This window comes from Papio anubis, chromosome 9 (genome assembly GCF_008728515.1).
Source record: "Papio anubis isolate 15944 chromosome 9, Panubis1.0, whole genome shotgun sequence".
Classification (NCBI taxonomy): Eukaryota; Metazoa; Chordata; class Mammalia; order Primates; family Cercopithecidae; genus Papio; species Papio anubis.
The window spans coordinates 53,439,367-53,511,455 of NC_044984.1; the positions used below are offsets into that span (position 1 = coordinate 53,439,367).

Here is a 72,089-nt window from a genome sequence, read left to right on the forward strand (position 1 = left end):
GGAGGTAGTACTTGAGCCAATGACGGCCAGCTCTATGACTGACTATGGCAAGTACCTACATCATCCCTAGCTTTTAATACAAAAGCTGTTTCTGGACCAAGGGTCCCATGGTACCACAAGCATAAAACCACTAAAAAGGGAGAGTCAACCCTAAAAGAAAAGGAAAAAGATAAACCTGCAAACAAAAATTCCAAATCACATAACCAAAACTAACACTAAGAGGGATGGTAAACAAGACAGAGATTGTGTCAGTTTTGAAAAAATAAAAATACAACAATCTTTGTGATTTTGAAATAATTTTAAGATTATCAGAGACACAAGAAAGTAGCACCTGTATAATGTTGTGAAACACAAGCAGGCAGACACAGTTTAATAAGAAATGGCTAAAAACAGAAACATCTAGCATTCTGATATATGTAAAGATACAGTCCTCGACATAAAAAAGGTCTTTTTAGATTGCAGTTAAAAATTAGAGCAATAAGATAATTAAGCGTAATAATTAAGATAATTATTCACCTAGAAAGAACACGTGAGAGTAAATAAGAAATATAAAAGATTATTTGAGGCTCCAAAATACATCTTAAAGGGATTTGAGAATTTCAGAGTAAATGGAAAGGCAGGTAAGCAGTTTTCTAAAAGGTCAAGGTTTTTCCAGAATTATAACAAATTTTCAGATTAAATGGGCATCAGGTCAGGTATGTTAAATAAACTCACATTTAGAACCATTACAATGAAACTGAAAAGGATGAAAGATAAAGTGAAGAGACTTAAAAGCTACCAGAGGGAAAGACGGATCAGTAGCAGAGCACTGACAATAGAGTGAGGACAGATTTCAACAAATGATTCTGAAAGACAGTCAAGTAAAACGACCACCAATGTAATACTTTTTATTCACTAAACCATCATTCAAGTTAGGGCAAGATGAGGATATCTTTAGACCCACAAAAGCCATGAGAACATATTTTTTAACAGGTTAAAAGAATTCCTAAGGAATACACAGCTGGCCCTTGAACAGATTGAATTTGAACTACATAGGTCCACTTATATGGAGATTAAAAAAAAAAACAACAAAAAAACCTGGACCAAAAGTACAGTATTCAAGGGATACCAAACCTGCATATAAGGTAAGTTGACTTCAAAAAAGTGGGTTTCACAGGGCCAACCACAGGACTTGAGTATGTGTGGATTATGGTATACACAGGTGCTCCTGGAATGAATCCCCAGAGTACACTGAGGGACAACTGTAGTTTATCAAGAAGAAAAATTAACCAAATGTAATGAAATTAAGGAGATTGAAGGAATGGTAAAGTATGTTGGTCATTCTAATAAATATGTGGAAACAATTTTTAGAAAAATCCATGAAGACAGTGTAGGTGAGCAGGAAAAGTTTGTTAAATCACTATCTTTCCTGGGAAGACAAAGAAGTATAACCCTTCATTAGTTTAAAAAAAAAAAAAAAAAAAAACAGGAGAGGGATAGAAAGAGAGAGAGAGAAAACATGTTAAAATTTTAGTGGTAACTTTACAAAGAATAAGAATATAACTAACCTGTAAGTTCCAAACTAGCAAAGGAAAACAAAAAATTCAAGTCAAGAAAAGGAGAAAAAGAGAAATGATGAGAAACAGAACAAAATAAAATAGCAGAAATAGCTCTGCAGGGTGTGGTGGTTCACGCCTTTAATCCCAGCACTTTGAGAGGCTGAGGCACACGGATCACAAGATCAGGAGTTCAAGACTAGCCCGGCCAACATGGTGAAACCCCGTTTCTACTAAAAATACCAACATTAGCCGGACATGGTGGCGAATGCCTGTAATCCCAGCTACTCTGGAGGCTGAGGCAGGAGAATGGCTTGAACCCAGGAGGCAGAGCTTGCAGTGAGCCACTGTACTCCAGCCTGGGTGACAGAGTGAGACTCTGTCTCAAAAAAAAAAAAAAAAAAAAAAAAGACATTGTTCCAAATGTATTCATAATTCTCAAATTATAATAGCATGAATTCACTGTGATGGTTAATTTTATATGTCGCCTTGACTGGGTTAAGGGATACCCAGATAACTGGCAAAACATTATTTCTGTTTTTGAGGGTGGTTCCATTAGAAATTAGCATTTGAATCAGTGGACTGAGTAAAGATGATCCCTCCACACCAATGTGGACAGGCATCATCCAATCCATTGTAGGTCCAGATAGAACAAAAAACGGGAAGAAAAGTGAATTCACTCTGTGGTAGAGCTGGGAAATCCATCTTATCCTTGTGCTTTGACATCAGAGCTCCAGGTTCCCAGGCCTTAGGTCTTGGACTGAAAGTTACATCATCTGGTTCTCAGGTCTTCAGATCAGGCTGCATTACACCACTGGCTTTCCCGGTTCTCCAGCTTGCAGCCAGCATATTGTGGGACTTCCTAGCCTCCATAATCACATAAACCAATTCCCATAATAAATCCATATATATATATATATATATATATATCCTACTGGTTCTGTTTTTCTGTAGAACCCTAATACACACGCCTATAAAAAACTAAAGATGACCATGTTGGGAAAAGTTTTAAGTATATTTTGATTATAACAGACACAATTTTTTTTATTGTGATTAAAACAACGCAACATAAACTTACCATCTTAAAACTTAAGTGTACAGCTCAGTAATGTTAAGCATACTCACACTGTTCAGGAACAGATTTCCAGAAGTTTTCCATCTTGCAAATCTGAAAATCTATATCCGTTAAGCGACAACTCCCATTTCCCCGTCCCGTCAGCCCCTGGTAACTACTATTCTACTTTCTGTTTCTTTGCCTACTTCATATACTTCATGTAAATCATACTTCAAAAATGGCACAGTAAGATTGGAAATGACAAAACTGGGAAAAATATACCAAGCAAATAAAAAATTAACTTCGTAAAGAATAGACAGATATCAGACACTCCAAGCAAGTTAAACCTTGAGTAACACTGATTTTTAAGAAGTGGGCCATGAGAGATGCAGTAATGAAAGAGACCAAGGAAAATGACCAGCAAGATAAGTAGGACTAGGAAAATGTAGAGTTTCATTAAGGTGCTACAACAATGTATTAGTCCAGTAAAATAAAAACTGTAAACATATGGTCAAGTGTGGAAGTTAGAAAAACTGGCGATCTTGGCAAAAGCAATTTCAATTGAACATGAACAAATTTTGATCTTCCCAGGCTGAAAAGGAACTAAGATTTTGAGACGTTTGAATGAGAAAAATAAGAGAGGGGATAACATAGAGGCAAGGTTAAGGGAAGATGGATATTGCATTATAGGATTCTCACAATCAAATTTATAGTTGAGGACAAAAGAGGGACGGCAACTTCTCACTCCAGCTACATCACTATAGTTCCCCCATAAACCCCATACTTTTTAACTTGGAGCCACTCAGTGTTCCACAGAAAAGAAAAACATCTCTTGATGCACGTGGCCACCTGTTTAGTAAACTGCACAAGTTGACTTCCTGCTAAGTGCCCACACATCATCTAATTCATCATGTGATTACACAGCTAAGTGCTAGACCACATCACCTGGCGATTGTCAAAAACAGATCTTTTCACTTCATTTCTTCCTAGAAAGTATCTGATTAACACAGAGATTAACTGTTTTAGTATTTTATACAATGACATCACAGCTGGCTTAGTAATAGCTGCTTCTCTGTGATTTTATCAGATGGTTCACAGGGTTCTATGGGAAAACAGCTATTATGCTTGGGGTAAAAGCAAAAGCTTTGTCTTGGAAGAACTGAATTCTGCCAAGTGAGAAAGAAGAAAAAACATTTCAGGACAAAAGTTTTGTTGTTTATCTAGCACTTTCTTGAGATAATATTTGTCTTAGTAACGTTACGGTATCTATAGCATCTAAGATAGCACCTAGCACAGTAGCCATTCAAATGTTTGCAGAACTCAATATGAAATATGTACAATGATGTTTAGTTTATAAAAGGACACAGTGCATAGGGGTGGATAAGGAGTACTGTATGGTCAAAACATTCGGGGGTGATGAGAAGCATGGCTTGAAGGGTGAGCAGGGATGTGTACGAAAGGTCTTATATGACATAACTAGGATTTAAAATTAGTCATTGAAGGTTTTCAAACAGGGAGGCGACCCATTCAGATTTACTTTAGAAAAAAAGTATTTCTGGTCACAGCAAAGACAATGGATTAGATAAAACAAGGGAGGAGAAGATGAGTTAAAACACTGCTACAAAGGGGCTGAACTTCAGCTGCGGCAATGGGATAAGCGGGAAGGTATCATCAGCCTTGAGAAAACTCAGGAGCAAAACCATCAGGCATGGTGATTACAGTGATTAAACAAGAGAGTACCAGAACTGGAACTGCTGTGGAACGCAGGTGGAGAAAAGAGATAATTGGCTTAACCTGGGACATGCTGGTGAGGCCCATGTAACACTTCCAGGTAGTAGTTAGAAAGTAAACATTTGGAGACAATCACTGCCAGTTACAAGGGCCTACTGAGCTATAGCATTTAACACATCAATAGTAAGTATTTATTCATGAACCTGTTTCCCGTCCCACTGATAATTAGAATAAGATTTTATTCATTTTTCACATCACCAGAGCACAAGAAATGTTTGAAAACTGAGTGTATTGTTACCAAATTTCAACTCTGAGCTGTAGTTAGATCAAAACAAAGCTATAGGAAGTAATCTCAAAATAACCACCAAAACAACTAGAATAACCTCATAAAATTATTAGGTGTTGTACTGAAGAAAAAAAGAGTTAAGAAAAAAGTTAAACTTGTAAAATAGAAGCCAAAGTTCAACATGAAACCCAACAAAGGTATACAAAAAAATTATAGAAGAAGAGCAAGAATTGTATGGTTGTGAATTCCCTTTTTGTATTCTTTAAAATGTATTCTTAAAATGTCTTTAATTAAAACATGTAATTTTAATTAAAAGCTACATGTGAATGTTGGTTTAACTTTTCTGGTATTCACGGGTATCAACCATCACATAGGCAGATATGGAATCCAGATCTGACACTAAAAAAAATAGGAATGAAAAATGAACTTGTAATTTTTACAATAGTGAGAATGAACTTGATAAATCATGCACATTTTAATCTACAGTATAGACTTTTTTTTTTTTTTTGAGACGGAGTCTGGCTCTGTTGCCCAGGCTGGAGTACAGTGGCCGGATCTCAGCTCACTGCAAGGTCCGCCTCCCAGGTTTACGCCATTCTCCTGCCTCAGCCTCCCGAGTAGCTGGGACTACAGGCGCCCACCACCACGCCCAGCTAGTTTTTTGTATTTTTTAGTAGAGACAGGGTTTCAATGTGTTAGCCAGGATGGTCTCGATCTCCTGACCTCGTGATCCGCCCGTCTCCGCCTCCCAAAGTGCTGGGATTATAGGCTTGAGCCACCGCGGCCTACAATATAGACTTTCATGTTTTATCTTAATAATATACCTTGAGTAAAATAGAATTTCTTTGTCAAAAGACATCCCATTCAGTAACAGATTTTTCAACAACAAAAAACCAAATGGCCCAAGTTATTGAGATAATTCAGAAAATATGTGGGCAAAACCGCTTCTCTATTAAAATAAAATACCAATGAAAATACTTCTGTGCCATTTTAGCTCACATTTGAGACCAAGCAAGATAATTATTTCAGGACTTTCCTATTACACATTTGTTTAAGAAATGCTCCATGAAAAGGGTTAAGTTCTGGCACCTAGATATTTCTGGAGTATGAAAATTATTCAATTCATGAAGAAACTGTACCTCTCTTTGAAGACTAATTGTTTTCTTGGCAGGGTATTGTGTTATCCAATGTGTTAACAGAATGCTGTCTTAAACGATGAGTTCTAAATTATCCTATTACATAAATCTGATCACTTCAGATTGCAAGAGTGGGAAGGACGGCTCAGGTATTTTGCAAGGACATGTGGTTCCCACTCTCTTGAAGAATACCAGTATAGCACATCTATCATAATATTGGGTATAAATTACTTCCTATCACATTGAATTGAAAGAAATAAAGCCTCCCAAGTTGTGTAGAAACACCAAACCACTTTCTTTTCTTCTGTCAATCTTTAAAAAGTAGTATGGCTCTATTGTGACCAATAACTTTTGGTTTCTTTTTGTAGAAAGGCTGTGAAAATAAATTATATATATTCCAGATACTTAACTTTCATAAAATTTTGCCAGAACTAAGGAATGCTTTTCTTCCCCAATATCCTACAATTAGTGCCAATAGTGGAATTAAGATAAAAACAATACAGAAATTTTGTGAACATCTTTTAAGATACGTTGTACATAAACTCATATCAAAAAGCATAGGATGATTAAACTGGAATTTTTAAGCATTCCTCCAAGCAATGTGACATTTATCTACATTAGGCTTTTTACATTGAGTCTATGTTATTTTAGGCTATCGTACCACCTACTAATTCATTTTAATTTAATATGGAGTCTCAAAATTGTATATATTCTTTTCCTGCAAATTGTGAAAGAGAAATCAAGTTCCTACTCTTTCTCCGGACAGTTAAGATTACATCTAATTCACACATTTCAGCACATACACACAGTAAAAGGGTAAAATCATACTGATGTAGAGTGAATCTAATTTTTGAATTTCAAGCATTAATGATTTAAACCTTTGTGCTGAAGTATGGAAAAATTAAATCCTTTAAAAGAAGTTCATAATAACTGGAAAAGGCCCCATCTGGCAATAATGAAGACAAATTAACAATAAAATTTTGAAAATCTGGCAATATGATCAAGCCAAAGTATACTAAATTACTTCTCTGTACTTAGTCACTGGTGGCCCAAGGAAGGATCAGCTTCCTGTCTTGGACTCTGACTCTGGCGTCTAAATTAAAGCAGGAAAATCGACTGCAATCTGGGTTCCAGGCTTCTGGCTCACAAGCAACAAAGCTCAAAACTTACTAAAAGCTGGAAGACTTTACCCTCGACATATTCTCTAAGAAGAATCCGCTTTTTGAATAGCTGCTTTCAGTTCAGTTCAAAGACAAGACAATGGCATAAATTCACACCTTGAAGGTTAGCTGATTTTTAAAGCTTATTGTGCTATATTAACTCCTTTTGTGCCAATTTATATTGAGCAAGAGGGTTTTTCTTTAAACTACACATATGAGCTAGAATTTACTAAAGAAGAAAGTTTGATAATCTGGATTAAACTGAATTGCTTTTCCATTCAATTATTTTGAATTGTGTCATCTAGTTTTGAAACTATTGTTATATTCATTTTTCTGTGTATATATGCCTGTCATGTAATTACATTTTTCAATAAATACTGTTTTAAAACAAATGTTTTAAATAGTTTTATATGCTTAAGTAACAAATTTTATACTTAGTTTTTAACCAAACCTTGATGATCAAAGAAAATATTTCGGTAATTGTTCAAGACTAGCTTAGAAGTACCATTTATATACAAACTGCTCTTCCAGCAGAAAATCAATAAAAACAGAAAACAATTCTAGCAGCATCTCATTATAACCTGGAACAGCGCATGAAAGTCCACCTCTGCAATAGCCATTTTAGCTATAGACATGTGCAATAAACCACTCGCTTGTTGTAAGAAAAGGGACGGCAAAAGTGAAACTACTTGATAAGCATAAGGCATTGGACCATGTAAACCATTATTATAATTAAAGAATCATGAATTGAGTAGTGATTGATGGAATGGTAGTTGTACTATATTACACCAGATTATAACAACGAATCTTTTTTTGTTCATAGGTTTAGAAATAAATTAATGTACCTTAAATCTCTGTAGCTCCTTCTCATTTACAATTGTGCTTGCATATGCACAATCTGATTTCAATCTGTATTACAACAATCCTGGGAGGTAGAAAGAACGGTCATTTTTGTTCGTACTTTAACGGGCTAAATAAAATTCCCATCAGTTTGAGACGTCATAATGTGAACTAATTAAGCCTAAGTTGTGCTGAAAATAATAAAAATTGTTATTGTATAAATGGGGCTTGGCATCAAACTGACACATTTTATTAAATATAATGTGCAAAATATAATGAAGTAATTTCTATTTAAAAAAACGGTACAAGGCAGATATTATTTAAAATGCTTTAGTAACTCATTTTCAATAAAAAGAAATCTGGCATTATAAAAATACATAAAATAATCATGATTTATAGCATTAATTTATGTAAGATACTTTTTTGCATTAAAAAAAGTTATAAAATAGTTTAAAAAGGTATTCTTATATGAGCATCATTCCCAGTATAAAAATTTTCATAACTTTTTGTAATTTTGGTTCATCTGTATAAATAAAGCATTTTTATCCTTTTAAAATTCATAACTCCATTTAAAAAACATAAGATTCTCTCTCTTTTAAATAAAAGTTCACTTGAGGTAGTATGTTAAGCTTTTCCTTTGGTCTCATTCAGTCTATGTGTCCAAGTCATACGACTGAAAATTTGGAGTCCTGTAGTTCTCTAAAGTCTGTTTAAAGGTACAAATGTGATTGTCTTCCTGAAAATCTGTCCTTTCTTTCCCATCTTCCTCTGACCCAGAGTCCAAGTCTGGGGAAGAATGAGCTTTCAAATAAAAGGCTCTTGGCTGACAATCTGATGGCTGTCCAAAGCTTGAATAGGCATCTAGGTGAGGTCTCCTGAGAGCTTTTCCAAATGTACCTGAAAGAAAGAAACACCTTGAGCACAGGGGTCCCTTTGCTAGCATGTGAATCAATAAAACCCATTGCAAATGAAGAAACATCTTACCCCATGAATATGAGTAAGTGTTTTCGACAAGTCCACATTGTGGCACTCATACATGTACATCTGTGTTACAGACAGATCACTTCTAGAATGGAGCAAAAGACATTTGTCCTCCCTCATATTTACATTCACTGAACAAATGCATCTCTTATTTATCATTTCTTGTGACCTGCAGTGATGTTAATGGTCATGCAATAAAGCTCCCCAATATAAGTTTCCCCATATCCTAGCTGAGAGCCCACCAATTTCGGTGAAGGATGCGTTGGACAGTAACATCCAATTAACTGGAGCTAAATATACAAATTTTCTTTCAAAATAAACCTATGTCCTGCCCTTGCTTCATTAACTGTAGCAAAATATTACTCAATTGAATCAAATTCTTGCCTCAGTCATACAAAACATATTATTTTAATTTTTTCCAGAAAGGAATATAAATAATTACACTGTGATAAAACATAACATTTCATAGAAGTTGGGTAAAATATTTGAAAATTCTCCCTTTTTTTATTGTCAACATGGCAAGTTGTGGCTGATTTTCCCATCTCTCCGTTCAGTGAAAAGATGACCTCAGCTCTTCCATCCTATTATCCCCATGCATCAGACGAAAAAATTCACAAGCTAATCTCAGTGCCAGCCAGCATCTAACACCACTGACTTGGACCTTAAGGCTGGTTTTCTTTGCCAAAGGTAGTCCAGCTTGTCAGACTAACAGTTGTTGCTAGGTAGGATGCTGTTTTCCACCCTTCGACTGCGGGTTCACTTGGAAGCCACCAGACATACTAAACCACAATCATGCAGAGCACACAACTCCACCCCAAAGGCCGTGGGAGCCCAAAACCACTTTTTCCACATGGCTGACAAGCTGAGCTCCTAAGTCCTCCCCAAACCCTTGTCTTGGAGTAGATGCCACACACAGTGCTACCCAGAAAGCTCCTGAGGCTTAGTTACAGATTAAACACATCATCAAGTAAAATCCCACCTCTGACTTTGCTTTTAGAGGCATTTACATGACTTAGTCGGATGTCATGGCAGCCTCATTCAAGAAACCATTTTTTACCAGTTTGACATTCAAGGCTCTCATTGCTCTCTCACATACAACTTGGAGTACGGATCCTCAGATGAGGTACCTGATAACTTAATAAACTTACCCATGAAAGAATTACTCGAGGCAACTGACGCTGGCTCTGGATTTGTGCTAAAATCTAAAGAGGACTTGTTTGGACACACATTTTTCATTCCGGGTCCTTCATTTTGAGAGTAACTAGTGTTAAGTAGCTTCCTCACATGTGAGGGCCATGCTATATCACTGAAGCTCCGTTCGCAGGATTCTTCTGAAGGATGAGAACACGGGTAGCACTCCTTTTTCCTTATGTACCTGGGCTCATAGTGGTCCATTAAAGCTGTTCTTGGATCAGGACTGCAACCTTTTTAATTTGGGGGTAATAACAGAAGGAGATTATGGTTAGCACATCTAGAAGTCTCTAAGAAACAGAACTGTACTCAGGCAAGAAAATTACCTACCTGTATGATACGTTTCAAAAGGATCTGAGCCATACAGATTTCCCTTCAAATACACAGGGCCTGTAGATCCCAAAAAGGGACAAAGGAACGGGTCTGTGGCAGCTTCCACGTCAGCTTCACTGCTGTTGTCAATATGGCAGGTCCCTTTGAAACAGAAGTCTTAGTCACTGATCCAATTATTCAAGTGCCATTCAACATTCTCCCCAATTTTGGCATTTTCCATATTTATGGATGAAAGTTTGACTAGAACATCACATAGACCAAAAAACTGCAAAAATTTACAGTGGGGTTTAAAAATTTTAAACCAGAATACTCACTTCTATGCTCAGATCCTCTAACTCTATGCTACCTGTGACTTGCCAAGCACTTTTAATTTATCTCATCTCTGATGAAACTGTGAAATTGAAAACAAATATACTTCTCTCCCAACTACAATGTCTAGCACAGAGCGTATAATAAATACTTATGGGAAAAGTTGGTCATATATTTTAGAATAACATCGATGGCTTCCACTTGCTGAGCCCTTAATATGTGCCTAGCACCACATAGTTTTCCATTTTCATTTCATTTGCACAAGTACCTCACCAGAAAGTACTCCACATGCCCCGCAGTACATGGAGTAAGTAGTAGGAGTCGGTCTTGTACAAAACCTGTGCTCTTGTATTATGCTGTCTCCATTATTATTCTCGAAACCATGCAGCATTGAAAGCAAGGGTCAGAATTAGACTTCTCAAAGAGGCTGGGCGCGGTGGCTCACGCCTGTAATCCCAGTACTTTGGGAGGCTGAGGTGGGCAGATCACCTGAGGTCAGGAGTTCCAGATTAGCCTGGCCAACATGGCAAAACCCCGTCTCTACTAAAAATACAAAACAAAAGAAAGCATCAGCCAGGCATGGTGGCACATGGCTATAGTCCCAGTTACTTGGGAAGCTGAGGCAGAAGGATCTCTTGAACCCAGGAGGTGGAGGCTGCAGTGAGCCGAGACCACGCCACTGCATCCCAACCTGGGTGACAGAGTGAGACTTCGTCTCAAAATAAATAAATAAAAATAAATAAACAAAAAATAGACTTCTCAAAAGAAAATAATGTAAACCATTTGACTGTTAAGCCCATTCATGTAACCAGTTAATATCATTTAAGGAAGGACAACGTTCAGGGCCAAAGAACATTTATAACATAAAGAATATACGAACATCCTTTACACATGGAATAATTACATTTTTCTAAACCCACTAGTCTGTTTTTATTGTTAGAAACAAAAATTTATTTTGTTTCCTAGTATTTAAGAGAAGGGTATAGAACTATACAATTTCAACTTTGCTAGTGATCTTGGGCCAGGTCCTAAATGTCAGTGTTATCAATATCTTGTGAAAATGAATATTGTATCTGAGTCTTCCACCATATGACTTCAAAACAATTACAGCCCACGTTCATTTTAAACACTTACCACTACTGTCATGTTGTGGTAAGAAAAATCCAGCACCTGAAGATGTGACAAACTGGTGGTGGCTTCCACTTTCTGAAGACACGTACCCATCCTGCCTGTCAGCTAACGTTCCCTGAGATGACAAATAACTAGGAATATCTGCTGGCAAGTTGGTCTCATCTGTAATAAAACAGCAGCATTTTATTAACCAAGAATGATCGTAATTGTCCCATAGGTATCCCAGGGGAATGGCATAGATTTAATTTTGGCTTCTGTGTACATCAAATTAGGGGGGATCTACTGTGGCAAAACCATCTCGATTGTACAGTATTCTGGAATGGTAAATTAGGACTTTGTTGCTCCGGGAAGTATAAGCTGACTTTCCATTTTATCACCCGTTGGATGCACCTCCCAAATTTCAAAACAACAAATGTTTAAAAAGATTTTTTAAAAGGCTGAAGGCTTAAGAATTTTCATGGGACAGTATCTAAGCTTTCAAATTAAGCTTGATTATTGCCATATTCTCTGCTTAATATTATCAATCAATATCTGACTTTGCACATACTAATCAAGTCACAGCCCCTCTTCCACTAATAAAATCCAACCTAAGTACATGCACACACACATACACAAGACACACAACTACTGCAGAAAGTAAACTTCATCATTAAAGGGCTGTTTCTGGTTCTCCATCACTACCTTATGAAGGAGTTAGGAATATTTTAGTTAGTGACTTGGATTTTATCTCATAGTCACTGGATATTCTGATGTCATTTTAACAAAGAGTATTAATCTTTAAACATCAGCTTTATTTGGGGCTGGAGTGTTATTTTTAGCGAACCATATTTCTGCAGCTTGAAAAAAATGAGTTATCCTTCTGAGATGAACTCAGACTGCAAGACACACGTTCTAGAAGTATTTGCAGAACCACAAATACACATGACTCCCGTGACCTGTGCCAAGCTTCTGTTTACACACCTGTGTTGGTAATGCTGCAATCTTCATTCCTCCGCCTTGTGTGGTATATGATGACCACCCACACGAGCGACGTGCCCACCACACAGCAAACCACGGCTATGATCACGACACCCACAGTGGCCCATCCGTCATCATCTAACGATGGGGCAGTCATCTGAGGGGAGTCGCAGGTCGGAGTGGGGATCACACTGAGGCGCACGTTTCCTCTCTCAGTGCCAAGGGTATTAGACATCTCACATGTGTATTTCCCAGTATCACTGACATCTGAGTCCACGATAATCAGAAGCTGATTGCCTGCTGCAAAAAAGTGCCTCTCGGTTACCACCAAAGGGCTATCATCTTTGGTCCAGTTCAATCTGGGGGGAGGGCTTCCTCCAGCAATGCACTGTAGGACGGCCGTTTCTCCCTTGGTTACTGTTCGGTCCAACAGAGGCCGCAAAAATGATGGCGTTTCTGAAATAACAAGTTACGCTTTTAATTTCCCAAATAAAATTTAGTTTCCATATCATAAAATGTAGCATTTAAACTTATTCAAATTGCAACCTAAAATTTTATTCTCCCACAACTTACTGGACAGGCTTTTTTAAGAGCCTAAACATCTACAACATTCAGTATTTCACTATTCTGCTATCATTAACTCATAACACCGGTTAAGCGTAATATCTACTATTTTTAAAATCTCAACTTCCCTCACTTTTGTAAAAGTCGGGAAGCTGGTGGTGGTGGGGAGAGTGGGCAACAAAACCTTTTTTAAAAATAGAAAGTATAAAAATAATTTCAAGCACAAGGGTACGCTGATAAATAAAAAAATCAGAACGCTTAAGTTTTTTAAGTGAAACTTTTTAGGGCCGGATGCCCAGGCCTATATTAAAACTCTGACAATAATTTACTTTTATTATTTAGTATCTTAATAGGTTACTTTAATTAGCTCTTTCAGAGACACATGAATAATAATTGTGTTTACATTTTTAAAAAGCATTTGTTTAGGTAAAAGATGAAAAAAATTTCCAGAGAGGTATGGTAGGCTGAGCGAAGAGAGTGAGGCCTTCCCAATTTGTTCCTACATTTTTTAAATATGTTCTTTATGGTGTTAAGACTACCAACATAGGCCGGGCGCGGTGGCTCACGCCTGTAATTCCAGCACTTTGGGAGGCCGAGGCGGGCGGATCACGAGGTCAGAAGATTGAGACCATCCTGACTAACACAGTGAAACCCCGCCTCTACTAAAAACGCAAAAAAAAATTAGCGGGGCCTGGTGGCGGGCACCTGTAGTCCTAGCTACTTGCGAGGCTGAGGCAGGAGAATGGCGTGAACCCGGGAGGTGGAGCTTGCAGTGAGCCGAGATTGCGCCACCGCACTCCAGCCTGGGCGACAGAGCGAGACTCCGTCTCAAAAAAACAAGGTACCAATATAGATAGCACAGTGGGAAAATTATAGGAGGGTGATCTCCCCTAAAAGGGAAAGCATCACAAATTTTGCTTGGCCCCTCTCTTCAGGATGGAGGGGACAGGGATTCATCTCAGTGGCCAGACTTGAGGCTGTCATGCAATCCCTAACTTCAAAGTGTTCAAGAGGCCATTTGCATTAATACTTCCTAGGGAAAGGCAATGCCCCATAGATCTTCATCTCTTATCCTCACAACTTCTGGTAGTTAGAGACCTTGGATGAGCCAGTATCTTCAAGACTGATTTTTACTACAGAATCTTAACAAACTCACCCACCTAGGACAGTCAGAGTTGCATTTGCAGAAATACTTCCTGCACTGTTCTGAGCTGTGCAGCTGTATACCCCAATGTCCTCTATCTTCACATCCACGATAAAGAACACGTCATCCTCGGGCATCACATGCATGCGTCTCTCCCGTGCAGCTGGGAAGTCTGTGCCCCCATCCTTCTGCCAGGCTATCTGGGGGGCTGGGTGCCCCACAGCAGCACACTCCAAGCGTGCCATGGCTCCAGCTCGGATGGTGAGGTCCATGGGGGTCTTGGTGAATGAGGGAAGCACTGAAATCAGAGAAACAACACAGGCATTAGCCCAATGGAGTCTTAGAGATTCACTTGCATTACTTTTTATTTATTATTTTTGTTTGTTTGATACTTACAGATTGTCCCTGACATAGATTGGGCAGGGGTTAATTCCAATTTCAAGTCAAGGAAACTAAAGTTGAGATGGAAAGATTAAAAGCCCGCTCAAGGTTACAGACACAGAAACAATGAAGTCAGGATAAAACACAGGTCATCTGATTCTCAGAATGAAGGTCTTCCTGCTATTTTCTGCCGCTTTTTAGTTTCCTCAGTAATGAAGTGTGAGATCTTGGGCATATCAATTAATCTCTTTGTACCCTGACCATTCACTTCATCTATTTTTTTTTAAGTCCCTCCTGGTAGCTCTAACATTCTGTGACTTTTGATACATGTTTTATTCTACAATTTAAACTCTGAACTGTTCTATGTGCCAGGTCACAGCCATTATTTGCTGAGTGAATGCATTAATGAATCATATTCAAAATCTTCTACCATGGCAGATACAGACAGTTAAATGATAAAGTGGCAAGCATCCTACTGTAAAACTGTACACCTACCACACAAAGCAAACAAGAATAGACTTCCATTAACAGTGGCTAACAGTGCATTTACTGAGCACTACACCTTGTAGCCATTTTGCTACATCCTTTACACACATTATTTCACCGAATGAGCATAATGCCTCCAGGGGGCAGGTCCTATTATCCCTAATTAAAAGATGTGGAACTGGAGGCAGAGACGTAATCTGCTGAAAATCACGCAGGAGTGGCAGGATTCACACACAGATCTCTGAATTAAAGGCACTGTGCGTCCAGCATGACGCTTTGCAGCCTTCCAGATCAGTATACTGCACTGTAAACTCTCAAAGAACAAAACATGGCCAGGCACGGTGGCTCATGCCTGTAATCCCAGCCAGCACTTTGGGAGGCCGAGGTGGGCAGATCACGAGGTCAGGAATTCGAGACCAGCCTGACCAACATAGTGAAATCCCGTCTCTACTAAACATACAAAAAATTAGCCAGGCATGGTGGCGCACACCGGTAATCCCAGCTATTCAGGAGGCTGAGGCAGGAGAATTCCTTGAATCTGGGAGGTGGAGGTTGCAGTAAGCTGAGATTGCAACACTGCACTCCAGCCTGGGCGACAGTGCAAGACTCCGACTCAAAAAAAAAAGAAAAAGAAAACAAAAAAGCAAAACATGTCTGGTTCATCTCTGTGTTACTCACCACACTGAGTACGGTGTCATCTTCAACATAATTGCAGGTTTAGATACAAATAACCAATAATCTTAATTTTGTGGAATGAAAGGTAGGGAAAGGAAGAGTCAGGTGGGGAACTGTGAGAAGAAAAGACAGGGTTAAGATTAAGAGAGAAAAATAGGTGCTTTCTATTTCTAAAAGGTATCTTTAAATGCTAAAGGAAAAGTCAGATCACATACTATTTACTGTAAGCTTGGCTTTGACAGAGTAGGATGAACCAAAGTGATTGGAGATGACACACTGATATTTCCCCTCACTGGCAAATTCCACCTCGCGCAGCCGAAGGATGGTGGTATACTCCATCACCTCGCCGCCCTGGGCCCGGAGGTGTGCATAATTTTCCATTTCGGCGTCATGCAGTAGTTCATTGTCTTTTTTCCAAGCAAAAGTCATTGGGGAATCACTGCTGCTGGCAGCTGAGCAGATGAAACTCAAATTGGAACCTTTTATTGCCGACTGTGTTTCTGGCTGCACCGTGATCTGGGGTTTGGGAAAATCATCTGTTCAAAATGGAGAGGAGGAGACAAAACAATGTTAAGGCTCAAGAGTCCAAATACTACTCAAATCTGAACACCAAGAAATGCAAAAACAGCGGCCTGGGTTTTACCCTTTGTGTATGTTTTCCAGATGGACTAGCAGTACCCGTGTTGAAATGAGAGTTTATAAAGTAACTCATTCATCTCGAATACAGATGGAGATCTATTTATCAATCAGTATTACCTGAGAAAAGACTGTTATTTTGGGGCTATCAGAAAACCCACAGTTTATTCCTGACCCCTTATGCTTTGTATAAGTACAAGAAGAAAGCAGTTTAAAAACTTCCAGGCTCATGGATCATTTCTGAATGCTACTACTATCACGAAACTGCAATTGTTCCCATGTTCTCCCCAGATAAGGAGCAGCAAAATTAAGAAATCAAACATCAATCATGATTACTCAACAAAGACAGCCATTAACACTCCATTTACCAAAACAGAACCACTATTAAAAAGCAGTACTTTAAGTAGATCCAAAAAAAAAAAAAAAAGCTGATAGCAAAAGAAAAAGCATCTCTAAAACAAACTGTAAGACACTGGCTTCGGCCTGGAGCTTTGAGCGGCCAATCACGCTGCTGTGCTACCCTGTCAAAGCTACATTATAATTAGAGCTAAGCAACTCTTTCATTCTAAACAGTTATTTTTAGTGCTCTGTTACTTTTTGGAAAAGTTACCTTTTTGAACTTCAGTTTCTCAGTGATGATGATGTAAACTCAGAAGGAAACATCTGAGATCTACCAAAGTGTACTATTTGGGTGCTACTACTATTTGAAAAAACTTTTTATGTGTGTTGAGTGGGTTATGGGGGATGCTTTGATAACTCCAATGCTGCTATTTTTCAATGTCTGCATACTGTAATCGAGGTGGTTTCTTTTCTGTATTATTCTGAAATTCTCATCTAATAAATCGATGTTCAGATTCACAAGGAAGTGAAAAAAACTATGGACACTATATATGTGTTTCAAAGTAATAGGGGGATCAGATCTTGGGACGAAAAAAACTATGAAATAAGGACCATGGGAAAGGAGCAGTTCAGGCCCTTACAGATGAATGCCAAAAGCTTATTCAGTTCCAAAAGCTACATCAGAGGTTTTATTTCCAGAAACTACTGGCACTGCTTAATGCTGCAACCTAAAAATATATATCGTGGACAAAGCAGTTTTAAGTAAATTTTTAAATGCCAATGCAAAAGAAGGTTCTTAATATTTTAACACTCATGCTTAAATATAAGCAAATTCTGATTTATTGTTTTATAAAACATATTTACTTTTACAGAGGTCTCCATGGCAGCTAATAGTAAATAGCAGCATCATATAATAGATAGAAAATTGCACCAGAGATGAATACTTTTCTTTTAAATCCAGATCTGCTACTATCCAGCTATGTAAAGTTTAGGTAACTAGATTTCTAATGCTGAGATTCTCGGATGCTAAAACAACACATTTCCTATTACTTGTAAATGTTACCTACCAATATTTTTTTAGCACCCCATAAATCATTAATAATTATCTCTTTCATGTAAGCCTCCCAACAAGCCTCAGAGTTGGGAAGAGAAGAAAAGAGAGTCCCCATTTCATGGATGCAGAGACTAACATTTAGGGAATTTAAGTTAAGTAGAAGGGCTGGGATTATCCTTCCATTCTCTCAAGATCCAATTTCATTCTTTTTCCACCACACCATCCTGATGCCAAAACAAAGATGAAGCAATTTTAGAAAACTCTCTTTCCCATCTGTGAAATTAAAATAATCAGCAAACTATAGACCCATTTTCCTCTACCTCAGCAGAAATAAAAGCTTTATAAAGAGATCATAAATCTATTCGAAACCATTATTTGGATAAATGGGAGGGGAAAAAAGAAGAATAAATAAAAGGCAAGGGCAATACTTATACTCACCACACACAAAGCCATCTGGGCTAACAGCAAAAATGCTTCTTCCTTTTAGTAGCTGAGGATGGGCACAACTGGCATTTACAAAGCTCTGAAAGTTGTTTTCCGCCACCCACTGTGGGAGCCATTTTAGTTGGCAATCACACAAAAGACTTGATGTATTTAAATGCCTGAGGAGAGTAATTATATTCAATTTGTTCTGTATGAAATGCAGATTTCTACAAGTAAACTAAACCCAAGTAAATATTAACAAAGCAATGAATTTGGAAACTGAATACACACATCCCATGGAATAAGCATTCTACGGTCCATTTTAAAATACAAGAAATGTATCTAGCATGATTTTCTGTTGTTCTTACTGTCCCATGGAGACAGAAGTGTTGATTTATCAAAAGTTCCTTACAACTGAAAAATTAATACTATATTGAGTGACTGTACTATATTTGGTCCCACAAAGTTGCAAATTTAAAATAGAAAGAAAAACTCATTTCAACAAAAAGAACAAATAAATTCCTTTTTTGTTGTCTGGTATAAAAATTAAATAATGTTAAGAATGTGCCAGGCACTTTTTATAGATACATAAGCTAGGGTGACACACCGTATGACAGTTTTCCCCTCTATACTTCAGACTCCTAGAAGGAAAAGAAAAGCTTACAATTGTTGCAGTTTCTTCATTTGTGAAAATGCATTGCCTTGTAAAGACATGATTGCGTTGTCACTCAGGTCTCTGAAAAATCACCAAATCAAATGCATCAGAGCAAACTACCAGCATTTCGTGCTTTTGGACAAAGTTTGGGCCCACACTGCCTACCCCATTTGCCAAACAAATACTCCCTCTATGTGTTGAAATACATGACTGGGGCAACCCCAGAAGAATCCACTGCAAAGCTTGTGCTGAAGAACCAGGGCATTTTGTATCACAGATAGGTTGTGTTTTAGCGAAAAAGATTCACTTTATGTCATCACTTACAGATTATTTGACTCATTAGGGCCCAAGCTGTTCTATTATTTTATTCTATTACTCTTTATTCAAATTAGTAACTATTAGAAACTTCTAAATATACAAACAAAATTTCTCATAATTATGCTTTTATAAAACACCGTTTGCACAGTATTTTTGAAGACAGGCACTCAGTTCAGTGATTTACATGTGTTACTGCATTTATTCCTATAACAACCCAAAATATGACGGTATTACTATTTAGCTCAGCACAAAAGGGGAAGGTAAGGGTTGAAACAATTATTTTCAATTCCAAAACCTGTGCTTTTAACCATTAACCTAATTCTGTCACTCTTAACCATTAACCTAATTCTGTCACTCACAGCTCACTAACATAAACGCCGTAAGACGTTCAGACAAGATACACTTGTTAAAGCAAATACTTCAGGCAGGAAATTCACAAAATGAACATATATTCTGGGTTAATTCTCTTTTTACAGAGACTTATAAGCAGTCTGCATTGAAGTATTCACCAGAATGATTACCACTCTGTTTTTCTTTACAGGGGTCAGAGTATACAAAGGGCATACTGAGTAAGACAAGGGGAAGAGAAGACAAAGAAAGAAGGGACCAGACATGGCTAGACGAAGAGGCTGGGGCAATCAAGGGAGATTTAAGAAAACTGAAGCAGAGATTAATACTCCACTGATCCACTAATTCCACTTTCCCAGAAATGGAATGGGCCAAATGACAAACCCTTTTGGCTGGTTTTCTTTTCAAAATAATCGGTTTCAATAAATACTGTAATGTTGGTCTGCCCTTCCAAAACTCAGCTTTGCAGAATCATTCTACTATAATTTGAACTGCCGCGTTCACTGTCAGGATGGCTCACGATCCAAGTCTCCCTCAGAAGAACCGGCGCAGTCAGAAGGTGACAACAAAGTGGTTTATAGATAACAGCTAAATCTTCACTCTCAATACACAGCACACATGGGAGAACCCAATATGTATTTTAAATTGTAACTTCTTTGGTCCTGGTTAATAGATATTAAAACTTCCAGCTACAAGCATTCCTTAACAGTCATACATTACTTTGTACTTTTACTGTACAAGAGTAAAACATACAACCATGGTTATAAGCAGCTGGTTGGTTTCCTTAGTTAAAACATGCAAAATATTGATTCCTATCATTGTTAGCTAGCTTTCCTCTCTTAGTGGCTGAAAATTCCTGAGCCCCTAAATGACATTTCAGAAATGTGTGCCAGGAGTTACGAGTTACTGGGAGTAGCGGCAGAGATTGTACAGGCAAGAGCTAGTGTGATGCAGGGGCACTGTGAAAGTAGGCGCAGCTCTGGGTTGAGTCCTGCTTCTGACAGTTACTAACTGATGGGTCAAGAAGAAACAAAAGAAAACAAACAAACGAAAAAAGAGAACAATGGTAAGGGGGTTGCATGTTTCATAATTAAACAACAATCAGAGACCAACAAACAATTCTCAAAGTAGTGCTAAAACTCTTCTATGTCACCCTTAAGGACTGTGGAACATTGTCTCTGTTCTTTAAAAGCCAAGCCATCTCTTTAACTGTCCAATGGAATCAATAAACTCTTAGAACCTCTGCTTAACAATAAAGATAATAATAGCTATTGAATTGCATTCTGATTAAAAATTAAATGAGACAACATATGTGAATATGTGGTACCATACCTGACATATAGTGAACGAACTACATCTAGTAGGTTTTTTAAAAAAATAAATAATCACTGTTTGAGAAAAACAATTAAAAACCCATTAAGGAGATACAGCTTTTGTCCTTAAATACAAAGGAAAGCATATACCTGTACACTTCTATATAGGTAGGTAGGTAAGTAAGTAGACAGAGAAAGAGATAGAAAAATAGGGAGATGTTTAAATATATTTTATGGAACTGGAAGGATGCCAACAAAATCACATTCCAGTTTGTTTTATCTTTCATGACACATAAGTAAAAACCATCTTAGAGATTCTCTTTAGGGTAACTGAATTCTAGCTACTCACAGATGCTCCAATGCATCCAAACCAGTGAAGGCTTTTTTAGTAATAGATCGGATCCGATTTCCTTGGAGTATCCTGGGGAAAAAAATTACATTGGAACACTTAAATTAAAAAGCCATTTTGGGGGTGGAACTCTCATAAACAGAACTGCTTTTTAAATTATGTGTGAGCAATTCCATTTTCTTCAATTAAACAATATATCCTGTAAAAATGTGCCCACGCCATCTAGTTCACTAATGTAGTTCAACATGGTTTTCAAAGCATTCAACAAAGAGCCCAACAAAAATAGGTATTCAGTAAGTTACTCTGCTGATTAAGTTAAATTGTTTTTCAGAGTCCTTTTAGGAAGAGGCAGAGACTTTATTTCAAGTAAACTGTCTCAGAACACTAACAAAGCAGATAATAGTGAATGTTTTCTCCTTCCCCTCCTTCTCTGTGGATACCCTCCATCCACAGGAGTTTAGGACTCTAGGGAAGTGAATTTGAATACTGCTGGCTTAAAACATGCAATATGACCATCTGCAAGACCGTTTTATGGCTAATTATAAGACGTTTTCATCCCGTTTTGCTTGTAACCTACCACAGCATTATCAGTCGCTACTAGATTACTTCATTAAAAAAATTCCTGCGAGGACAGTACAAGATTGAGAATTTCAAAATGTGGAAGTGCATGCACTAACTTTTACGCAATGATAATTCCAAAAGTCTAAGCCCTCAACATAGATGAAAATGATTATGAGGATATTAAAGTAAATTACACACACTAGAGTGTTGAATAAAACACTTTCACCTAAGGAAGAAAAAGTTAATAGTATATATCGCGTGCAACAGCAGGCATTTGGGGAGAGGATAAAGGGTAGTAACCAGATTAAGCACCGATTTCATCTCTTCATGATGTCAACTTGTATAGCTGACTTCAGTGAAGACAAAATTTTTAAATCGAAGAGCGAGCTAAATTATGAGGCAATTCATACTCACAGCCGCCTCAGTTTGTCAAGCCCAGAGAAAGCACCATTCATGTCTTCAATAGTCCAGGAAATTTCATTGTTCTTCAGATCCCTAATTTTAAAAGAAGCATTCCCTTTAGAGTGATAAGCTCAGAAAGCCTAATATCACCACCCAGGTGGCTTATGATTTGTAAAAAATTTCTCCTAATTTCCCACATTATCTCCACCTCTTTCAAAACAATAAAAAACTCTTTTTCTCCAACTTACTTCTTATACCCTGCCTGACTCCCTCAACCACATTTTAAGTTTTCCCCTAAAATCAGAAAAAGTTGACACTGGCCCTATTAATTCCTCTATCAAAATGACTACATTCTGAAAGATCTGAACAGTCTGAAAAATACATTAAACTTTAAAACCACTGTTCCAACCACACATGCAGAAGTTCGCCAAAGTATACAGCCTGTCTTTCAATTATGTAATGCTTCACACCATGAACAGAGTAAAAGTTTCTGACAGAGCAAAAATCAAAAGCCCATTGCACAACCTTAAATTACCATTTGAGAAATTTTTCAAAGGTCAATTAATTCAACTCCCTTTTCTTTCTCTTAGGACGGAGATCAGGTTGAGGATATAACCGGCATGATAAACAGTATCTTCCTTCACTGCCCTTTGTAGACCTTTGTGCTCTAAGTAATTTTTAATCTGCATTTTATAAAGAAAACTTAGTGGACTTAAAATTGTTTCCCTCTTAAGCAGTTACCAATTTCCTGGAGATCCTGAGAAGGTTAACTGTAATCACCAAAACAAACTGATTACTGTCCTTTTTAATCCCTTTACGAAACACATATGGATGAAATGGATCCATTTTAATCAAACTGATCTGGGAAAGATTAAGACACTACTTCTGAGGCTGTACGCATTTCCTTGACAACAAAAGAAATCTGCTAGGAGAAACGTGGGCACATTTAGGAACCAATTAGGTTCGTGTACTGACAGCAAAATGTGTTAACTTACAAAGTCTTTAAACTGGAAAGCCCCCGGAAGGCACCATCAGCAATGTAGCTGACTCTGTTGTTGCCAATGTGCAGTGTATTTAGTAAGCTGAGGCCAAGGAAGCTTGAATCATCTAACCTTGATAAGTGATTGAAAGTTAGGTCCCTGTAAAGAAAAAAGAGAAAAACAAACAATAGCTTTCATTTTTCAATTCAATGCAATGATTCCTTTTCCAAAAGACAGGTAGCGTATGGGCTACACTAATCCTTATTTTTAAATTCTGCCTTAATAATACCCAAGTAAATATTTCTAATCTCAGGAATTAAAACAGTACATTCTCTTTGCTTGAAAATAACCATCATTGCTTTTGCCAATGTGCCATAGAACTGCAACAGAATTGGCTTCAACTTACCACAACAAAAATAAGACTAGGTTGCATGTGAAAAAAGCTGTCACCTTGGAAACTTTGTTATGAAAATTTCACAGATCAGTGGTAAGAAGCTCATGCCCTGGCATGATCCCTGCTCTCAAACCTGAGGAGAATAAAAGGCAACTCACAGCTCACTGAGCTTCTGGCAGAACTCCCAGGCATCAGGGCTGATCCTGTTGATGGCATTTTGGCTGAGATGAAGCTCCTGCAGCATCAGCAAGCCGTAAAGCCAGCCTTTGGTAATCTCTGTTAGGTTGTTATGGTCCAGGTGCCTACATTTACAATAAGAATCAAAAGCAGGATCAAAACTTCATTATCTAGTCTCTTCAAAGGGGACATACGATTACAACCTATTACATATTCCTACTGTTATTAGATGTTTAAGCTTTTGTTATATGAAGACGTCAGCAAAAAAAAATATATATATATATATATATATATATATATTCTTATAATTTAGGTGGTTATAAATTTAGGTACTTATAAATTATCGATCACATTACCTGAATCAAAACTGAATACTACATTATAAATAAGATTGTGGATAATGAGATTTTTAACATAGGATTTCACATAAGACCTACTGAATGTACACTGAGCATTCTATGATCATATTACCTGAGCAGGAACTGTGATAACCCACACTTACAAAATTTCCATGTTGCTCAGCCCCCAAAAAGCTCCATCCATAAGTTTTGTTACTCCATTTCTTTGCATTTTCAGAGACTTCAGAGCACCAAGCCCTTGGAATGTCAGTCCATCTACGTTTTTAATCTTGTTTCGGTTCAATTCGCTGCATTGAGTATTACAAGAGTTAGCTTATATGACAATTAAATTCTGGAGGTAGTAATAAAATGTGTCATTACTACAATATAGTTAAACCAGTCAGTGTTCAATTACATAGAGTGTTTTCAGTTTCTAAACATTTTTATTGCAAAGAATTTCAATTTGTTAAGCAGGGAGTGAACTTCCTACTGAAATGGGTCATGTGTTTTTGGAATAATAAAATACTGAAACTAGACTGCATTTCAATGTCTAAAGTCTTGTCCACTCAGGATAGACACAAACAAATTAAGATTTGTTTTTAAACAATCCAGAATGAGATTATTAAATGTTACACTAAAATATGAGGTCTATAAGGAGCTGGGCCTCAAATTTATCCTGTACGATCTGTTTACAAGTTGGTTACTATCTTTCACTATTCTTTTTAGGTTTAATGCTTTCTCTTTATGGCAGTAGTTTTCAGCCTTAGTTGCCTACTGGACCCAAGCTGGGAGTTTTAAAAATTTCTGAAGCCTGGATCTGACCCCCAGAGGTCTAGGGTGTGGCCTGGGCAGTGAGATTTTTAAAAGCTCCCCAAATGTTTGCAATGTGCAGCCAAAGTTGCACTATTGCAGGAGTCTGTTCACAGATCGCTCTACCATTATTAACGAGACAGATCTTTACAGCCACTTAAGCTATCAGAGACTCCTGGAGTTGCCGGTATTATTCTCATAAACCACAGCTGTTGAGAGACCGCGGATGTTTTCAGTGCCACAATGGCACTTTTGTGCCGGCGTTGGTCAATGATTATGCTGTTCACTCTTTCAGTAACAATCTAACGTGTCTTGTCAAGCAGCAGCTGGCACAAGGTGAGGAGGTGACGAGGTGACATTTAAGACTCTTTCCAATTTGGAGATTCTATAGCTCCAATTCTCAAAGGAAAGGCAGCTACATTCTTGTTTCTAAACTCCTTTTTGCCACATTGTGGATTTTAAGGAATAGACACCAAGGGTTTGGGGGAGGTGAGAAACAGTATCTAAGAGAACATTTTACTTACAGGTGTTGTAGTTGGGGCAGTTTAAACATCTTGGGTGGGATAGCTGAGATTCGGTTCCTGTTCAGCTTTAACACAAGGAGTGTATTGGCCAAACTGTCAAAATACCCAGGTTCCACTGATGTGACTCGGTTGCTGTTGAGATACCTGTTGAAAGTTTAAAGATGAGCTTCTCCTTCTGATTTATTTGCAAGTTAAAGTGCAGGCCATCTCTGTATTAGAAGGATTCTCCAGGGGGGAGGGGGGAAGGATTGCACTGGGAGTTATACCTGATGTAAATGACGAGTTGATGGGTGCTGACGAGTTGATGGGTGCAGCACACCAACATGGCACAAGTATACATATGTAACAAACCTGCATGTTACGCACATGTACCCTAGAACTTAAAGTATAATTAAAAAAAAAAAAAAAAAAAAAGAAGGAGTCTCCAGAGAACCTAACCATCAACGGAAACTTAAAAAAATTACTTTTTAGGTCCTCAAGGACAGATGCTAAGATTCACACATATTGCTGGGAAAACAGTGATTAAAATATGTGACAGATGCAACTTTTTTTTTATAAATATCCACTTTTTAGGACATTCATTTATTAATAATACATAGCAATGGTCTGATTTTGATTTTTTTTTAAAAATGAGCACTTTTCACACCATCTAGGTTTTCTAATAAAAAATATGTAATTTTTTTATAACCTGAAAGTATAAGAATAAACTGCAGATTGTGGTCGTTCAAGCTTACAGCAAATTTCAAGTCAATAAATTATACTTTTGATCCATCAGTAGTAAAGTAGACAAAGTTTGTTATATTTTTTCATTATAATATTTTCATTACAGGTGAAAGTTTTTGCTAAAGAAAACTTCACTTACAGATATTTGAGCTGTAGGGGTGGAAACGCAGTTTTGAGCTCTGAAATATTGTTGCTGCTAAGGTCCAAAGTTTCAAGGGACTGAAACTCTTTCAGATGTTCAGGTAGTATTTCAACAATCCTGTTTCCAGCCCTAGAATTAAAAGAAAGCACCGTTAACAAGGTTAATGGTGCAACAATCTGAAAGAAGACAAATATTTTCTATTCCTGACTGGTTCTTCAGAAATATGGAACTGACTAAACAGTACTTTTAAAAGTTAAACAGCAATACCGTGGCCATTTTAAGTTACTCATTAAATTATAAATCATAATATTCGAATATGTGGAAAACATTCCTATATAAATCTGGGGTACTGTTTAGCAGCTATGGCTGTCTAAATGCTATGCACTTAAAGACAACGGTTGGATGTTTCTTTATTCTATTTTTCTTTTTAAAAAAATTTTTTATTTATTGTTATTTTTTAGAGACAGGGTCTCACTCTGTCACCCAGGCTACAGTGCAGTGGCACACTCATAGCTCACTGCAGCTCAAACTCCTGGGCTCAAGGAACACTCCCACCTCAGCTTCCAAGTAACTAGGGCTACAGGTAAGTGCCACCTCACCTCGCTAATTTTTTGTACAGTGGGGGTCTCACTATGTTGTCTAGACTGGTTTCAACTACTGGCCTCAAGCAGTCCTCCAGCCTCAGCCTCCCAAAGTGCTAGGATTACAGGTGTGAGCCACCACACCTGGCTATTTTTCTTAACAGCTCTTCTCCCTTCTCCTTATTAAATGGTATACAAAATGCCTAACACCAAGGTGGCATACCAGGCACTGATGAGTTAATTCCCTGTTCCTCCTTCTTGATTCCTAATCTATTTCTAATTCTTCTGTTGAAAAGTGCCCACATTACAGGTGCTAATGAATTTAAAATACTTGTCAGATTGGGGATTTTTTGGAACCATTCTAGAGAGATCCCCTTTTCTTTAAGAAACAGCAAGTTTCAAGGCACTGCCATAGTCTTCAATATCAATGAATATGCTCCAGTCCTTTCAATAGTACAAAAGTATTACATAAGAGCACTCCAGTTTGAATAATCCCTTGGCATAATTAGATCAAAACATGTTTTACATTAAAAGTCTTAAACATCAGACCATGATGTCCAGTATGGCAGCCACGAGCCACATGAGGCTCTTTAAATTTAAATTAATTCAAATTAAATGCTAACATTTAGCTCCTTAGTCACAGCAGCCACATTTCAAGTGCTCAATAGCCATACACTCCTGGTAGCTATCAAATGGTACGGCACACATACAGAATGCTTCTACCATTGTGTAAAGTTCTATTGGTGAGTGTTCTACTGAACAAATGGAAAGAAACAAACAGAAAAAAAAAGAGGCCATTTCAAAGTTCTTAAAAAGTCATCAATCAATATAGTAACTCCTGAGGGAAAATGCAGCATTAAATGACAATTTTGTTAAAACAGCAATCAAATGGATGTGCAAGCCATCTTGTCACATTAGATCAGGAAGTTTGGTCTTTTTTAGACCATCTTTTGGCAGGAGAAAATAACATTAAGGTAGAAAGGATATATACAAATCATAGAAAGTTCTCCTCTTTACGACGCAAGGCACAATGAAACAATCTGAATGCTCTAAACAGAATTCTGTGTCTTATGTAAGTCACACACTGATGTTTGTACATGGTCTGCAGTTAATCTTCAACTAAAAAGAAAACTTGCAAAATATATCTTGTGTGTTTTTTGTACCCAAAACTGGATTTCTATAGTGTTCTGAGCTCTTCTGCATTATTTTAACTCATCATTATTTTATCTCACTATCACAGTAGGTTTCCAAGCGAGGTGTACCTCTTATATATTTTCACAAAATCTTGTGCTGCAAGCTGATGTTGAACTTACACCACTGGTCTTCTCTGCCATACTGAGATATTCTTAGAAGCAGAATTCTCTCTATGTACCACCCTTAGGATGTGTATAAAATCTAATAATATTGAGGATCGATTAAGTGCCAAGCCCTTTGCTAAACTCTTTTCATATATTATACCCTTTAATGATAATAACATTTCTCTGGTACAGACATAACAAAACATTTTAAAACTAGGGCTTTTCACCTAACAAGTTCAAGCATTCCCAAGTCAGCTCAAAGAATAAGCCCGATTGTTCCTGAAGCAATCCCTTAAGGCTTCTTTCATAGAATACAGAGTATGAAAGATACTCTGGCATTGAATTTCTTACACAGATATGTACCTCCCTTGAAAAGGCCCCTACTTCCCACCTTGCAAAAATGCTGAACTTCTGGTTTTAAACTGATCTGGGAATCTACCCTGGCTCACTGAGCCATCATCATGCCAACACTAAGAATGCCACAGAACAGAGGCCCTCCCAATCTGTGCTTGCCCACTTTGCAGGTGAGAGGGGGCCCCAGGGCTTGCATGCATTTACCATCTACTAGCGTCAGATGGCTGACTTTCTGTCAGGTGCCACCTTCTTCACAAGAGAATAAGGGGAGAAAACGGGCATACATTTTATATTTAAAGAACAAATTCAGAAAGCTTCTCGAAATATTGTTAAAACCCTTCTGCACAGTATTTTTAAGGACTGTGGGTGGATTGTCTTTTTCCAACTTTAAAATCCAAGTCATCAGAAAATCTAATGTCAGGTAACTAGCATAGACAATGTATATCTTAAGAGCTGAACTTTATGATGATAGTAAAGTTTTAAAAAAGAGATGATTCAGCAGTACTACGTACAAGTCACAAATGAATATCAAGCCCTTCAGATTCCCATAAAGTCTCACAGGCTTTTGTTTAGAGTCAAGTCAGCCATGACCTCTGATTTTGACCATTTCCCACATCTGGATTTGCCTGCGTATAAAGTCCTTGATCTAGCTGTGAGGTATAGGGTAATGCAAGTGAGACAATTAGTCAATTCCTAGGTCCCGGAGATGGATTCCATCCAGGAGACAAGCCACAAGGCCTTAGGGTCAGGGTGTGTGGGTTAAATAAAACCACACTGCTCTAGGGGAGCAAAGTTTTCTCTTAAATGCATAATCCAAATGTTTGCATTAGCAGGATGTCCTCCTACAAACACTAGAGTCACTCTGAAGTGCCCGAGTGCCCCTCCCTCTATCCCCTCCCCCATCCCTAGCCCTATCTCCCTTCAAACTTTCCATCTGGTTTTGGTCCCCAGGCTGTCTCAGGCACGTCTAGCTACATTTGTATTTAACCACAACAAAAACAAAACACTCAGCAATGGATGTGTGCAACAAATAAAGCAAATCAGTTGGTGGTGGGGGCGGGGAGGCCCACAGGTGTCTATCACGTTGGTCAAATAAGGCTACAAGTTAGATAACAGACCATACAATCTTTGGTTTATATATTCGTTTGTTTATAAGGTAATTATGAACAAGGTATTAAAACTGCCAATTACTTGAGTGACGACTAAAATTTTCCTTGCAGTAAAAGTATGCTCCAGCCAAAGCCAGCAATTTCCTGAACTGCACACCTCCTAAATTGCAGTGTGAAAGTGCTCAGTTATAGATGGCGCGTGCACAGTGCTGTCTTTGTCAGCACTGCTTCCTAGCACAAAAATCCCTTACAACTGCCAGAATAATAGTCCTTGTATCACAAAAATTTAAATCTGTCCTAATGGAACTGAATTAAATCCAAATACCCGTTTCTTATTAGCTCTCACACTAACTAGCAAGTAACCACCTGATATATACCAAACCGGTTTAAAACAAAACGAACAAACAAAAAACTTGTTTTGTATAATGAAGAGGGCTAAGAATGGGAGACAACTACCTTAAAAAACTAGATTAAAAAATCTGTTTTATCATCTAAAATCCTCAAAAAAAAAAATAAATTTATGGAGTTGGTCAAAAATATCCAGTTCTAGACGACAAAGATTCAACTCAACCCCAGCTTTCATTTTTCTCCAAATAGGAATAAAGCCCAAACTTGATCAACACATTAAAAAGCACTGTAGTTAATTAATATTTTTGGCAGGAAACGTGCAACGCTTGAACAAAAACAGAACTCCGAATACCTTTTTCCATTACTGAATGTGGAAATACCATCTTTCCATTGTTCAAAAATCACAAAACAAACTGTAAATAGTGGAAGGTATTTCAGTCTCGTACAAATCCATCTTAGAGACTAGGAATATTTTGGTCCTCTATGTTTGTTGATAGTACAGGGAGTTCCACGGTTAAATAATTTCTGAAGTGAAGTATAATTAGTCCCTTGTGGACACACAGACCTGGGGACTTGGGTTGGTCAGGAATGCCAGATGGTTCCCTCAGGCTTCTAAGAGGCCACTGGAAAAACAGGAGTCCCAGGTATTTTGGCCTCGGCTTCTTGGGTCCAACGATAATGGTTTCATTTTGTTGCCCATTTCACTTTTCAGCCGACTTTGCCAAACACCTTTAAAATGCAGAGGCAAACATGGCTTGCCATTTTCATCTGATGATATTTAACTCTGAGAGTGCTGGAGTTCTACATGAGCAAGATGGACATGCCCCTTGACCTCACAGAGCTTAAAGTCTAGTGGGGAGAACAGCAGGCAACAGGGAGCTGTCCACAGTGTGGTAAGTCCAGCAACGGGAAAGGAAGAGTGGGCAGTGGAGGTACTGTGGACAGACTTCTACACAGTGGTAGGGAGAATATTGGAGGTCAGCAAAACTTCCCAAAGGAAGGGAAGAAACGGCCACACTGAGATCTGCGGGATGAGTTAGCTCAGCGAGGGACAGTAGAGGCTAGTGCTCCAAGCAGAGGCAAAGATTTGGGCAAGTGAGAGCAGAGCAAGGCTTCCCTTTGAGGAAATGAAGGAACACCTGATGGCTGAGTACAGAGTGCACAGGTGGAGACTGGAGAAAGAAGAGGCTCAAGAGTGAGGCCGCTGGGAGATGAGAGCCGTCAAGTTGGGCCCTGGAAACCGCATCAGGCATTTGACCTTTATCTCAAGGTCAACTGTGGGGAGGGGGCCAGAGGATGTCAAATGGTGGGGTGACAATATCACATGTACATTTTAGAAAGGCTACTCTGATGGCTGTGGGTGGAAAGACTGGCATGAGGAGGGCACGACCAGGTGCAAGGGCACCAATTGGAGGCTCCTAACTCTATGCAGGACAGATGACAGAAGGATGACAGGTGACCTTGATGCCCACTTTGGGGCAAAGCACCACAGTTCCTCTGGTTTCCAGGGCACACACTGTGCTTTTCTCCTTCCCTGACATACAGGATCAGTTCTTCCAGCTCTGCAGCCTCTGGCCACGGGGACCCAGTTCAGCTCTCCTGGAGTTCTCATTCACTATCCATTACCATTGCACTTGGTGCTTCTGATATGGGAGGTTTTCTAAGACACAGAGTGCAGACTAGGGTCCCCTTGTGCTCAGGTGTGAGATGCTACTGCCCAGAACAGCTCAATACTGGCATTTTAATGCATCTGTAATCACTAAGAAAATGTATATGTGCGTTATTCTCATATATAAGAACTATGCTAGTTTGTCTGGATACTCTTAACACCTGCCTTGAATCTAAATCTGGACTAAATTAACAACATCAAAATATAACTTATGAGGTTAGTGATATGACCACTTAGTGTGATGATCGGTTCTACTTCTTGATTCACTGTAATCTCCAGAAAGCATAACTGTCTCAAAAGAACCTTCACGCTCTCTTAAGTGGATATAAATGGTGTTAATTTAATTCCAGGGTCTGAAAGGAGAACCACAGAGTGGAATATTCTTTGTTAGTGAGGAACCAGAATATCAGGTTTTCTCACGCTGGAATTCCTAAACCAACCAAAGTGTAGCTTCCTGTTGAATAAGGAATATCTGTCAATAGTTTTAGCTGTCTCCTCCCTAGTACACGAGATAACAGGCAGCTTAAGACCTTGTAGCTGTGATGTGTAAGGGCATGCAATCTAGGCAATTTAGAGAAGGTATCTGCATGCAGCATTTTCCTTTTAGAGGATGTGTGCACTGAAATTTAATGTGAAGCCATTTTTTATGTTTGCAATACCGTCTTTTCTTAGAATGCATCACTCTAACCACAATCCTAAGTCCAATTCAGTGATTGCAACTAACGAATTGCTGAATCTATGGTCATCCCCTACAAACAACCATCAAGCAAGCAGATTAAATGTATTGACTGTACAGTCAAGCCTGGCCCCAAGGAAATACTAATTTCTATATATAACTTGCAAACAACCAGCTTAGCACCATTTATAAAGGAATTACAAACTGTTAAAGAAAACATTACATTCTACCAACACATTAAAGGTCACTTATATTTCCAACAATAACCCCCACTCCCTTCCGAAAAGCTTCCCTGAAAACTATCTTGGCTGGAATAACTAACACCCCATAATATCAGGCAACTTTTAACAGAAATTTGGCAAGCAAAGAACTCCTCTCATATAGATAAAAAATAAACAGTCTCTGCTCATCTCTTTTCTAAAAAGATAATTAAGAGGTTTCATTAAAAGAACACATGTTTAGACTGGTCCATTGGTACTGTGGCATCAAAGAATAAAGCCAATGGAGGAAACTTGTGTAAGGAGACAGATTCTTGATGAAGAATTAAGGACACTAACCAGCAAACGTGTGTTGGTGTAAGAAGCAAAGAGTCAGGCCGGGCATGGTGGCTCACGCCTATAATCCCAGCACTTTGGGAGGCCGAGGCAGGTGGAACATGAGGTCAGGAGTTCGAGACCAGCCTGGCCAACATGGCGAAACCCCGTCTCTACTAAAAATACAAAAAAAAATTAGCCGGGCATGGTGACACGCACCTGTAGTCCCAGCTACTTGGGAGGCTGAGGCAGGAGAACTGCTTGAACCCAGGAGGCAGACAGGTTGCAGTGAGCGGAGATCATGCCACTGCACTCCAGCCTGAGCAACATGCCACTGCACTCCAGCCTGAGCAACAGTGTGAGACTCTGTCTCAAAAAAAAAAAAAAAAAGCAAAGAGTCAGTTCTTTCAGCAAAAAGCCAGGTCAACATAAAATATAATTATCCTTTGGATCACAAACATAATAAAGATGGCCACATATTAATATTTTAATATAGAGGTCCTGCAATAATCAGTGTCTTATTCATGCACTAGTCATAACACATGTTAAAAATGAAAAAAGAAATATGAGCCAAGCTCCATGGTGCATGCAAGCAATTCCAGCTATTTGGAAGGCTGAAGTGGGAGGACTACTTAAGGCCAGGAGTTCAAATTCAGCCTGAGCAACATAGCAAGACCCTGTCTCTTAACACAACAACAACAAAAGATCAATAAAAGAAAAAGAAGTCAAAAGCCCCATTCATACCACATAGCAAACAGCCCTTCTTTGATCCCCAAGTATAAATTCAATCTAGTCCTTTATGTAAATGGGAATTTAAAAAGCAAATCCTGGAAGACAACAGGATAAAGAAAACATTGAAAAAATATTTAATCTGAAGTAATTTATGTACAATAAAAATGGACTCTACTCTGATATAATAAACTTAAAAAATTTTCCTATTTCTTCTTTGGGGCAGAGGCCTTCCACAGTCATTTTCACAGTTCGGACCATTGATCTGGTTTGAGTCTCCCCTACTAGGCTTGCGATTTACTTGTGAGTGGAGAGAACCTCTGATTTATCTTTGGTTCCCCAGAACTTAGGATAAAATGAATGAGTTCAAGACCCCAGAGTGAACAAACTAGAGTTCAGACACTCAAGAGCAGCTATAGACTGCACCATAAGGATTTACCTTAGCTATTGTTCAAAATGCATATGAACATCAGAAAACAGAATGTCCATTACTGCTGCCAGCCAGAAAGTGTAAACATAAAACTGTGATATTCTACATTAATCAACCTGCTGATAAGATCTGACACAATAACTCAAACTACACCTCCCCGGACAGGAATTCTATTCCCGGTTTTGTGTCTTGATCTACTACGTTTTTGTGAACCTTAGTTTTCTGTCCTGTAAACAAAGGGAAATGAAATGAAATGAAATGATATCTTCCAGCTCTACTGAGTTGTGACTCTAGATCTGGATGAGAAACACTGCGAATGACCAGATTTGCTGCTGAGAAGTCATCCAGCTGCATCATGTAAATATTGCAGCCTCTTGTAGAACCTACCCTCCCTCTTGGGGGTTTCTTTCACCTCTCTCCTCCTGGGAGTCCCATTACCTGGATGTCTAGTCTTCCTCTTTCTCAGCTTGCTCCTTCATTTTCCTGGGGTCTATCTTTTGTTAGTTTTGCAAGAAACCATGTGTAAAAGCTGTCACTTCCTGTTTGAAAATATCCTTATAGGATTTGGGTGTGTATAGTTTAGGTTATCAATCCTTTTCTCTTAGGATTTTTTTTGAGATGGAGTCTGTCTCTGTTGCCAGGTTGAAATGCAGTGGCACGATCTCAGCTCACTGCAACCTCCGACTCCCTGGTTCAAGCAATTCTCCGGCCTCGGCCTCCTGAGTAGCTGGGATTACAGGCACACGCCACCACACCCAGGTAATTTTTGTATTTTTAGTAGAGGTGGAGTTTCACCATGTTGGCCAGGATGGTGTCGATCTCCTGATCTCGTGATCTACCTGCCTCAGCCTCCCAAAGTGCTGGGATTACAGGCGGGAGCCACCGCGCCCGACCTCTCTTAGCATTTTGAAGACACTGCTCATGGGATGATGCCAGCTTGGGGAGCCAGAGGCCGTTCTGACTCTCTGCACCAGTGTTTTGCAAACTTTAGCACACGTCAGAATTGGTGGGCAGGGGCTTCTGTTTCACTAGGCGTGGGTGGGGACCAAAGAAGCTGCATTTCTACCAAGTTCCCAGGTGATGGTGATGCGCTAGGAGCACAGTCCTCATAGGACCACCTTTGCCTTGTTTTCATTGAGACGTCACTCAGCATGTCCTTTCAATCTAGAAATGTATATTCCTCAGTTTCAGGAAATTCAAAATTTTGTATCTTTCATAGTTTCCTCCTTTCTATCTCCACTGACATCTCTTTGTGAAATTCCAATTAGATAACTGCTAGCCTTTTTAGTTCATCTTCCTGTTTTCTTATTTTTTCTTCCCATGATTTCCATCCCTTTGTTTTTTGGTCCTTTTTTCTGATATTTTCAACTTTCTTCCAACACTTTTATTACCTTTTTAAAGTGTCTGGTATCGTATTGTTAACTTTTCTGAATATTCCTTTTACTGTTTTTTTTTTCACCATGTTTTTCTGATTTTGTGGACATAGTACCTTTTCTATTCTCTCCAAAGATATTAAATTGGTTTTGATGTTCCTTTCTCCTTCCATTTGTCTCTGATCCTCATTCCTCGTTTGTTTCAGACTCTGACTTCATTGTTAGAAATATCTTCAAAAGTCTGATGATCACTGGCTACTCATTTATACTTAATAAAAAGCAGCACTAAGAGCCTCCTGAGGGCTGTGTGTGGTATGGGCTTGCTGAATAGTGAGTGCCAGCACAGGTGAAGGAGGGACCTATTTCAGGATGAAATGGCCACATGTCAGTTTCTGTGAATCTTCTCTCAAATTCTCCAGTCTCCAGTCTGGTGCGTACAGCTTGGATGCTACCATCTGGGAAGGCTAACAGGAAATAAACTGAGGGGTGGGGGCGTTGTCTTCAGTATTGAAATTTGACTTAATTTTCCTGATTTTAGAAGAGGTGGCCCCCCTCAATCATTACCCCAACACAGCTGGGCCTGTGTCCTGAATCCCAGAGACTTTCTATTTAAGGTCTCCCAGAATTAAATTTCCAAACCTCTGTGTCATGGGAAAGATAGTTACTGGGCTTTGAGTTTTGGAGGAGAAACCTGGAGGTCTGATTACTTCTATCTTGCTATACAAAAGTTTTAACCAATCCTGTTTTCAGTCCTACTCTGCACTCCCATCTTTACAGGTTCTAAATTCCTAAGCCACTTTGAGGTTCTGAAGCATCTTTTTTCTTTTGTTTGTTTTTTTTTTTGGATCACCTTCACTTTTTCTCACTTTTAAGTCAGTTACAAGTTATCTATTTGCTTGCAAAATTTGTATGGCATCTTTCATTTGAACTATATCCTTTCTTCTTGTTCTCTATTTTCTCTTTGCTCCCATTGGTATGCACTTTTTTATTCCTTTACTTTTATTTTAAAGGGATTTTTAGGAAGGAGCAGAGTGAAATAAATGCACTCAGTCCATCATGCTTAATAGCACGCCTTCAACAGAAATTCAATGAGTAAAACTAGTTTTTCTCTAAACACCAAAATAAAACCATTAAGTTACTGTAGTCTGTTTTACTGAAAAAAAAAAAAATCAACTTAGATTTGTATATATTTTTTAATTAGCCTAAAGAATTTTCACTTCAGATGATAGTACAAACCAGAAAACACTGCATCAGTTACCATATAGACGACTGATTCCATATAAACACATCCAACACATCCAGTTACACTAATTTCATTTTATTTTCTGATATGGTGCACAGACCAATGGACTAGAATGCAGACACAGAATAGCTTTATTTCACCCGAGTATTTTTCTTGTCCTTGTGAATAAGACATAGAAAATGTGGTGACAATTATCATACAGGCAGGTGAGTTCATATTCCTAGTCTTTATTCACAGACTGGCATTAATCTTTAGGGAAGCAGCTAGTGGCAGCTACTGTGGCCCTGTGCTGTTGACATTTGTATGAACATAGAGATGTGAATGGTCAAGTGCAAACACCAAAAAACTAAAAGTGTAATTCATATGTTAGATGAATCGTGATCCAAAACCTCTCAATGTACTAAATAGCAAGATGAGAATTGAGCTGGGATAAGGCAGTGTTTTGGAATTTTAATCAAGCGTTTTTACAAGGCCTATGTGAAAGCAATTCTTGTGAAAAGCGACAACAAGCTTACTGACAACAGCTGACCACAAACTCAGTATGAGCCAATAATACAACATGGTGCTTAAAATGCTAATATAATCTTAAGCTTCATTAATGTTCGGTATTCTGGTCGAGAGATGACCCCACCACATTCTGTATAAGTCAGACCACATCTCAATTATCTTGTTCTGGCCACTGTGCTTATACTGTCATGCCAGACAGGTGTGTGATGGGGCGGACTTCAAGGCTCTAGACTTGCATTTTCCAGTATAACAGCCACTAGTTATGAGTGGCTATTTAAATTTACACTGAAAATTCAATTCCTGGGTCACACTTGCCACATTTTAAGTGTCTGATATTCACATGTCTAATGGCTACCACCAGGTACAACACAGATACAGAATACTTCTATCACTGCAGAAAGTGCCATTGGACAGCACTTGTCTATACCCCGTGTCATACAAGAAATGGGAATGAGAATTTGACCCAGGAGAAGGGAATGCTTTAAGAAAATCTTGTATTTTAAGATTTACAAGAATTACGCAGAAAAGAGAAGTTGCTCTCTCCAGCACACAGAACTACGATAATAGGTAGAAGCTGCCGCCGAAGGGCAGACCTCTGCTTAACGTATAAAAAAAACCTAGCAATTAGAATTAGTCACTACAGAAAGGCTGCTCACCAAGAATGACCTTCTATTCTTAGAAGTGATTAAGGAGAGGTAGGTCAGACAACCACCCTTCCAGGGATTTCTCTATAGAGGAAAATGTCTCTTCTGATTCCAAGTTTTACCAGAATTATGCAACAACACACTAAACTATCAACAAATGGTTATCACCAGTTATATAATATAATATAGCAAGCTGCTCCTAACTCCTTTCACCTTTTCTTTAAAATTTGCATGGTAAGTGTACTGAGAAAATTAAGACAGGAAAGGCCAGAGGAGAATAAGAGAAAGAGAGACCTATACAATTAATTGACTACTTCCCTGAGTCTGTAAATATCCATTCATCTTTGAAGAGTACTGTCCTCTATCCTAGGTCGATACTTTGTGTGGGATCACAAAGTGATGTGACTCAATTCAAAAGCATCTTATTCTTAAAAAAAAAAAAAGGCTCATTTTGATTCTATTTCATACTTTCTTATTTTAAAAATGGTTAAAATTGCTCATGCACACTAAAACTGACAGTCGAAGAATGTTTACCATGTTTATCCTATGCTGTATGGTACCTGCAGCATGAATATTACCTTAATATTTCATTTTGCCTTCCACCTCACTCTAGAGACTGCTCTATCTGCTCGATAAAGCCATATGAGAGACAGGGAGACAGCAGGCAGGTGATTTTAAGTATCAGAAAGGAGGTGTTTATATTTATAATTACCTTTTCTTTCATGTTTTAAATTTAGTACTTAAGCAACTTTCAGCCAAAAAGAGAGGAGGTGGTACTGCTAGAGCTCTGTTTCATTGTTTTGGTCTCTCTATCAAATGAGAGCCCGGAACCTCTGCCCTAGAGAAGACAACTGAGAAACCAAAATAAGGAAGAGAAGAGGGAAAAATAACTAGGCCAGGATAGAGCCACATGTTGAATCTTGCCATCCCAATCATGAAAAGAAACTAGCTGTAGCTTTATTGTCTTGTCTCTCTTGGTAGAACAAGTCTCCTTTTGGCACAGAGAAGTCTCTTGGTAGAAGTTGTACCTGATACTTTAAAGCACCAACTGAAATGGCTATTAATAGAATGAAGGTGAGAGAGGGCATGAGAGAATGGTGTAGGTTCAGGATAAATATCGGTAATACAAGAGTTTTTGTGGCAAGCGATACTGAGAAGTCAAGTCAAGCAGGTGGGAATGAATTTTACGGGCTTCAACACCACAGAAAGGTTGCCCAAAATGGGTCACTGTCAAATCTAAAATTGTCGTTACCTTGCAAAAACCAAGTCTTATTAAGGAAAACAATGGAGATGCAGGAACAGAAAAGTTACCCATATATACATATATATTAATCTGGACTAAGCCATCCATTCGTTCATCCAACACACAGGTACTGAGCATCCATCATGGGCCAGGCACTGTGCTACATGCCAGGGTTGCAATGGGGAAAATAATAGACATGATCTCAGCTGCTATAAAATTTCATTTTGGTGGGGGAAACTTTTTAAAGAATAACAAATAGATGAATAAAAAATGCAATTACTTATATGATGATAAAGTAGACATTATAATAATGGAGATATAAACATGTATAAGGGGAAACCTGAGGGTCTGATTTAAACAGAGTGCAGGCAGGGTGAGTATTCTAGGTAGTGGGAAATGCATATGCAAAAGGACCCAGGGCTGGAACAACCTAGCACATCTGGAGAACTGAGGGGTGACTACAGAGACTGCTCAATGGGCCAACAGGAAGCAGATCATGCAGAGCATTGTATATCTTGAGGATTCTTCTCTTCACCTAAGAGCAATGAGAACTGTTGAAGGGTTTAAGGAACTATGCAACAATCACAAATTTGTGTGTCAAATACGGCCATTCTAAATTGAGAATTCAAAAACCTAGCAACCTTGAATTCTGGGGACCAGTTTATATTTAAATGTGAAGATAAACTTACAGTGTTTGTCACAAATACAGCTCTGTGTATAGCAAACTCTCTTTTATGTGTAACTCATCTATAAACACTTTAAAATCCAATAAAACATTACAACTTATCATATTAAGATGTTTATGTGTTTATTTTGTAAGACTTGAGCTTCATAAGTTTATTTCCATTAAACGTAATATCTGGTCTGTATGTATTGGTGAAGGCTGCAGTCCCCTGCTGTGGTTTTAACATCGCTCCTCTCCAAAATTCATGTTGAAATGTAACGCTCAATGCGGTCGTACTGATAGGGCCTTTAAGAGGTGATTGCGCCATGAGGGCTCTGCCCTGATGAATGGATTAGTCTATTTGTGAATTACTGGGTTAATAGATTAATGAGTTATCATGGGAGTGAGACTGGCAGCTTTATAAGAGGAAGAGAACCTGAGCTAGTGTGCTCAGGCCCCCTTGACACAAGATGCCCCACATGGCTTAGGGACTTTGCAGAGTCCCTACCAGCAAAAAGGTTCACCAAATGAGGCCCGTCAACTTTGGACTTCTCAGCCTCCACAATAAGAAGTAAATTCATTTTCTGTATAAATTAAAGATGTTATAGGTATTCTGTATAGCTTTCTGCATAGGTTTCAGGTCTTCTGCTATAAGCAACAGAAAACAAACTAGGACAACCTCTAATACAATGATGTTCTTTACATGTGAAGGAAACAGCCCATTCATCTGCATCAGGACAGCACACGTTCTAGATAAATTTGGCAGTAAAGACGGTCAAGTTCCATGGGTTTCTCCACACTAAGACGAGAGTATAAGGATGGGATATGGTTTCTGTCCACTTCATAAAAACAAAACTCTCCCATTTCCCCAGAAACTTAAGTTCTAATTGTGGCTAAAGCTGCTCCTCAACTTCCATAATTAATATGACAAACGACCACTTTTCAAATACTGAGTTATAAAAGTTCCGTTTTTTAAAAAAAGCTAGCAATTCTTTGAGCTCTACTGCACAACGTTACTGAGAGACATCATCACTTGAAAATACATTTAATGCTTGCCTTCCCTCTTTGCAACTTTACCTCTGAATTCAGAGCACATTAAAATATCAATATTACTTTAAAGTTATAGGTTAAGTTTGATGAATTTAATAAACTCTATGCCATGTACCCAAGCAACAGTCTCTCGAATAAGAGTTTCCCAAACTTGTTTTTTTAATGGTCTGATTTTTGGAATGTAATGAGAAATGCATGCTTATGAATGAAATTCTCACTTAATATTGTGCTGGGTTCAGTATATAAATAGTGGAATATTGCAGATCTGATTTGTGATCATTCCGGCCAACTCTACCCTATTCATCATTCATAAGCCAACGCTCCTGACTCCCACCTCATGGCCCGTTTCCCTTTGTGAGAAAAAGAGATGTGGTCCTAACACACAGTAGGGCTCAGAACACTGAACAGCTCCCGGGGTCAGTGGGTAAGAGGCATTTGGCAAGTCATAATTATTTATTATCAAAGCCACATTTGTTTTTATCCACTTGATTTTGAAAATTAAATGACTTTAACGAATGAAAATGAATGACTTTTTCTCTAATGGCTATCAAAGAAAAGGAGAAAAGCAGATTCTGTGCTTTAGTGCAGTCATTTTATTCCCGGTTTTTTTTTTTTTTTTAAAGTCTTCAATGAAGACTCTCCAAACATGCAAACCACCTAAGCATGGAAGAAGCTTCCTGAGCTGATCTCTACCAACTCACACAAGTTTCCTTCCTTCTCCTCCTCACTTCCCCCATGCTCCGCACATCCTGAAATCTATGCGGTGGCCCAGGCATCCTCCACTGTCCCGGGCACACCCCACGTGTGCTATGTCTTTACCATCGGTCTTCTCTCTTGTTCAGAGCACCTTGAAAGTGGGGGCCAAATCCTATTTTTCCTTTGTTCCCTAGCACTTAGTACATAGTCGGCATTGTTGCTGGGCATTCTGAAGCGCTTGAAATTCACTTTATAGATACACAAGCCCTCAGGCTACAAATACTGCTGTTATTTATAATTGAGTACCCACCAAAATTATTAGGAACTATTTGAAGAGAGTGGAAGTTTTCCTGAAAATTCACCCCCAATGCAAAGTGGCTTTTCCTTCCCTCATCTCTTGCTGCCAGGATAATGTTTCTAAATCCTGCATTCCTCCTGTGACCCTCCCATTCAAGAATCCACTTTGGCCCACTGCCTCCAGTCTCTGCTCCTCTGCCAAGCCCACCACAATGCAAAAGCAGCAGCTGCCTGTGCTCACACTTTCAGAACTCTTTCATGTACATTATGCCATTTGATCCTTTACCGGAACCCCAGGAGAGAGATGGGCAGACATCTTAGACTGTTTTCACAGATAAACAATGAAAAGTTAATTAAGTCTGCCTAAGGTCAGACAGGTTAGTAGCGTGAGACGAGACGAAAATCTGCGCTTCTGTGAGTCCAGTTCCCAGCTCAGGGCTCCCCTCTATTGCACAAGGGCCTGTGATTTCTCTTGTCCACTCGATTCTTAGTGAGCACCTTCTGTGTGTCTGAGACTGTAGTGGGCTGAGGGGATTGAGAGCTCGCTAAGATAGAAGTCGGACCCTGGAAGGAGATGTGTGACCATGCCATTAGAGACTACACATGCTGTGCTTGTAAACGCTTCAAAACTGGAAAAGAAAAATTGCCATCCTTGGGATTCTACAATAACTATTCATGACATACAAATTGCCAGTACTTCCTACCACCCAGTATTGATCTCTGTAGCATAGCAATGGGCATGACTGTCCTACTTTCCTGCACCCCCAAAGCATCTCCAACACAGAAGGATGCATGATGTGATGGAACCACATCTCGCGGCATTAGGTTCCAAGCCAGCAGATGGGAGAAAACCACGTATCATCAATACACTCTTGAAGATCGCTTATGACTTCAGCAAGGTACTTTATGTAGACAGTTCTCCCCTCTCAATGACTCTAACATGGGCAGTTCTCCTTCAGTGTGGGAAGAGATCAATTTGGAAACAGGAGGGTTTTGTCATTGTCGCGCATTTTAAATCTTTGGTTCAGGGTCTGTCAAAGCAGTTCAGAAGTGTGAAGGGCAGGGGGTTGTGAAAAAGCTGTATATCTGAACACCAATGTCACCCTCAGGGGGCTGAGATATTCATGCTTAGAAAGGCATATGGGAAAGGAGGCTTTTATTTCCCACCTCATACATACTCCAGGGCATGCACTCACCAGCTTAGGGTGGTGAGCTGAATCTTTGTGTTAAGTTACTTCTCTTGTTCTTTTTTTCCTTTTAATTGTTATTGCTATTGTCAGAATTTATTATTGTTATTTCCTCAAGTGTGCATAGTTGAACACAAGTTATGTAAAACATAGGTATGCTGTTGCCACTGTAAATCTTTAGCCACTGGTTTAAACTAAGTGTACAGAAGGAGATCTGTCTGAATTACGCTAAGTGCAGCATGTGGTTATTCTATGAATATTCTTTAATTCATACATTCATAGATAATGTAATTCATACATTAATTAAGCACTAATTTATGCCATATACCTGCACTAAATGCTGGGGAAAAGAAGAGTTAGCTACTGAGGCCTCAAAATACAGCAGAGGAGAAAAATATAAACAAAATTATTTAATTACTATGTAAGTTGGATATACAAGGTAAGATGGGCCCAAATGTGGCAGGGCAGGCTTAGCGGAGATGACCCAATGTCCCCAGAAACACACACAACTCCCTCCCTCACTTTCAGTCCCTGATTCAAGTATCTTCCTCCTGGCAAGCCTTTCCCTACATCCCCATTTAAAACTGTAAAACTCCTCTTTGGCCACAGTCTTCTGACACCTCTTCCCTGCTGCTTCTCTCCAGCACTTATCCCCTTCTGATCACATCTCTTATTTTTTGTGTTTCTCCTTCCATGAGGTGGTCAGCTCTATGAGGGCAGGGATTCCTGTCTGTTTTCTGAATCCTAACCTCAGATCAGTACCCAGAACGTAGTAGGATTTGGTAAATATGTGCCTTTCCTAATTACATTAAAGAACAACTGCCAGAGCTCTCTAATCCCTTTATTCTCCTTTCTTTTCCTTCATAGCATTGATCATGAACTGATGTTATCTTTTCTTTTGATGTTTATTTACTTATTTATTTTTCTCTCCTCACTAGAATGGAAGCCTCAGGCCTCAGGATAAGAGGGAGTTTGCATGCTTTTCCACTGGGTGTCCCAGCACTTAAAAGAGGGCTTGGTACATAGCAGATACTCAATAAATTGCAGTTGAATGAATCATCATCCTTATCACAGCTCACATTCACTGAGCACTCAGTACATGTAAGACAGCTTTACCTGTATTCTCTATATCTTCACAGTAACTCTATGAGATAGACACCAGCATTATTCTCATTTTAGAGATGAGAAAACACGGTCAGTGAGTAACTTGCTCAAGGTTACAAACCTGGCAAAGGGTGGAGCCAACAGTTAATTCCAGGCCACCTGACTTGAGCTTTACTTTTAATCACTGTTCTACTGATGTGACTTCACTGGAGAACAGGCCACCACAGCTTGTCAACTATCACGTGGTTTAATTATCTGCCCCTCTAAACCATTCTCCTGCCACCTCCAGGTCATTTGCCACACTAAAGACAGTGTGACATTTTCAAATAGCAGATCTGATCATGTCACCCTGCTTTACACCTCTTCAATGGCTTTCCATTGGTAGAGTACATGTTTTGGTGTCCTACCAGCAAAGGTCATCAATATATATAACAACCTCTCTGGAATGATGACAATGTCACCTCTGGAAAGATGACAGGCTATAAAACAATGATGGACTAAGAAGAAATGCTCTACTTTTGAGATAAGAAATAAAGAGAAAAGGCTTACTTATGATATGGCCCTTATCAGTAACTCTAGAAATATTTATGCAGTATCTGATTAGAATATTGCATATGTTAAAATTGATACTCCTGGGCCCCACCCAAATCTACTAATTTAGAATCTCTAGGGATAGTGTCTGAGAATCTAACAAGTACCCTAGGTACCTCTTTGACAGTCACTGACCTAACACTCTTCAACTCTAGGACACCAGGCCAGCATCTGCATGCTAGGTAACACTATATAAACCACTAGCATCAAGACTAAGACCCAACTAGCTCCAATAACCAACAAGGCTCTTTTGTTCAACTACAATGTTGTAGAACTCATGGATTCAAACTTCCCTAACCCAGGGCACAGGTTTCAATCATGTCCAGTGCTCGAGCAGGTCATTCCACACCACACAAAGCCAGAGTTCGTACCTTCAGAAAAATCAACTCCCTTATGTAAGCCAGGTCGATAGAGTTTTACTGTAAGATATGTTCACTCCAAAGATTATTCCACTTTCTAAAATATGTCATCCTGCTATAGCTAGGATATTGGGAGAGAAAAATTTAAAAAATATACAAATCATGCCTTGTACCTAGCACATTGGTTGACTTCTCAGCTAGTTCTGTGTGGGATTCAAAGGAAAGCATTTCTATTCAGGCCTTGTACATGCTAAAAGATTCCTAAAAAGGTTAGAGATGAGCTTTGTTAGTGGGAAGATTAACCCAGATTCCTATCATCCCAGATTCCCTGATATTATGAGAATATGTCCCTAACTGAATTCGTCTCTGGACATGGGGTTCCCTTTGATCCAATTATCAGCTCCTGGCTCCTATAGCTATGAGAAGACAAGTCTCACCAGGACAGTCTTCTCTGCATGCAGCCCCTCCAGCTGGGAGGGGTCTTCATGGCATAGAGTAGAAAGAGTATGGAACAGTAATATTAAATCCTATGATTAAGACTTCAACTAATTACTCATTTTCTTTAAACACAAGTTTTCAAACTATTTAACCTGTGCAAATAACCCATAAAAATGTTTTCCTCTGCAAAATGTAAAAGACACAAAAAAACCACAAAAACTCTTAATATGAAAGTCAAATCATTCTAAAAACTATTTTGAAAGATATGAGATTTAATTGTGGTGCTACAGCAAGTTTTCAATCTGTGTCATGTTATATAACTTAAGAGATTTTCTTTTTTAAGTCTCAAAAGTATTTCAGAACTCATTTTTAGCTTTATTTTCAAGTGTTTCTACATAAAAGAAAATGTTTTCCTCTACACAACACAGAAATTAAAAGTGCTTGAGAAACAATGACTGTGTATTACAATATCCAATGAAGCCTGCAGGAGGAAACAAAACATTTTTAGATGAAAACAACCAGAGAGGCAAATTTTTCAAGATATTTCATTGGTATAAAAAGAAGTTTTTACTCTCCACATTGAATTATCAGACCCATGATATAAATTACTCTTCGCAGAGTCTATGTAATCCAGGTAACACATTGGATGTATCATTATGTGAGATGAACAAAGATATCACTGGCCAGACGTACCATAACTCATTAAGGAGAAAGAAAGTGAAATTATTCAGGGTGATTTCACACCCAGCACTTGCTAAAGTGAAACACAAAAACAATATGGAGAAGAGGACAAATTTTGAAGGAGCACAAATTTCTAACTTTTGAGAGATCACTGTAGCTTTCCAAGTATAACGTTAAAGTGTAAAACACTAGGTTACTTATAATTTTCTAACTTCCTCAGAAGTTCGTAATGCTTTCAACACTATACCATGCCAAAGAATAGACTGCTTTCCCCACCCCGCCCAGATTACAAAACTGCACTGCGGATCCTCTCAGCCATGAAGTATGCCGCGACCCTCAAGCTCTCTTAAACATACTGACAGAAACTGCCAATATGCAGTGCGAGGAGAAACTGCATAGAGCAAAGTGGAATTTAAAAAGAGCAAAGTGGGGCCGGGCGCGGTGGCTCAAGCCTGTAATCCCAGCACTTTGGGAGGCCGAGACGGGCGGATCATGAGCTCAGGAGATCGAGACCATCCTGGCTAACACGGTGAAACCCCGTCTCTACTAAAAAATACAAAAAAAAACTAGCCAGGCGAGGTGGCGGGTGCCTGTAGTCCCAGCTACTCGGGAGGCTGAGGCAGGAGAATGGCGGGAACCCGGGAGGCGGAGCTTGCAGTGAGCTGAGATCCGGCCACTGCACTCCAGCCCGGGCTACCGAGCAAGACTCCGTCTCAAAAATAAAAAATAAAAAAAAAATAAATAAAAAAATAAAAAGAGCAAAGTGGAATTTAAAAAGGCCACCTTGGTCAAACAAGAATAGCTGCAGATGTTTACGATACCAAAACCAGCACTCCATTTAGATTCTAACATTTTAAGCAATTGTAAAAAACAAAGAAAAAAGGTATTTATGCTAGCATAAAAATGTTTTTTAAATACAGTGTTTATTTGTCAAATACCAACTGCTTTTTCTTTCATTCCTTTCTGTTTCTGATCTTTGGAAAAACCACATCAGTATCAAATGTCACTTAGCTCTTATTCAAACAGAGGAAGGCAGACACAGCGGCTGCACCCGTGACTTGGCTGACCTGGGCCCTCAGTAAAAACAAACCGCTATAAATCACCAGATGTAAGCAATTGGGTAGTGATCACTCTATTAATTGAACAGCTTTCCTGAAATTTACTGTATAATTTCAACCCTCCCAACACCTCTCTCAGAAGCAACTAACAATGGTGGTTTTTTCCTTAAGTTGCTTAAAGAAAAACATTTTTTAACATCAGTAGCTTAAATATATTTTTAAATTATTTAAGATTAAGGTGGTAAGCTTATTAGATTTTAGAAATTAAACCACACGCATTCTAAATGCTACCTTTAAATGCTGAAAGTCAAAATTATTCCAAAACCTACGTCGGTGCATGTATATACACGTTACCTACACTAAAAACACAGAAAACTTGGTACAGCCTTAATTGTATTTGAAAACTCATATTTGCAAAATAACCTGCAAAGTTATTTCTGTCTTCAGTCACATATTTACTTTTTTTGAGTTGATGTCTCTGATTTCCACTGCAGGTACCACACTTAAAAGAGGATACTCCAATGGCTTCTTCTCAACTCCAGTTTCTCCTCACAAAACAACTCTGATCATTCTCCACTAGGAACTAAGTAATACATAATCCACAGATCCCCATGTCAACCATTGAGCAATACCAGAATTAAAGTCCTAGTCTACAGAATATGATCAAATACACATTTCTATGGTGTAAAGCTGGCCTCTTTGAATCTTGAAGACCAGTTCGGCAGTGACAGCAAAGTGTAAAGTGTGTTGTTATAAGAATACATGAAATTTAGGGGTGACAGAGTTAGAGGCTAGAAGACAAGTTAACCAATTTAAAGAGCGTATCTTTATTATGCCCTGAAGAAAATATTCAATTTTTTCTTCTAAGATCTCTATGCTAGTCCCTATGCAACTACTACTCAAGGTTCCTGCAAACATACACGAGGAATTCTGCTGATATTCACTTACAAGGAGAGAAGTGTAATATTTGCCGAGACTGGTCCCAGATTTGGAATGGTCTCCAATTCGTTGTTGTTCAGTTTCCTACAAATGCCAAAAAAAGAAAAAGAAAAGCTGATTAGGTAATCTTTCATTCACAGAGGTGAAAACTTTACATATTATTTCAAGATACCTCCCAAGTTAAAAGTTTTGAATAACTCACTATAATCCAAGTATTCCTTACAGTTAAATAGCATAAGGGGTAATGTATTTTACTCAAATCTTAAAAGCAAAATAATGAAGACTCACACTTCTCGAAGGCTTTGAAGGTGGCTGATGGAACTTGCCTTGATGAAAGATAATCTGTTGTGACTTAAGTCCCTATAAGAAAACAAAATTAAAACTGTAAGTCATTTCTAAACATCACTGATAGTGCTAAGTGGGCTCATGAAGTATCTCTATGAACACTAGTGGGAGCAGGAGAAATAACTGGTCTATTATGTCCACAAACTAGATGGCAACCAAAATGCCAAACTCAAAAATACAAGCTCCAAGGACAAAATTAGTTTAAGGAGACTGGCAGATTCAAATACTTTAAGCCCACAAACGTTTTAAGAGATGTTTTTTGGCACACGGTGAACAGATCTTTTGTGAACTGGCAGGTCTGCTTCACCCTCCCATCTCCCCACTCCCAACCTGATATGATGACATCATGGTTTATGAAAAGGAGCAAATTAGGCAGGTTGCTGAAACTAAAGCCTCTATAGAATTCTTTTCATTGTTATACATATTTAAGCATCGATGTCCTTATTGCAGTCAAGGAAAACAGAAATTGCTTTGCGTACATATTTGTTTCTCTGCGTTAAAGCACTAAATTTAAAGTATTATTTTGTGTGTGAGTGTTGAGAGGGTAGAAAACAATCTAAACCCTCTGCTTTCTTAAATTCCCCAAATTTCAATATCTGGTAATATATAATTTAAACCACATCACCATCTAACAAAGTTCAGCAGATTGCACAAAAACTTGTGAACAGATTTCAATCATTAAAATAAATGTGCTTCTTACTCAATAACTCAATTTAACTCAGTAACAATTTCCATAGAACATCATTACTATTAAAAACAATAACAAAATCATACATATACAATACTAGGCTAGAAAGTCATCTCATTTAAGATACAAAATATGGAATAAATTCCAGCAAATATTCTTGGTTATATTCCCCATATGTGTTAATACATTCACTATGTGCCTTCAAAACAGTGTGATAAAAATGAAATGGTTCAAGAGTGATGAAAAACCAGGCTAACAAATAGCATGGCTTGAAGCTTGCCACTGAAAGAGGTTATCCAACCCATACTAATCTTTTCAGTGTTTAAAAGAGAGATTTTTAAATAACCAAAGTTGACTGGAGAAAAGCATGAATTATGTGTTACATGCGTAAGTATACCCCTTCTAAAAAGTAACTAAAGAGAAACCACCTCCAGAGAAGCACAGTGTTACTCAGTGTTTAGTTAACAATTAGAAATCAGAGATCCTTTCAGTCTTTGAGTTTTTGTTTTGAGAATAAACCTGGATTCTCTTTTTCACCTAAAAAAAAAAACTGCAAGTTTTTATTTGAAATATGCTTGCCCAAAGACCTACCAGACAGTGACAGACATGAGTAGATTTGTTCTGGTAGAGTTATAACATGAAAAAAAATCTGGCACAGTCTTTAAACTATAAAAATCCTGCAATTACAACCACTGCTGTGCATGCTCACCACGCTGGCTGGAGCCAGACACTTTCCCTCATAGCCCAGCTCAAGTCCATCTGGAGTTCATCAAGGAAACCGTGAGCCCAACAACTCACGTTAGGATTCAAACAAAACCTGTGTGCTTTTAGCACCCCAGACAGTCACAGATTTCCCACAGGGTTTAAAAAACAACCAAGGAAAAGAGTCTTTCACCTGGGAGGTAGCCTGAGTCAACAGAAAGTCTCATTTGGACCCACTTAACTAAAGAGCATTGTGCCAGCGTAAAACTGCATCCCCTATTGTTTCAGGTCTTAAAAAGAAAGGGGGAAGCAATCTGGCATTAATATTTAACACAGGTGATTTTCTTTTTAATTAAGAATTTAAAAAAAAAAAACTAAAACTGAGCTCTCCATTTCGTTTTAAGGATGATTTCACAGGGCAATCCTGTGAGAGAAATGAGATAGAGTGCCTAACTTTTTTTCAACTAGTAATGGGATAAGATTCCTCCTACAAAAGACCTGTAAAAAATAAGAAACTGCCTTCAGAGACCAGTACACATGCTGGGGACCCCTCATTTCTGATCCAGGAGCAGGAGCTGGCAACTTTGAATATTTCAGTTATTGCAACACACTTCCATTCCTGAGTTTTGTGTACTATTAAAACTACATTATATGTAAGAGGAAAAAAAAAAAACGCCCCTTAAATGACATTTACTGCCAAATACTTACAGCTATGAAAGTTTTAGTGTACCTAAATTTAGATTTAATATAGTTTACATTTGAGAAATGATTACTTTCCAGTTAAGGGATGTCACATTTTCCTAAATCTTCCTTATATTGTTTTTATGGCTAGACCATTAAAAACAGATTCAAGTTGTACAATGTCGATGTTTTCTTAAACCCAGATCATAAAACATTCAATAAGAAAGGAGATTATTCATGTTTAGAGTTCCATTAATGAACATCTTCCCCACAAAACTTTTACAAAAGCTTTTTGTAGTGGGGTTAATGAATGGGAAAGGTAGTAAGACACAGAAGTGTTAACTATGTACCCAGAGCTCAGCTGGCCAAAACTTGAAAATCAAACTCTTTCTACATGGTTAGACAGACTTCTCTCTTCCTGCATATTAGCAAATGAATAAATATATATGAAAATAATCAATTTGCAACATTTGGTTCAAGCTATCATTTTCTTCCTTTTAGCATTTGGAAATCTGACTTCCAAGTCAAATTTTAAATGCAAATCCAGCACAACTTCTTAATCAATCCCACTGGGGCCTGCAGAGCTGCTAATTCAGCAGAAATCTGGAAAGCTGAAAAACAAAAAGCCAGGCTATAGCTGTTTTAAGACACTGATCCAAAGTGACTCATAAATCAGCCTGTTATATCCAAGTTTTAGTCTGGAAAATATAGAAAAACAGCTGTGAAAACCATAAGGACTATTACCCCCACCCCACCCCCAATTCTGGTACGGACCAGAAGATTTATAACAGGTCAACACTAAAGAAGTCACACCAGCAGAAACTACCTTTGGGACTTTCGCCTGGGTCCTGTTGAGAACTCAAACATTTCTACATAAGACAAATAATTCTGAAATGCCAGTGAGAATTTAATAATACTGGAAGTTCTCATTGGCAATTTAGCAACTTTTCCATCTCTGGGCTAAATAACATTCTAACAAGCATTCCTCTTTAGGTTGAGAACTGTTTAAGCACAAATTCTAGACAAACTCTAGCTTGCCTTTAATGGCAGTTGTGAGCAAGGCTTCACATGGTTACTGGGTTGTTTTTTTTAGACAAAGGCTCGCTCACATAGTTACTCTTTTAAAAGCCACTTTCATTAAAGTACTAGAGGTTATTTTCTAAAAGGAGTACTGACACAGTATCATTATTTTACAGCTCAAACTATTCAACTTTTCACCCATGGGCCTCTATAGTAATAAATCACAACCAAATAAAGTGGAAAAAATACATACACAGGTAGAGATTTTTCTTAAACTTGCAAATTCAACAAAACGAAAGACAGTTACTGAACTTTTTCTGAAAAGTGCTTTCATAAGCCAGTCCAAAGACAAACTTCTACTATTTTGATTACCTGAGGAAAGAGAAGGTAAGATACATGGAAAAAAAAAAAACACGCATTTTTCTATTTATATCTGAACTCGGAAATCATCTCGTTAGGATGATTTTTCTAATTAAGAAAAACTTTAGTAGCCTTTTGAACCTCCTATTCTAAAATACCAAATAACAGAGAAAGTAAAACTCAATTCCACGTGTTTTTCTGCCTCTTTCAAAAGTGGAGAGAGGAGACCTCTAGAGTTTTAGGTACAAACAAAAAAAATATTTACAATAAAGAATTCAGACCACATGGTTTGGTGACACTTACAAAGATGGTTAAAAGTCACAGAAGTACAAGAATGACAGAGCTGTCCAATGAGTGATCACAGTGGGGTTCCTGACAACAGACTGAGAGCTTATTTATACAAGTGGAACTTATTTTCACATACATTTAAGGAATGTGGACTAGTATTGAGACAATTTACTGCTGGCGGAAATGTAATTAAAGACTGTGCTAACCAAATAAACTCTAATTTGTTTTTAGTGTGCCACCAAATTATCTGCAAAACAAAATCCTAATTAGGTCAGCTACTTTTAAGACAATGTTTAAATAGGTATCGAACCCCTTTTGGTTCAACTCAACTACTAATCAAGGGCAACACAGATTTTCTTTTTCCTAACATCTAAATCCACGAAAAAAAAAGTACTGCACACTAGCAAGATCACAATAGACAACTTGACATTGAAAAACTATCGAATACAAGTTAGATGCTGTGAATAATCTAAGCATTTCTAAATACACTCCAGGAAGCACTGTATTCATTTTCTCTTTCTCATCACTCTATTATTCCTAAGTGTTCACCTCCAGTCATTTACATGTTCAGTTCCATATGTTGTCAATAGAGCCATTCACATTTCATGAATAAGGCAGCATGACCTCCACAAGAGGCAATTGAACAGAATTAGCCACAACTAATTGAAAGTCTCCCTGCTTTCCGTTAAAGCCCTTATCTCCTCTTGCAATTGTAATAAAAACTACTAAATAAAACGTCCCATGATAAGAAATTAAATATCAATCCAATACTCTCTAATTCTACTTTATTAAACTAAGGCTTATTAAAAACACAAGGAGTATACTTTCTGATGGCCAACAATTCTACATTCACAGAAGTTATTTAGATTAGCACAATAATTTTAAAATATAAATTCTTAAACACCTGACCAAACCTCCTACCACGATTAGGGCATTGGAATAGTTCACTAGATTTGTTTTAAGAACTTAAAATTTTCATTGCAATTCTGCTAAGTAAAAATTTAAGATTACGTATGAACTGCACTTTATTTTAAACAGAACAACTACTTCAAAAAATACAAGTTTTGATTGTATACTTTCCACAGTACTCCTCCAATTTTAAAACTGGGACTGAGGAAGAATAGAAAGACAGATGACATTTGGAAAAGATCAGCATTTCCAACTAAATTACATTTTCTTTCTTGTTCTTCACGCAGTTGGCAGTGATTTCAGGTTTTCAGACTTCACAGCTAAAATCCAAACACTTGCATAAGAGCACCCTGCGCTCTCCCCTAAACCGTCTGGGCGTGCTGAGGAGCTACAGAAATCACGCCCTTGATTCTGAATAATCGAGTTCCTTCCTTTCCACAGCTACTGACCAGTCTTTACAATCTGGTTGAGGAGTGGGAACTTACGGTCTGCTAATGTGAAAGCAAGCAGAGGGAGAACAAAAGTACGTCTACCATAACTTGGATAGTGACCGAATTCTGTTGAGGGGGCTTCCCAGATGAAAAGCCTGACTTCAGTTACTGGGTGGCAACAGGAAAAGGAGTCTGACGCAGCTAGAAACTAAAGCTGAACTAGACTCAGAACTCAGGGAGAACAGCAAACTCCTATGTGCGCAGGTTGCCACTTATCTCGCCCAGGCCTGGCAGGAGCGCGCATTTGAATCCCTCGGCTAGCATAGGGCGCAGGACTTCATTCCCGGCCTATGGCGTAGTCACTGGCCCCCTCCCCTAGGCTACCTGCAGCTAGTTAGGACGCGCCAAAAGCCCACCTGCGCCGCCCGCAAGGCACGTGGGAGGGAAACTGAGGCCCAGACAGTTCTTTTTCCACGTCCACGGAGCGCCGATCGCGGCCTGGGCCAGAAGGAGCTATCCGGCAAAAAAGGCAATGCACCCCAAACCCCAAGCAACCAGGCCCTCGCCCGCTCCTGTTTTCCCGAAACCCCAGAGGCCCGGCCTCCCTCCCCCCCGGGGAAGAACACTTACAGCCGAGCGACCCAGGGCGGGAGCGGCTCGGGAAGACGCGCTAGCCGCTGGCGACTGCAGTCCAGCAGGTCCCCGAGGCAGCGGCAGGTAGTGGGGCACTGGCGCTCGGCGGCTATCCCGGAGGGCTGCCCAAGTGCCCCGCGGCCGCCGCTGTCGGACCGGCCAGCGCGCCCCAGTACCGCGCACAGCAGCAGCCCCAACGCCGCCGCGCGCGCACGGAGACTCGGCGCGCTCATCACGGTCCAGCGGCCTCTGTCTCTGCCCGATGCTCCCAGCTGGCGCGCGCTCGGGCCCCGGCACAAACTTCCAGCCGAGGGTGCACGCCCGCCCTCCCGGCCGCGTGCGCGCTTGTTCCTCGCGCTTCCCGGTCAATTCCTTCTTTTACTCCCGGCGGCGAAGCCCTTTCATGCCCCCAAACAGCAGGAGGGAAACTGAAAAGAACTGCCAACTGCAACAGAGTTGCAGTTTGAGCAGCGTCGGCTGGCCGAAGCCCCTTCTTGTACGCAAAAGAAACTTTTTCGCCTCCACCCCGCGGCGCTGCGCCAACTCCCCGCGCGACAGAGTAGCGAGGCGGGGCGGGGAGAGGCCGACGTGCGCCCATTGGCCGGCCAGGCTGCGGGCGTCCCCGCAGCCACGTGACAATAACACCGCTCCAGCCGGGGGCCTACGCGCGGGAGAAAGTGGAGCTGAGATTGTAGGAAATTCAGAGTTATATTTTCCAGCCTCTCCAGCCAGAAGTCTCCACTGCGTCGTGGGAAACATATATCCAATGGAGTCGAAAGGCAAAAGGGAGTGAGCAAATACTAGGCTAGTTCTCGGAGTTGGAGGTATTTAAGAGAACTTCAGGGAAGTAAAGTTTAATTAGCAGTGTTTTCAGGAAAACTTTCAATTCCAAATTAAAGACACTGATAAATTATTCTACCATCCACAGATAAAACAGTGGTTTCAATGAAAACAGCTCTTTTAACGTTAATGCTGGTGGGTTTTCCCCCATACATCGGTTTCAAAAGTAAAAACAATAATAAAACGTAAAACTCGTGGTTTTGTAAAGTGTATATTGAGTTACAAATAGCCAGCCTTCGTGCACTGGATAAAGCTGGGCGGAGTGGGGGATGGGGAATGACCTTCCAGTAGACCTCGATGGCAATCACGGATTCCTGGTAATAGTAATAATGAAAGTAGTGACAGTGACGTTTCAAAATAAAATGAAAACTAAGACCTTGGAGGAAAATATTAGTATATGCACCTTGGGCCACTTGCGCTTTGAGTAATGACACATGTTGATTGAGAATGCTACCAGGGTAAAAGTGCTTCCCGGCCCCCTCAGTTGGGGGAGTGGATGTTTGGGGCTGGATTCAGGCTGCAGGACTTCACAGTGAAGTTTGTTCCTTAACTTACAAGTGATCAGAGCCACAGGATGTTGAAACTAATGGAGACCACAGAGATCATGTGCTAAGGGGCCTTCCTTCTCCGGGTAAGGAAATAGACCTAGAGAAGGTAACTAATGTGTTTGTTGCGGAAAAAAAAAAAGAAAAGAAAAAGAAAAGCAAAACAAAAAACATGAACAAAGCAAAAAACAAATCCTGGAAGCTTAAAGTAAGTTTTCACTTCTGTACATTGTTTATTGCATGCTGTTTGCCCAAGCTTGTCTGTCCTTGGAGTTACGTAAACTGCCCATGATTGAGGAGTGGAGATAGCCTGTGGAGTTGAGACTTTAACCCTGACTCTAATGCCCATTGATTTTTCACTGTAGCAAATCACTCCCATTTACAGGGGAAAGGAAAAGACTCACTTTGAAGTTAACACACCCTATTTTAGATACGGTATCCCATTTTCTTATTTCCAGCTACCATTAACAACAACCTCACTACCTTTTTGGATGATGTATAATTATAATTAGAAAATATCTATAATGATAGCACCTTGGTTTTGAATTTATGATTTTGTCTGCTTGAGAGTGGACAAGACACACTACAGTCATGGTAAGGATTTTCCAGCTCAGTATCCCCCATCTATTTTTATTTTTATTTTTATTTTGAGATGGAGTCTCCGTCTGTCACCCAGGCTGGGGTGGAGCACAGTGACGCGATGTCGGCTCACTGCAACCTCTACCCCCTGGGTTCAAGAAATTATCCTGCCTCAACCTCCCAAGTAGCCGGGATTACAAGTGCCGGCCACCACACCCGGCTAATTTTTTTGTATTTTTAGTGGAGACAGGGTTTCACCATGTTGGCCAAGCTGGTCTTGAACTCCTGACCTCAGGCAATCCACCCACTTTGGCCTCCCAAAGTGCTGGGATTACAGGCGTGAGCCACCACACCCGGCCCACCATCTATTTCATACAAGGAAAATTAGGTATAGTTCACTGAAGTTTTTTAGAAGAAGAAAGATTCCATTATACACATGCCATTATGCCTAAGTATGGTGGCATCAGTATGGAGGCTTGCTCTTGAAACATGAGACATATGACAGGGATATAAATGTGCTACCATTTTGGGGAGTTTTGGCTCATTTCCTTTTTTTATTCTTTATTCTCCTTGTATAATTTCATCTTCTTCCATGAATTCCATTTACATTTACAGGCTGACATATACAACATCCATATTTCCAGTCCGGTTCTTTTTCCTAAACTCGAAATCCCATATGCGCAATTACCCGCAGGTCATTAAAAATTGGATGCTCAAATGTAACATGTCTAGAATTAAATGTCACCACCCTTGAAACTGACTTGTTTCCTCCTGAATTCACTGTCTTAAAAAATGGATACTTTCCTGCATCCAAATGAATACCCCAGAAACCTGAAAGTCACCTTAACATTACTTCATTCTCACCACCACCACCACCACATTCAATCAATTAACAAGTCCTGTTAAAGCTAGCTCCTAAATGTATCTTCTCTCTGTAGAAATTATGCAAATCCAGACCACCAGCTGCTCTTTCCACCTATCTGGCATTCTACTCCTTTCTCCACAGTGCAGTCAAGTGATATCTCTGAAGGTCAGATCTGAGCCTGTGACTCAACTGACCAGTTCTTTTCATGGGTTCCTAGTGTCTTGAGAATAAAGTTCAAATTCTTTAGAGTGACTTTGACAGTTTTGTTTGTTTGTTTGTTTGGCGTTGAGCCTCTACTTACCTCTTTAGTTCATTGTCTTTCCTCATTTTTCTCCTACTCTAGGAGCTACTTGCAATTCTCTTCCCAGCTGTGCTCTTGCCTTCAGCCCTCTTGCAAATGGTTCTTCCGTCCAAATCATTCTCTGCTCCTTCTTCTGCCCCGTTGATGGCATTCCTCCTTTGGCAAACACTTCCCTGAGTCAAGTTTAACTATCTGTACCTCCAGTGTACTCCCAGCACATCAATATTGACTGGAGTATACTAGACCATTTTCACTCTAACCCCTAGGTAATACTATAGAATTTTCCCATAAATGTGTATTCCTTATCGCCTTTAAGGCTTTTACTGGCTATGGTGAAGTTAAATTACATAAGTTTTCAGTACCCCAGTTTCTCAGTCTGTAAATTAGGAATACAATAAAAAACTCTCTTACCTGGCCGGCTTCCATTTATGAGTTACTTCCTTAGCAGTCACTCTGTTCTGTCTGTACAACCTACTGACTGATGCCTGTGACCAGCTGAAATCTAGAAACTACCAGCCTTTTCCTAGAACAGCTTTTGCATATTTGCTCCTACCTGTCAGGTGCTGATCCACAGTAGTTACAGACTTGTTAATATTTATTATTAATGTCACACAATATTGTGTAAACCAAATAAATACAAGTACAACAAGAAAATACCTTTATTTCTATGATAATGAATTTGAAGGTTGGGAAAGATTCTTTAATGGTGATCGCTAAAACAGTGCTATCCAATTAGATGAAGATAAGACAATTGTAAATGTGGGAAGAGGAGATTACACATATCTTGGGGATTTCTTTGGAAAGGTTACTTTGCTAGTAAGATCTTGTTCCACTTTAAGTGTATTTGGGAATCAGTCAACAGAGGATCTTTTATGGGTGTCGCTTAAGCTTACTCAGAACTTTATGTGATCGTTGAGACAGTAAAAGAGGATGACATGGAAAGAATGCAGCACACATTAAAAATCACTGTTCTCCATTTCAGTATGTGCTTAACCATGTGGTCAATACAAAGGGGAACTAGTCCTACATGAAAACTTTATTTTATTTTTTTATTTTTATTTTTTTGAGGTGGGGTCTCACTCCATCACCCAGGCTGAAATGCAGTGGCGGGATCTTGGCTCACTGTAGCCTCAACTTTCTGGGCTCAGGTGATTCTCCCACTTTAGCCTCCTGAATAGCTGGGACCACAGGCGCATGCCACCATACCCGGTTAATTTTTGCATTTATGTGTATGTGTGTGTGTGTAGATAGATAGATAGATAGATAGATAGATAGATAGATAGATAGATGGCGTTTAACAGTGTTGTCCAGTCTGGTCTCGAACTCCTGGGCTCAAGAAATTCACCCACCCGTTTCGGCATCCCGAAGACAGGCATGAGCCACCTGCCTGTCTGAAACTTTACATCAGTGTAATAGTTTCACAGGCTTCTCAAACCTTTCATGAACCACAGGGCAGAGAGAACTTCCACTGGGTATCTGGGCAGATGAGAGCTAATATCTTTTGAGGCCCCTCATAGCTCTGTTCTGATTCCTCTATAGTAGATAGAAAATAGGCATGAAGGCAGAGTGACAGCAAAGATAGTTGTAATAGAGAAAGAAGAGGCACATAAAATTCTGTTTAATCTCCCAAAATTTATCAATGAATAACAGTGACCCAGAAACAATGTATCACTGAATTCTCTGATACGCTTATGATGTCATTTATTTTCTTGTATACACACTCACACACACACACACACACACAGAGGACACGGTGCTATCAAATGTTGAATCTCAGTTTTTGTGGGTAATGTCTTACGAATAAGAATTTAGTATGAGCAAGTCAAATTCATTTTCACCAGAGGTCTTTTAACATTTGAAATAAAATAAGATGAAATGTTGGATTTCTCTACTCCTTCAGAGGTTTACACCGCTTAACCAGGTACTCGGAAGTTGACTTTCCATTGGAAATTGCTGAGATCACACCAGACAGTTTCTCATTTCCAACTGTGTCCCAGTGAATGGTAAGTTTCATCCATTTTCAAAAGGGTCTCCTACCGCCCATTTTGTGGTTAGCATAACCCAACCCCAGTGCTCTTTTTCGTTTTCCTGGTCTTTTTTCTTTCTCTGGCAAGTGTGAGACTTTCTTATCTTGAGTGCTGGCAAGGCCAGTGACTCACCGATAAAAAGTAATAGAGGTGCTAAGCTGTCAGTTTTAACATCCAAGGACAAGAATGAAAGCTAAACACTCAGTACTTACTTTATCATTACAATGAATGACACAGTTTGTGTAAGTGTGAGCTGTGAAAAGGGAAAAGAGATAAGGCAAAGGAGGAAGAAAAGGACAAAAATCCCCAGATAATGATGCCAAAAGCAAATGTTGCTGTACTTTGTAACTTAACCATATCTTTTCCCATTCATTAAGGCATTTTAGAAGAAATAGATAACCTTCCTTTCTCTCTCTCTCTCTCTCTCTCTCACACACACACACATATACAAACACACAAAATGCACAGCTTCACTTAGAGAGATTACTTTACACAACGCCTGCTATGAACATGTCTTAACTTTCAGAAAATATTTAGAAAAATAAAGATAGCCACTCATCTGTTTTTCTCAAGTTGGCCAACTGTGTGATATTATTTGAATTGAAAACGAACAGTGTTACCTGAACTGCAAATTAATATATGCTATTTTGTGTTTTACTCATTTCCCACGTCACCCTCTGGTTATAATGTGAGCTCTGAGGAAATCTCATACTGTAGACAACACAGGATATCCTGGAAATCATTTTGGAGCTGCTGGGAGTCTGGAGATGGGGTAGGGAATGGGAAAAGGGGGAGGGCGCCTTCGGCTTCCACCAGACCCTCCTCAAGGCAGAGTGTCCTTCCCAGCAGTAGAGGTTTTGAGTGGTCTCCAGTTTTCCCATTCCTTTGAGAACCTCAGAACACTTTCTCTTCTTTTTCCAATCCTTGCTGCTGCTTCTTGTCATCTGTCGTTTTTTTTTTTGTTTGTTTTGTTTTTTCTGTGGCCAGCTGCAATCCTAAAACTCCACTGAGAATCTCAACTCATGTAAAATAGCCCACCCTGTCAGGAATACAGAAATCCAAATGCTTGAAAAGTTGTTAGTGAAGAAGCTGGGTGGTCAGAAGGTGAAACACTGTAACTTTAGATTTCCTCACTCTTCTAGGCTCCATTTTTCTCACCTGTAAAATCCAATGAAAAACGATACCTTGCTGTACCATGCTACAATATTTTGTGACTATAACATCCCATATAGATTCTAGTTCCTATTACTTCCAAATTGCTGTTTTCATTATGCAGCAAATAATGAAACAAAGTGAGTGAACTACAGAAACATCCCACTGCTAAGATTAATTACTAATGGAATGTTGAGATTAAGTAAACCTTCAACTATTAATATGAAATAGAATGAGGAAAATAATATTTACTTTTAAAATGAAAACAAAACTTAAACCACTTTTAACCTTAATACAAGGCTCTAAATCTGTCTGTTGTGACAGCATACTATACATATTCTGAGATTTTTTTAGTAGGAATTTTATTATGCCATCTCAAGAAGTTACTGCATAACTCAATTTGTTATGATTTATGCCACGAGTTCAGAGAGAATCATTAGGCATATTTAGTAAAAAGACTTATATATCCCTCCTGGGAACTTTTTTGCAGAATGTTTTTCTCCCACTTCTTGGATGAACAGTTGGCCTATACACTATTTTAAGAATTAATTTGCATTTCAGAACCATGAGAGCACTCATAAATGAGTTATTTATTGCTTTTATTTATAGTTTAATCCTCTTACACATATTACATTTACCCAGGCCTGACTATCAAATAATTAAGATGACTTTGTCATAAACATTGTCAGAATCAAGTTCGCTGCAGCTAAAACTCTGCTTCTGTCCCTAAATATGAGGATCACTGTCAAGTTACAATATGATTCCACATATGTTTGTTCAAATAGACAGTGAGTGATAATTTTGGTGGAATGGGGTCAGTTTCAGCAAGATACTGTGCACCTGTCACAGTAAGGACAGTACAGATACTTTATTGCTAACATCTTAAAATTTAGCCCAAAGCTTCCTACACTTCTACTATGTGTATACATCCATGCAGAAAGATTTCCACTGAAATACTGACGTGAAGCATGAAGATGCTTTGCAAGAACACCTCGCTCATCTGCTTGCCCCAGGCACAGCTGTGTCTACAGCAGGAACCCTCTTTTGCTCTCACGGCAGTTATTTCAGACTCAAAAAACTTTTTTTCAGTCAGAACATTTATCTTTACGTCCACATAAATAAACTTATGCTCTCTTGTCATCAAATGACAAACATACTCAAAGTATGTTTGATCTATTTTTTTCCTGGGCAAAATCAAAGCTGTCACCAGCAATATTCCTTAGCTATCTCTTTGCAAATTAAATAATTACAGTTCTCTTTTTTTTTTTTTTTTTTTTTTTAAGATGGAGTCTCGCTCTGTCACCCAGGCCGAAGTGCAGTGGCATGATCTCTGCTCACTGCAACCTCTGCCTCCCAGGTTCAAGTGATTCTCCTGCCTCAGCCTCCTGAGTAGCAGGGATTACAGGCATGTACCACCATGGCCAGCTAATTTTTTGTATTTTGAGTAGAGATGGGGTTTCACCATGATGGCCAAGCTGGTTTTGAACTCCTGACCTCAAGTGATCCGCCTGCCATGGCCTCCCAAAATGCTAGGATTACAGGCGTAAGCCACGGTGCCTGGCCTAATAATTACAATTCTTTTAAATACTTTTGCATGAACACTACTGTTCTTCTATCTCACACCCTCATGTGTATCAGGGATGTCTTTCTGCTTATGTGCCTTATAGAAATGAATATGGAGACATTGAGATATGAGGCCCTTACAGCTATACAAATGATAATGTTTGACATTTATCAAGCTCTTATTACTCTTACTATTCTCTAGATATTTTATATTATTAACTCATTTATGTTTTATAATCACCTTAAGTTATTACCCCATATTACCAGATAAGGAAACGGAGGGATGGAGATGCTAAGGAATTGACCTGTGATGAAGTTGGGATACAAACTCAGTCAACCTGACTTCACAGTGTACCCCTTGACCACTATGCTACCCTGCTTTCCACTACAGTCAGGAGAAGCAAGGATTTTCACTGTCTTCCTTGCTGCTGAAAAGAAGGAGTTTCCAGTAGATTGAAATCAATAAGGAAAGCATGGACCTTGCCTGGTAATTTTTGAGGGTGGTCAGTTGCAATCACTCCCCCTTCTTTTTTTTCCTCCTTTCCTCGTTGATCCAAAAAAGATTTGTTTTATGCAGATATATGAATCAATCACTTTAGGGTCCAATTTGTGAAAGTTGATATCCTGCCCGGATATCATAGTAGTCCTCGGAATCTAACCGTTAGAGATGAACTATGGGTTCAGACATTACTGTCTTTCTAAAGTCCTCTTCGGCAATATCAATACACCCCCACCTCCAGGAGTGTTGCATAAGGTATCGTGGATATTTTAGGGTCAGTGTTCTATAAAACTAAGTTTGGCTCACAGGAGAACCTAGGTGGTTGGTAATCAGAAGAGGAAAAGGATGCAGAAAGGGAAACAGTCTTTCTTTTCTTCACAGTTTTTTCTAGGGCTGCACCTAATTAGGAGAACCATGAATGGGGTGCATATGATCCCACAAGTCCAGGGAAATTAAATATTAATGCTAGAGATTATTTTTACTATTGAGATACTTCACATGTGGTAACAGAATTTTTCTTTTTGTTTATAAGTAAATGCTAATTTGTATGCTTTTCTAACTTCTGAACAGCTTAAGGAAAAAATTTCAAACAGAAGTGTCCCAAATTGGCTAAGTTTACATTCTAGTTTCCCATTCAGCTTTTTATTTTTTGAGGCTGACCTTCAAGTCCACTGCCAAAGGAACATCTCAGAGGCTTCCATTCTTTAGGAGACTACCTGAGTCATCTCAGTGAGTCTTGAGTTAGAATCTTCCCTTAAATTCAGACACAACACAAATTCTAAAAGTCATTATATTCATTTAAGTTATATTCATTGTCTGAATTTATAGTTAAGCCATTCAGTTACGTGACAAATACTTTTTGCTATGAATAACACAATACACATCATGAAAATGAACCTACTAGAATTCTAATAAAATCTATATTTTCATATAAGAGAAAGTACTAGAGACATATACTCCTTGCATTAAAAGTTGTGAATTCATTTTTGAATTTTTATTATCATCCAATATTAAGAGCTCTAATTATGATTTTATCAGTCTCTGCACAAAAGTAATTCATATAAAAGTATATTGAATTTTTCAGATAGATAAAAATATGTTCTTGAAAGTAAAGCTTATTTGGGCAGTTAGTCCTAGAACATTAAATTATTTAATGTAATGGTAATATTTTTTAAAGTCAAGGCAACTTAACTAAAATAGGAATTTGGATAAAACATTTATTTCACTTAATGAAAATACAGTATGAGGAAGTTAATGGAAACATGAATAATCAATTGCATTAAATGTCAGTAGATCTGTCCCAAAAGGATTCCATAGCATTAACAGTTGATGGACATTTTCCTGAAGTTTGTGATTATTCATTGAAATTGATATGCTTGTGAAGTAAACAAGAAAATATACTATATTTTCCCCATAACTTTAGATCTTTTTCCATAGTGTTCATGAGAGTACCTGACAAAAATGTCTCAAGGTGAGGATAGTATTCTCCATCATGTTAATAATTACACTTGAGTTCTGGTGATTTAAGACAAGAATGGTAGAAACAAAATTATGCATAATTTGAACATACTGATAGCAGCCACAAAAGCTCTTTCTAAAAGTTTTGCCCTAGGCGAGTTTTTAAAATCATCTTTTATAAAATCACTCAAATGTAGCATGCTTGCCTCCATTAAAAATAGCTTCAATATCCTAAGGCAATCCATATTTAGTAACTATAGTTACATATTTAAGATGCATTTTATATGTGACTAAATCTGAGATTAAGAGCCGTCAACTTCTTATAACTCTGATATTTAAAAGAATAAAAAGAAGTTTAGGTCAGAGAATCTTTAAAATATCTTTCATCTTTTATCATCCTTAATTGCAAAACTTTATGCTGAATATGATTCCTCTGTCTACAGTTTAGAAGGCACAACACACTAAGATAAAACAGAACAATTTATAGATGATAGTGGTTCTCTAAGGATGATCAGTGTAAATCTAGCATCAGACATGGGGGAGGAAATTATTAAACACAAAAACTATTCAAGCCATGTATGGTGGCTCATACCTGTAATCCCAGCACTTTGCGTTGCCGAGGTGGGAGAATCACTTGAGGCTAGGAATTCGAGGTTACAATGAGCCATGATCATGGCACTGCACTCCAGCCTGGGTGACAGTGACCCTGTCTCTAAAATAATAATAATAATAATAAACCATAAAGACTATTTGGCTCTTTCCCAACTTACTGAATTAGATATTCTACAGATGGGTTCTGGGGATCAGCATTTTAACACACCCTCCAAAATTTGAGAATCTGAAGTTGCTACTCTGGAATTGTGAGGAACAAGTTCTATTACCATGTAGCTCTTCTTATGGTTTCTTTCCGTGGGTGATGAAATGCTAAGCGTGCATAAACTCTTCTCTTTCTCCATCTTGCTCCATCAAACAATATAGATGAATCTTATCCATCTATACAGAAAAAGACTCTGATTCTATCTTGAGTGATCATCATAGCCTGGACAAGTTTGGAAATTTGGAGAAAGGGATAGGGAGAATACCTTCTGTGATGTGAAGGAATAGATACTTATATGGTAAATAACCATGAAGAATCTGCTGCTGTACAAACTAATTTGTACAGTCAGCCAGCACAGAAATATCAGATATCCACATAGCAGCAGGCCACACCATTCACTTGTCTATTTATGCAACTGACAAAAGGAGAATCATTTAAATAAAAGTTATGAAAAATCCAGAGATAAGGAAATTCCTGTGTATATTTTTATTACAACACTTACTAGGGGTGTGTGTGTGTGTGTGTGTGTGTGTGTGTGTGTTGGTTGGTTGGTCTATTCCCAGTGATGTGAACTCCTTGCATCTTGAGTCCAGGGTCTGTCTTAATGATCTGAGTACCTATCTCAGCTAGCAGTATCAATTTTTATCCACTCACCCAAATTCTTAGGAATCTTCCTCACTCTTCTCTTTCTCTCACAGTTTACAACCCACCTCCCACTTCAGCAAGCTCTGTCAGCTCTACTTTCAAAATTCATACTGATTCTGACCAGTGTCAACAACACCTCCACTCCCATCACCCTATTTCAGCCATCATCGTCTTTCACCGGGATTAATGGAAAAGCCCCTTACTCCATCTCTGATACTAGTCTCAAATCGTGTAATCATTTCTTCACAAAGCAACCCACATCTCCTTGTTAAGCATGGACCAGATTCCTCTGCTCTCCCGCTCGGAATCTTCCTGTGGTTTCTCTCACACTCGGAATAAAATCCAGAGGTTTGCCTGAGGTCTACAAGGCCCCACAGGATCCATTTGCTTTCTCAACCTTATCTCCCCCTGGAAATACCACACTTGCTCCCCTTCCTTTTATTTCTGGCAATACCAAGGCTATTATCATCTGAGGCCAGTTGCCCTTGCTGTTCATTCCACCTGGAACACCGGAGCCTCATGCCTCATTCTTGCCTCCTTAAGGCCTTTTTTCAAATTTCACTTTCCGGAGAAACTTTCCTTACCACATCCTCAAAATAGCTTTCTTCCTCTCCCTGCCTCCAGGCAATCTCTAGTCCTTCTGGGACTTATTTTTCTTCTTTGTATTACCACTACCTGAAATTATATCTGCATTTTGTACTGTTTATGCCCTCCACTAGAATAGAAGCCCCACAGGGTAGGAACTTGGTCCTATTTACCTCTGAAACTCCATGCCCAGAGCAATGCCAGCCATGCCATAGTAATCAACAAAACCTTATAGAATGTCTAATGCCCAGCGCTGATACATGACCAGAGCTTCATATATCTATGTTGAGGGGCTAAATGAATGAATATTAGAAGCTTTGTTTTTCTGGTTGCAAATACTCCCCTTGAGCAGAATGTACTTCGTACAGGGGGCCATTCTAGCCTAGTCCTGAATTCTATTTCCTTGACCATATTCTCCCATGGGAAGATTTATTTTCTCCTGTTTGAATGAAGGAAGTCAAGGAGCAGTCTAGTTCTTGTTAATTAAAAAAACATTTGGGATCTATTTCATCCTGTAATCAAATTAATTTGCCTAACAGAAGGATACAGGGTGACATTTAAGTTACCATGAAGCAAGTCAATATGAGCGATAAAACAACAGAGAGTTAATAATGGGCAATTCTCTACTTTTTTCTATCTTACTCTTCTCCAGTGAGGACCTAAATATTCTAAAACAATCCACCCGTTTTGGTATTCTCTTTGCTTTAATTTCAGATTCCTCATGAGATTACCAGGGGACACTGAATTAGGTTTTAGACACAAGCTGTCTTACTGTCATATTTCTAAACAGAAAGTCTTTCTTTATGGAACAAAAACAGTAGAACATGTTGCTGGAAAGCTAGCACTTTGGTCTCATGGAACAGTGTCTTTCTATTAGTACCTTAAAAAGTATCCTCAAAATATCATCTGCTTTCATAGGAAGAGAAGTATACCCTCTGATAATGTTATCCAAAATGTTTTGGAAACTGACATTAATGATGAATGCAAAATAAAATCATACAATTGCTTTATGTTACAGTTTCTTCCCCACCTTAGAATCAGTCTGTGGAGAATTTCAATTTGTAGACAACTGCTTCCCACATGTGAATTATAGTTAAATTATACCAGTGATGTCACTGATGTGGAATAAAAAGTGCTGTGAATTTTAGTGATCGCAATTTCACCACAGCTGTGAGCAATGTGTTCCATAAAGACTGGTATAATTCTCCCAGGAGTCATGTTAAAACCTCACTCTTGCAACTTGTAAGCAACTAATGCTTAAAAATGTATGCAAAAGACATTTACCCACAAGGTCGGTATTTTATGTATTTCCTAGTTAACAAGTTTTAAAAAGTTCTTGTATTATATCCATTAAACATTAGGCTAAAGTCCAGCGTACGCTATGTAAATAAGCAAGTCTGCAAATTAAAGTAGGAGAGTGATCAAATACAATAAAGGTGATTTTCTGCTTTGAAATAAAAGCATAAGCACACGATGCCTTTGAACTTTAAATATTGAAGAAAAATAGCCTGGGTCAAAGGTAGAACGAGATTTTTCTTAAAGGGCTTTAGGACTGCCTACTCTTATTTTGGTTGGATTAAAGCAAATCGTTTGCATTACTGTAACCTGGGTCAGAGCTGGCCTGCGGGGCTGGCTGTGTGCCCAGCAGACCCGCTCCACCAGGGAGCTGCCATGGTGGCCCTATCCACAGGTGTCCCATGGAGCACAGTCCTCTCCATGGGGGGTCTCAATGAGTCACCATTGAATTTTCACTGAAGAGAGAAAGTTTCCCAAAAGAAAAACAACAACTGGCAACTAAAAATAAGCAACTGTATTTAGTGTGGAGAAAGTGAAATTATTTCTTTTTTAAAAAAATTTTATTATTATTATACTTTAAGTTCTAGGATACATGTGTACAATGTGCAGGTTTGTTACATACGTATACTTATGCCATGTTGCTGTGCTGCACCCATCAACTCGTCAGAACCCATTAACTCATCATTTACATCAGGTATAACTCCCAGTGCCATCCCTCCCCCCTCCCCCTTCCCCATAATAGGCCCCGGTGTGTGATGTTCCCCTTCCCGAGTCCAGGTGATCTCATTGTTCAATTCCCACCTATAAGTGAGAACGAAATTATTTCTTATATCCAGAATCCTTTACCTTTTTGCCCAAATCTGATGTGGTATGACTCTTAACAGATTACAGTCTTTGTCTAAGACATCTGTCTGGGTCCTTCTTGTTCACATTTTGCAAAAGGAGTATTTATTCCAGTCATTGAAAAAATAGAGACTCTTGGGTTGAGATTGTGAGGGGGAAAAAAGGGTTATTTGGGACAACAGTTGATAAAAAGGTTATCAAGAGTGAACATGGATAATGCCTTTGCTATGTGTCCCTACTATTATGAGCACTGGAAATGCAGAAATTATTTCTAAGTTATTTATCACCATACTCCCTGAACCTAGCTAAGTGTCTAGTGCCTAGAACATTGTACATGCTCAAGAGGTAGGGGTGTGTGTGTGTGTGTTTGTGTGTGTGTGTGTGTGTTGAAATGAGTAAAGGGAGAAGGGAAAAACTTAAAAGAGGGAAAATAACCGTGATACTGAGTATGAGGTCTAGATAGTGATAATATGGCCATTTTCAGAGAAACATGTAGATCCCCGAGCTTGAAGAACTAGGCTGTTGAACAAAGAACAAATCAGTGTGGATGTTAAGAACTAAGATGGTGAACTCTGCCAGGACAGTGGGTGCCTTTCTAAAAAGTCCCAATAGTGTGGAAACAGGGCTTCCCGACAGCTTATGGAAACAAATCCCCAATGGACGTATTTGCTCCTGTGGCAAGTCCCTCTCAGTAACACCTGACTCACTGGCCAGTGCTCTCTTTCCTTGCAACACTCCCTCCTCCTGCTCTTCCCACTTGAGTGTACATGAATCTTAAGAGCAAGTGGATCAGTCTCTAGGCCTGGAAGACATAGAAAGGTTTCCAAAGACACTTCATTTACAATCAGGAAGTCTCTCAGACGTCAAGCTATTTTGGCTTAATTAAGAAAAAAGATCCTTGACAGCTACAAGTGGAAAGTTCTTGGGATGGGACGGCCTTTAATAGCCCCAGACTTGGCAATCTTCTAAGAAGAAATCCTGCCAGTTCTTAATTTTAAAACTAATGCTATATTTATGCAACACTTAAACAACTGGTTAATTCAGTGAAACTATTGCCCCAATTTAATTTGACGACATGTAAATGAACAGACCTTTGATTAACTAATTCACCTTCCAACTACTTGTCAAGATCTTCCAAAAGTGGGCTGATTTCTATTGCACACAGCGGAGATTTATGATATCATTAAAGAGCTAAGGTTCAGTGACTTTAAACTATGCTTGAATTATAACTTAAAACAATGTCTTTCATTAATAATGGCAGGGATATGAAGATTTGCTTTCAAACTTAGTGCAACATTTCTGGCTTTTAAGTTTTAGTGACATATTTATCAAGGGCAACTAGGTGCTGAGTGCTCAAATGCACCTGTAATCATGCTTTTATCTTATGTTCAGAAAACTATAGCAGCCTTATTTTCTTTCTACATTTGGTGACACTAATCTCTTTCCTCCAATCTGTTTTATACTACTAAGGAAATCTCCTTAAATATTATTTCATAGTTTTCCTCCTCAGAAAACTTCAACATTATGTGTGTATACATATCTCATTATACCCAATATAATTGAACCTATAAAAATCATAAAAATATGAATAGGTATACACCAGAGTGATGCATAGGGAAGCGTTTTAAAGATTCTTGTTTATTATCTGTGTTTTATTTTCTGCAATGTGTATTGCCTATGTAAAATAAGTTCATTTCCTTTTTTTTTTGAAGATTCAATAACTCTCAATTTTCTTGATTTTAGAAAAAGAAAAAGGTGGAAAGCATATATGAGTGTAGAAATGATCAAAATATAATGGTAATCACTATTAATGTAAGTAGACTAAACTTTCTGGTTAAAAACAGATGTCATATTGGATTTAAAAACAAATAAAATACAAAAATCAAGTTGCATTGTGTTTACAGGATATATACTTAAAACTTCTGGATAAAGATTGAAAGCCAAAAGACAGACAAACTTTGTTTACCACTCATTGATAAACCAAAGAAAGTTAGTGTAGTCATTTTATTATCAGAAAAGGTAAACTTTAAGAGGCATTCCTAGAGATAAGGAATTCAACCACTGTTAAGACATAATAGTGCTATTCTTATATGCACCTAATAATATAGTCTCTGGGTGTAGCCAGAGATTTTATACTACATCTCTCAGTAACTGATAAATCAAGCAGAAAAAAACATCAACAATTCCATAGAAGATTTAAACAGTACAATTAACAAATTTGATCTGTGTAACATTCAGAGAACATCATACTCCACAATTGGGGTATAAATATTCTTCAAACACAGGAAAAACTTTATGAAAGCTGACTACATTCTAGGGCATAAGGATATATTCAACAAATATTAAGCCATTGATAACCATATAGCTCACATTTCTTTTTTTTTTTTTTTTTTTTTTTGAGATGGAGTCTCGCTCTGTCACCCAGGCTGGAGTGCAGTGGCCGGATCTCAGCTCACTGCAAGCTCCGCCTCCCGGGTTTACGCCATTCTCCTGCCTCAGCCTCCCGAGTAGCTGGGACTACAGGCGCCTGCCACCTCGCCCGGCTAAGTTTTTGTATTTTTAGTAGAGACGGGGTTTCACTGTGTTAGCCAGGATGGTCTCGATCTCCTGACCTCGTGATCCGCCCGTCTCGGCCTCCCAAAGTGCTGGGATTACATCACATTTCTTAAATACCACCCAAGGAAGTAAAAAAATCAATCTAGGCATACTTCTAGGAAGAAAAAGACAAATATCTGAAAACTTAAAACTACATTTTCAAATAACTGATAGGTTAAAAGAAAGAAATCATAATTGAAATGTTAAGTATTTAAAACTAAATAATAACAAAAATATGTTACAAAACCTGTGGGTTGAAAGTAAAGCAAATTTTGGAATGAATTTCACAGCCTTAAATATTTTAATTATACAACAATGCTCAGAGTTAATGAGCCAGACTGTTTATCCTAGAAAACCAAGGTTAATTTAATAGAAAATTAATTAATTTAATTTACTGCATTAATAGGTTAAAGGAGAAGTGCTTAATTATATTAATAAATACAGAAAGAACATTTGGTAAATTCAATATTTATTAATGATAAAAAGATCTTAGCAGGCTAGGATAAAAGGGAATTTCCCAAATCTGAAAAAGGTCATATCCAGAAGTATATTGTAAATGTCATACTTGGTATGAAATATAGGAAACATTCTCTTTATAATCCAGAACAAGACGAATATGCTCATTATCAGAATTTCTAACCAGCGTAAAAGAGTTTTGCAAATGTATTTGATACCAAAATCTATATATAAAATTCAATTGTATATCCACATGCCTGTAACAATCAAGAAATGTAATTAAAATAAAACAAACCAAAAAAACTTTTTTCTAACAGCTCTTAAATCAACAATAAAAATAATAACCACCACGAACAACAAAAGAACTATTAAAATATACTAATGTCCTTTATTGAGAAAATTATAACATTTTGTTGTAAGATATTAAGTAATACTTAAATAAATAGAGACATATACAGGTTGAGCATCCCTAATTGAAAATCCAAAATCTGAAGTGCTTCAGAGTCCTAAACACTTTGAGCACTGACATAATGCCACAGGTGGAGAAATTTTACACCTGACGTCATGTGACAGATCGCCATCAAAATGTAGTCAAAACTTTGTTTCATGCACAAAATGATTCAAAATATTGTATAAAATTACTTCAGGCTAATTTTATACAATTATATGTATGTGTGTATAAGGTATATATAAAATGTATATAAATTTTGTGTTTAGATTTGGTTTTCATCCCAAGATGTCTCATTATATATATTCAAGTATCTCAAAATTCAAAAAAATCCAAA

General features: G+C 38.5%; 1 protein-coding gene across 1 annotated transcript; it reads right to left on the reverse strand.

Moving 5' to 3' along the window:
- Positions 1 to 7,970: 7,970 nt before the first annotated feature.
- Positions 7,971 to 54,917, reverse strand: LRIG3 (leucine rich repeats and immunoglobulin like domains 3). The gene is made up of 19 exons (XM_031650588.1): positions 54,236 to 54,917; positions 48,470 to 48,541; positions 48,191 to 48,265; positions 26,378 to 26,509; positions 25,516 to 25,659; positions 24,346 to 24,489; positions 23,825 to 23,968; positions 23,288 to 23,431; positions 22,305 to 22,385; positions 21,330 to 21,401; positions 19,011 to 19,082; positions 18,362 to 18,525; positions 16,110 to 16,430; positions 14,369 to 14,650; positions 12,648 to 13,100; positions 11,691 to 11,849; positions 10,245 to 10,388; positions 9,872 to 10,147; positions 7,971 to 8,639 (listed from the first exon to the last, which is right to left on the reverse strand). Exons 1-19 carry the CDS (start codon positions 54,469 to 54,471, stop codon positions 8,395 to 8,397), a joined length of 3,360 nt encoding a protein of 1,119 aa, XP_031506448.1. The 5' UTR covers positions 54,472 to 54,917; the 3' UTR covers positions 7,971 to 8,394.
- Positions 54,918 to 72,089: the final 17,172 nt, after the last annotated feature.

What these genes read in the sequence shown, in the direction of transcription:
- LRIG3 (XM_031650588.1), bottom strand. Translation starts at nt 54,471, where the DNA reads ATGAGCGCGCCGAGTCTCCGTGCGCGCGCGGCGGCGTTGGGGCTGCTG. An exon ending in CTTGACAAACTGAGGCGGCT is followed by an intron (nt 21,402 to 22,304) that starts GTGAGTATGAAT and finishes TTTTTTCCCCAG; the next exon opens with GATACTCCAAGGAAATCGGA. An exon ending in TTTTGAAACGTATCATACAG is followed by an intron (nt 10,148 to 10,244) that starts GTAGGTAATTTT and finishes CAAATTAAAAAG; the next exon opens with GTTGCAGTCCTGATCCAAGA.